Raw genomic sequence first — 65,205 nt, 5'->3', positions numbered from 1 at the left:
TAAAGGGCCAGATATTTCTCTGTTTATTTTTTTAAAAATAGAGGCTTTAGTTTCCATCCTCCTCCAATCCTGTTTCCCAAGGCAACTACTTTCAACTCTTTTACCTGATGTGTGTGTGTGTTTACATGTGTGTGCATGTGCACGTGTGTGTGTGCATGTGTGCATGTGTGTGCTTTCCACTGTGGAATATGAACCCTTAGTTCTTCCTCACCCTCATTCCCCTGGCAAACCCCTTCTGTCTCCCACTTTTCAGTATAGCTTTATTGTAATGGTAAAATGAATATTTAGTGTTTAAAATATTGTGCCAATGAAAATGCTATTCGTGGTGAAATCATGTATTAAACTGCAATTAATTTTTCTTTCCTGTACACATTTTTGGTTCCATTGATTTAACAATTACCTTATTTTGTTTGCTTTTTGTTCTCAATTCCATCATCAAGTATCCTCAAATTTTATTTGCCTGAGAAAATTTCTCCTGGAGCTTCATATCCTGCTCCAGTCTAGACTTATGCACCTCCCTCCATCCTGGGTCTGCCCTTACAGTCCTCGTGGTGGCCTCCTCTGCCTATCTCTCACCTTTCACCTCATGTTGCCTGGACTCATGTCTTCCTTTATCGTGCCTACTCTCCCACTTTGGAAGGACGTATTCTCCAGCATCCTCCAGAAAAAGAGAACATAGAAAACTAACTTTATTTGGAGACTTTGCATGTCTGAAAAGTCTTTATTTTGTCCTTGTACTTGAGTATCCAGATAGAGAATTCCAAGGTAGAGATAATTTTCCTTCTGCATATTGAAGACATTGCTCTGTTGCCTTCTAGCTTCCAAAATTACTATGGAAAAGTCTAAAATAACTTGAATTCCTAATATTATATTTTGAATTTAGTATTTTTCCTCTCCTTTTTTTTCCTCTCTAAAAGCTTGTAGGAACTTCTCTTTGTGCTCAGTTTTCTAAAAGTATATGAAATGAGACAGAAACTTGGTGAGTCTTTCTAATATGAAGAGTCATGTTCTTTAGCTTTGGGAACTTTTCTTCTATTTTGTTGATTTTTTTCCACCCATTTATGACATCTCTCTGTTTAGAACTCCTGTTTCTTGGTTATTAGACATCCTGGATTGGCATTTTCTTTTGTTTTTAACCTATGGGTTTATTTCCTCTCTTTTCTGAGATATTTAATAAATTTTAGCTTTCACCTCTTCTATTGACATTTAATCTCAGATTTGTCATTTTAATTCCAAGAACTTTCTTTTAAAAAATTTTGAGTATTTCTTTTAAACAGTAATTGTTGTTTTGTATGTTATTATTATATTCTCATAAATCTAAAAATACTGATATCATTTTGGGAAAGCTTTCTTCTTCTTGCATTGTTTTCTTCCTCCAAATACCTGTTTTGTTTCAGTCTTACTTTCCATGCTAGGTGCCATTCTCAGATGTCGCAAGCTCCTTGTTGCCTGCTCCTATTGTAAAAGAGATGGAAAGGCTGACTGGAAACTCTGAACTCATGAATGGGACTTGTTAACTATGGACTTCACTATAAAGTAATTGGCTGGACCAATTATTTGAGGAATATCTGACATTGTCTTTATGTCTTCCTTTTAGAATGTTTGAGTTCTTGGAAAAGACTATACTCATATGCCTGTAGGGTAAAAGCCTGGGTTCCAGAGTTCTGAAAACCACATGAGAGGAGAGCATTTGCTCACCTAATGTCCCTGTTTCAATATAGTACCCTTGTCTCAACTGTGCTATAGATGTATCCAGCTCAGTGATCCTGTTTTATCCTTTCCAGAGAATACTAGGGTGAGAGAGTGGTGGTTGCCCAGGTATACAAAAGGGGAACAGTGATTTGGGAATCTGAATCTTAAACTGACTTTTAACTAATTTTTCTCTAGAGGAACCTGGTATGGCAAATCTTGGGTAAAACTCAGGTTCATTCTTGACTTTTCCTTCTGCTTGGATAGGATTCTGTTTTCATAGGGCTGTTGTATCTTTGATCACTCTTCCAACTATTTTATTTGAATTTTTGCCTTAATTTCTCTCTCTCTCTCTCTCTCTCTCTATATATATATATATATATATATATATATTTTTTTTTTTTTTTTGAGACGGAGTCTCTCTCTGTAGGTCAAGCTGGAATGTGGCGTGATCTTGGCTCACTGCAACCTCTGCCTCCCGGGTTCCAGTTCAAGCAATTCTCCTGCCTCAGCCTCCCGAGCAGCTGGGATTACAGGCACACGCCACCATGCCCAGCTGATTTTTTTTTTTGTATTTTTAGTAGAGACGGGATTTCACCATGTTGGCCAGGCTGGTCTTGAACGCCTGACCTTGTGATCCGCCTGCCTTGGCCTCCCAAAGTGTTGGGATTACAGGCGTGAGCCACTGTACCCGGCCTCAAAAATCTTTCACAGTTAATTTAGAAGAGCTTTGGGGAGGAAAGGAAAGAAGGTGCGTTGATGCAATCTGTCCTTACCGCTCTTATTGACTTTGGATCCATCTATGGCAGCAGTTTAAATTTGTTTCTTGCAATGGAATTCTTTCTTTGAAATATATGTAGAAGCTCAGTATATAAAATACATATAAGCAGGACTGCTCTGTTTGAAAAGGAAATGAGGGTTTGTGGTTTTACTTTCTCAGTTCTCCTCTTACCCTTTCCCTACCATGAGAACTCCCTGGAAAGCATAATTTGTAAACCACTGATTTAGAAGTTACTGAACATAACTTATCCCTCCAGTAGATATTAGACATTGAGTGAAGTTCATGGCAGTATGGAAAGAACATTCGATTTATTCCTTTAGATATTAATTTTATTGTTTCTGAATGCTCGAATGGAGCAAGGCAAAGAGAAAGATTTATTCTAAAGATCTTTTAGTTGAAATACAATTGGACTCAACTTCCTTGCAGGCTAACTTTATAATGATAAAAAATAACTATCAAATACTATTTTTATTTGAGAGGAAAGTCTGTAGATTTACTTGAATATTAAACAATATTTAACTATACATTCACATTTTGATAATGGAAGATGTTAGAAATTCCCAAATTTACTTTCAGAGAGCTAAAATTCTTTTTTGCTGGATTACTATTAAAGCCAATGTTTATTCTAAATTACTTACTTAAATATAAGAGTCAGAGGAGGTCTTCAGGGTGTGAAAAAATATTTAGGACTTATCCTGCAGGGAAATCATTAATAAATTTGTGCCTAGTTTAGCTTAGCATTTATGCACAGCCTAGCCATTAAAAACATTGTTATTTCCTTCTTCCTCCACCTTTTCCTGGAGTGGGCCATCAGTTACCTGATAATGCCATGGAAATATGTGGAAGTAGTTCTGCAATGCACGTCACTCAAAGGTCCAGTTGGAAATGGGTGCCAAGATTGAGAAACCTTGTCAAATGAAATGTATTTTTGTATGTCTCTAAGATGAACCAATGTATTCTTGAATGTGATAAGAAAATAAAAACAAAAAACAAATGAATCAACAGAAACCAAAAAGCACTTTACTAGTGTCAAGGGCTAACGTGAGGGAAGTGCTAGTAGCTCTTTGCAGAATCTTCCATTTTAATCCAGTCTTCTGCTGTTACTTGTTTACCATTACTGCCATTTCACAGAAGACTCAGGCTTCATCCTAAAAAACATATCTCCAATCATGCTACAGAAAATAATTCGTTAGCTTCAGCTGTAGGAATGAGACACCTTTAAAAAAGAGAAATGTGACCCAAACTTTTGTGAGAAACAACTTGTATTTTGATTGCAATTTCATATTTGGAGGAGTCTTGGAAAACTGAAAAAACCTAAAACATTGTCTTGCTTATGACCTCTTTTGGTGGCAGACTATGAATGGGACATGGGACCCCCATAAGATATATCTAGCGAAGCATTGAGAGATGGATAAACAGGTGCCTGGGGGAAAGGTACTCTGTCAGCCTTCTTATAGAAGAGTATTGAAACAGGAGAAAATGTTTACTGTCTAGAGCTATCAACTGTAGGAAAGGAAAAGTCCTGGGGAAGACTTGTTCTGGCAAAGTGCACACTTTGGCACCTCTGCAGAGAACATGAAGTTTGCCTGCAAACATTGAATGTCTACTTGGTTACATGTGACCACAACAGGGTGTGTGTACCATGGCCTCGGCTCGCTTCTTGATGACATCATGAAGCTGGGCTCTGGCCAAAGGATTTTGAGACAAGCCAAAATGTTGTGGAGCATGCAGAAGCCACTCATTGCTTGGTGGAGCTTGCAGTGAGGCAAGATCGAACCACTGCACTCCAGACTGGGCAACAGAGCGAGACTCCGTCTCAAAACAAACATACAAACAAACAAACAAACAAACAGCTCTTCAAGCAATTGCTGTATTCGAGAATTGAACCTCTTTTTCTTGAAGTTGCCACCATAAATGTTTGTCCCTGTTTTTTTTCTCTTTAATCTTTCACACACAGGCCTCTCTCACCTGTAGAATCTTGAGTGAGACCGTGGGAAGTAGGCAAGGCCATTTTCTATGACTCATCTTGGTGGAGAGCCCTGACTCCAAGATCTGAGACATTTGCCGGGGGATTCCCTTCCCTGTTTTTCTACCCACACCTCTGCTTTCTTCTACCTTCCTTCTCTCTCTTCCCTCTTAACCTTTTTGTTTTTACTTTTTCCATGTTCATAGGCATTCTTTCCTCAGTTGAACCTATCCTCATGGCTCCCTGAGCCTGGGTTGGCTGATCTGAACCAGTGTCATTTCGTGTGGTTGTCAGTAAAGGCGAAATGCAACATGTGTGAAATCACTTTTAAAATGACAAGGTGGGGTGTGTGCAGTGGCTCACACCTGTAATCCCAGCACTTTGGGAGGCCAAGTTGGGCAGATCACAAGGTCAAGAGATCGAGACCATCCTGGCCAACATGATGAAGCCCTGTCTCCACTAAAAATACAAAAATTAGCCAGGCGTGGTGGTGCACGCCTGTAGTCCCAGCTGCTCAGGAGGCTGAGGCAGGAGAATTGCTTGAACCCAGGAGGCGGAGGTTGCAGTGGGCGGAGATCACATCACTGCACTCCAGTCTGGTGACAGAGCGAGACTCTGTCTCAAAAAAAAGAGACAAGGTGTTCCAGCAGGATGGTTTTTACTATTATATCTTCAGGATTGTTATAGGACAGGGCTCAGTCCACATAAAGCAGAACTTCCCGTGTGGCCCAGCTTTGCCCTGAGCTCCTCTTGTCATTCCACCAACTCTTGCTTCCCCCAGCTCCTATGGTGATGTCCTCTCTGGGTCAGTTTCCCTTCTCTGTCTTTCTTGTCTTCTCATTATGACTTATCTACGCTCTCTCATTTCCTCAGAGGCTTCTTGGGAACTGATTACTTTTGGTTGATCAAGCACACTGGAGCCAAGGGGATAATAGTTAATAGATTTGATGGTAACACATCAGAGAAATCCACGTTTTAACTGGAGATTCCATGAACTCCAATGTGGAGCTTGACAGTGAAATTTTAGGCAGCATGAGAGGTCAGTGGTTAGGGAGCCTTTTCTTGGTAATCTGAAGCCTTGTGCATGTGAATGATTTTTCTGTTCCACCCATTCAGGAGGTGAGCTAAGGCAGTGTATAGAGGCTACTGAATAAAATATTAAGGCAGGATGCGAAGGGAAGATTTGTGGTTTGGGGAGAACAATAAGAGTAACAAAGTCTTTTAAAGAAGAGTTAGGAAAGAAATAGTACAGTTAAGACATAATGTACAGAATGTGGGTATTTTCAGTCACCCCGGCAGCCTCTGTTCTGTTAACATTTCCCTGCATCTGGCTCTGAGAAAGGATAGGCAAATACAGGTTATGCAAATAGAGACGGTGTCCTTGAGCTGGGAGTGGTTTGCATGCCAAAGGAGATTACAGAAATTATCTTTTCAAATGTTGGGGACTGGGGGTGTTTGCTGGTGGCTGGGATTTTCTATGAATCCAGGGACAAGGGCTTCTGAGTCTCTGGTGTCAACAGGGTGGCTTGACTTGGCCAGAGAGACTGTTTTTCCCTGCAGATGTGTCCCAGTCCTCTGCAGTAGGAGCTGAAACTTAGCAGAACCTCCCTGGAGAAGATGCCCTCCTCGCCCACATTGATCTTCATGGCCATCTTTTGCCTGGAGTCATTGGCTGCAATGCTGCAGAATGGCTTCTTGGTCACAGTGCTGGGCAGGGAGTGGGTAAGGTGCCGGACTCTGTCTGCAAGTGACATGATTGTGGCCTGTCTCGCTGCCTCCCGGTTCTGCCTCCATGGGGTAGCCATGGTGAACAACTTCCTGGCCTCCTTAGATTTTTGGCGCACAGTTCCCTATGTGAACACCTTCTGGGACCTTTTCAATGCCCTCACTTTGTGGTTTACTGCCTTGCTTGCTGCTTTCTACTGTGCGAAGATCTCATCTTTCTCCCACCCCACCTTCGCCTGGCTGAAGTGGAGGATCTCTCGGTCAGTGCCCAGGCTGATCCAGGTCTCCCTGATCATCTGTGGCCTGGAAGTCATCTCATCAGCCACTGGGAATGTACTGTTTGGTCCGAGGAAGGTCTCCCTGAATTCCTGCGGAAACGAAACTCTAGTTTATAGAGCGCAGGCTTCATTTGAGCTCTACTTTTTCCTTTATGAAGGGTTTGTGTTGTCGATTCCATTCCTCCTGTTCCTAGTGTCCACTGTCTTGCTCATAGTCTCACTGTGCTGGCACTTGGGGCAGATGAGGGACCGCAGGCCCGGGCCCTGTCATCCCAGCACCCAGGCTTACACCGTGGCTCTAAAGTCACTCACCGTTTCCCTCATCTTCTGTACATTGTACTTCCTGTTCTTGTTTGTTTCTGCTTTGAAAATCATAAACTTTCAGAATCACTGGCACTGGGCCTGGGAAGTGCTAATCTATGCCAACATCTGTCTGCACTCTACCTTCCTGGTGCTGAGGAGCCCCAAACTGAAAAAGAGCCTGAAGACATGGCCTCAGCTGCAGTGCCCATGTGCTGCTGGCTCATAGGGCTTTGGAAGGTGCTGGCCATAGGGTGGTTCTGCTCCTGAGTCATCCGTGTCAATAACCAGTCCTGTGATGAATGATCCTGGTTCCGGCAAGAGTGCATATGGTTTGGGTTCTGTCTTTCTCTTTCCAGTTTCTTCTTTCTCTCCCACTTTGTCCATGCCTCAGAATCCCTTTTCCATCTTGCTGTCTGTGTTCTTACCATCCCCTCTACTGCTGTGAGTCTCTAGTCCTAGCCTTCAATCACCTTGGCCTTTGCTGGTGGCCTCATTTCCTCATGGAGCCCCATGAATCTACAGGTAAGCAACCCTAATATTTGCCAAGCATCATTTTGGTCTGTATGCCCTTTATAGAGAACTGTAACTGTCAGCAGTTGTCTCTGTTGGCAAACTGAAGCTTGTTTTTAATATATTTTATTTTACTTTAGAGATGGAGTCTTACTCTGTTGCCCAAGCTGGAGTGCAGTGGCGCGATCTCATCGCACCTCCACCTCCCGTGTTCAAGCAATTCTCCTGCCTCAGTCTTCCGAGTAGCTGGGACTACAGGCATGCACCACCACACTTGGCTAATTTTTGTATTTTTAGTAGATATGGAGTTTCACCATGTTGGCCAGGCTGGTCTCAATCTCCTCATCTCGAGTGATTCATCCACCTCTGGGATTACAGGTGTGAGCCACCGCGCCCTGCCCTTGAAGCTTATTTTTTTTTATAGTGACATGGATTGTCTAGCATCATCCACTTGACATCGCCTGCCCTTCTGCTCCACGCCTGTGCTCTCGGCCTCGTCTCTCCACTTCAGCCCAATAAATCTTCTTCCCCTCTTCCCCCAAGTCCTTTTCTTCCTCATGTGCTTCTTGGGCCCACGCAATACTTCCTTCTTTCCTTTCTCTGCCAATCTCCACCATTTCCTTCCTTTGTGCTCTGCTTAAGACTGATTCCACCCAAGGAACTTTTCCAGCTGTATCTCACAGAAGGCTAAGGACACATAGTAGTTTGGTGCCGCTGTCTGTCACATCCATAACTTCATGTGTTCATGTCGAATGAAAAGGAATTGTCTGATGTAAAAATGCTTTTAGGTTTTGGCCAACAGAAGATAGATGGAAAACAAAGGAAATGTCCTACAGTTCTTAATTTTGATGATCCTACTCTTCCTGTCTGCTCACTCAGGAGGTGGATCCCAGATGCTGCTGCTGAGGATGGGAATCTCCAGATTGGGATGTCTGCATGCCAGGGCTTGTGCAAGATGATCCACTAGGCCTGTAGCAATTTCAGTTTCAATTTATATTTTTCTTTTTCTTTTAATCCCTATTTTTTGGGGTATTTTATGATGCACATAATGTATTAGTAAAATATACATGCATATAATTAAAAATAAACATGCATATGGTAGTGTCTTAGCCTAGGCTGCTGTGACAGAATACCATAAACTGGGTGTTTATGCAACAAACATTTATTTCTCACAGTTCTGGAGGCTGAAACTGAGGGTGCCAGCATGGCTGGGTTCTAGTGAGGGCCCTCTTCTGGGTTGCAGCCAGATATCTTCTTGTTGTGTTCTCACATGGCAGAGAGACTTATCTGTCTTGTGTTTCTTCTTATAAGGACACCAATCCCATTCATGAGGGCTTCACCCATATGAACTAATTACCTCCTGAAAGCCTTATCTCTAAATGTTATCACATTGAGGGTTAAGGTTTCAGTGTATGAATTTTGGGAGGACACAAACATTCAATTCATAGCTGGTGGGTTGCATGTTCATTCATATATATATATATATGTATATATATATATATATATACACACACATACATTTTACTGATGGAATTCATGATAAAAAAAAGTATGAAGACCAACAGACTAAAAGAGATTGAGAAAAACTCTACACATAGTTAAGAGAGATTCATATGTTTGAACTAGTCAAAATAGAAGCAGTAAATAACAGGACAGAACCGAGGTTACAAAGAATTTTCAAATAGATAAATGCATTTATAGTCAAATGTCCAGTAACACTGGGAAGCTGAGGCCCCAAAACATTATGCTACAATGCTAGCTGGAGGCCAAGATATGGCAAGAGAAGAGAGAGGGATGACCAGAGGCAAGATAACAAGATCAAGAATTTTCTCTTGCAAGAAGATGATTAAAGGTTTAAAAGAGGAGATTCTCAAGTTGCTGGTGAGGAACCCAGGGGGATTCCCCCAGAGGGTAGAGTGAGGGTGAGGCAGGATGGAGGAACCTGTGGGAAGCTGGCACTGTGGCCGGGCTTTAAATTAAATAGACACCTAAAGTCTATGAATTATCCCACCTAGAGAACAGGTATTATTCTCATCATCAATCATGAAGAATTTTTCTTTTTCTTTGTAGCAACATGAGCGAGTTAATGACTTCCTACAGGTAGATTAATAATAAATTATGGTACTGAGCCTTGGGGCTCAAGCCACAAGTTAGTTGGAGGCAGGGAAGGCAGGAGCATAGCGGGGGTGGGGAGATCTTTCTCCTGTATCCCTTCTACTCAACTGTGAGCACCTGGAAGACTGCCCTTCCCTTGGGCAGAGCTCCAGAAGTTTACCGAAGGTGTTTGGACAGGAAGTGGGTGGTGATTCAACTCTCATGTTCTGCTCCATCTTCACAGCTGAGTGATACCAGGTTAAGTGGACTTGTCTCAGGAGTTCCTGATTGATTGATGTTCTCAATCTCCTTTTTTAAACTCTAGCTCATAAAAGCCCCAAAACACTTGGTGGCTCTATCTTGACTAAAGATACAATCTAATGTCTCATCAAGGCTTCCAAAAATTTCTGTGATCTCTCTCCAGCCTACCTTTTTGGCTTGATATGCCATCTTCTCTGTGTAAGTCCTCTGTTGTGACTAAATGTATCTAATTGTTCTGGATATAATCATGTATCCCCCTCCTTTACTGATGCCTCATCTTTTTCCTTCCAACATACAAGACAGCATATTTGTTGTCTCACAATTATGGGGCTGTTACTGCTAAACTCTTCTGAGAAATCTTGGGATGGGAATAGCATGATCCCTAACACACAGAGCCACAGACTGGGAGTCACTTGTTGAGAGTACTGAGTTGAAGGTATTCCATATAGAGAGCAAACTCAGAATCCCTATCCTACTATCCTCATGATTACACTTGTAAAGACTGGTTATGAAAAGTTAAAAACTCTCAGACTTGGCTTTTACCTAAGAAGATAAATCTAGCCATGAGAAAGCCAAATGCAACAAACAGACAAACAACAAAAGAATCACCACGAAATACATTGCATATTTAAATTCAAATGATTATTCCCTCTTTTGGATTAACTTACTCTGCACATAGTATACATCCAGTAAATGTTTGTGGTTTATGTTTACCCCATAAAAATGCTTTGAGGGCAGATATCTGATTCATTGTTGTAGCCCAATGTCTTTCAAAGGGTTATCATGGCATGTAGGATATGCTTAATAAATTATTATTAAATGAACTGAAGGTTAAATCCACATCTTTATCATTGAAGGTGTGGGAGGTGGATGAAAAAGATTCAAGTTTTCCACATGGGAGGTTTGTAGGTGGCCGTACTCCAGAACTATAAGCCTGAAGTTTGCCCCATGTCTCCAAGTTCCAAGAGAAAACAGCCAAATGTCAGCCAGAAGAAAAAGGGCAAGGAAGAGAGCAGTTGGGAACTCTATCTCCTGGAAATTTGCATCTTCACAGAAAGGCAGAGTGAGTTACCTAAGTTCATCTGCTTTCATTTATCCAGAAGAACTGTGTCCACTATGGTTCGCCTATCTGTTAAAGAAACAATTTCATCTGGAAGTGGACTGGGGACTGGGAAGTGGACTGAGAACTGGGAAGAGATGCTGACATGCATTTTATTCCCATTTTGTGGGGGTCCTATATACGGAACTGGTAGGTTGTGGTGCCGGCCAGAAGATGTGTATTCTATTAAAAACCCCCTTACTGTCATGTGACTTGATCCTGAGCCTTCAATACTGCTGTATTTGACCCAGAACAATTTCTGCTTTTCTATCTCCCTGTGACACGTTAACCTACTTACACTCACCTGGGTGTTGATTGCTGATTTTTTTTGACTCTTTGAAGCTCATTTCCATAAAGAATGAGGTCTTTTTTTACTCTGCCCTTCTCTGGTTGATGTCAATGGTCTGACATTTGGTGCCCTGAACTTCTATTGCATCCCTGATGCTCTCCTGAATTCTCCTTGTGCTACTTATTATGCCACAGGATGGATGGAATAGAAGACAGCCATTCTAATAAAGTCATTGTCATCATCATCATTGCTGCTTGTCCATATGCAGAGATTCATAGTTTCCAATATATTTACCATATTCATGGTCATATTTATTTGTGATCCATATTTTTTATAGGTGAAGAAAGGTGGGTGTTCAGAGAGGTTAACTGCTTGAGGATCCGTAGTGATTGTGACAAGACTCAAAACTTTGGGTTTCTGAGTTCAGCTAGGGATGAAGAAGATGGAGATGTAACATGTATTGCTAACCATGGCAGAGATTCCTGGTCCTGGAATCAGTTTGGATCTTGTTCTTTCCTCTGCGTAACTGTGGCTTTAGGTGGGAGTCTTAATATATAATTTGGGGCCTTATTTCTTTTATCTGTAAGATTATCTTTAGTATCTTCTTTTGTTCTAAGCTGAGATTCTAAGACATCTTTGTGAATTAGAACATAGGATACTTTTCATATTTTATAGATGGACAAAATGAGGGGCAGAGGGGCTGACATATCCAACAACTCACAATAAGGGGTGAAGCTTGGACTAAAGGCTGTCTTGACTCCTAGTACAGGGCTCATTCTGCCATATCCCATTGGCTTATCGCTACTGGGGGTTCCTCTGTGAATTGCTATTTTAGAGGCCAGCAGTTATAAAATATATATTTTTAAATTTTGAAAAAATTTGCCTGCCTCATTATGTATAATTGTCTCCTGTGTTCTTTTTTATGATGATGGTCACTGTGAGTAATAAGACTTGAATTAACCTTTCTCTGTAAAGGTTTGCTCAGTTTTCTCTCTGTCTTGGTTAGAGGGATCTTGCCACACCACTTCCCTCATAGAGTTGTTGTGAGACTAAGGAGAGCATTCAGAACAATGTCTGCAACGTAACAATCACCTCGCTCTGTGGATATGAGTGCTGTCTCAGTAGCAGGTGTGTCCCACAGATGATACTACTGAGCCGGCAGGTGCATGGTCCTGTCTTAGGTGTCAGCTTAGAGAAGTATAACCTCCTGTGTAAGGACACTAAATGCCAGGGCCTGATATATTATCCACTTTGATGTTGACATGGGCAGAGAATAGGCAGAAGAGCAGGCAAATTTTTGGGCAGGTATGGGGACTTTGAAAATTGAGCCGTGACAATATTTGCATCTACTCTGAGAAGAAAAAACGTCTCCACCCTCCGCTGATAGCCTGTGTCCTCTACTCTGGCCTAGCCTCTGCACTCGGGGCAGGTGGAGGGACAACCAAATCCTACAAGACCTTCCAGAGCAACCCAACAGAAATAGCCCTTGAAGCTTTGGGACCCATCTTGTCCACTGGAGAGATGAATGGAGATCACATGGTTCTAGGATCTTCGGTGACTGACCAGAAGGCCATCATCTTGGTTATCATTTTACTCCTTTTGTGCCTGGTAGCAATAGCAGGCAATGGCTTCATCACTGCTGCTCTGGGTGTGGAGTGGGTGCTACGGGGAATGTTGTTGCCTTGTGATAAGTTACTGGTTAGCCTAAGGGCCTCTTGCTTTTGTCTGCAGTGGGTGGTAATGGGTAAGACCATTTATGTTTTGCTGTATCCGACAGCCTTCCCATACAACCCTGTACTGCAGTTTCTAGCTTTCCAGTGGGACTTCCTGAATGCTGCCACCTTGTGGTTCTCTAGCTGGCTCAGTGTCTTCTATTGTGTGAAAATTGCCACCTTCACCCACCCTGTCTTCCTCTGGCTAAAGCACAAGTTGTCTGAGTGGGTACCATGGATGTTCTTCAGCTCTGTAGGGCTCTCCAGCTTCACCACCATTCTATTTTTCATAGGCAACCACAGTATATATCAGAATTATATAAGGAACCATCTACAACCTTGGAATGTCACTGGCAATAGCATATGGAGCTACTGTGAGAAATTCTACCTTTTCCCTCTAAAAATGATTACTTGGACAATGCCCACTGCTGTCTTTTTCATTTGCATGATTTTGCTCATCACATCTCTGGGAAGACACATGGAGAAGGCTCTCCTTACAACCTCAGGATTCCGAGAACCCAGTGTGCAGGCACACGTAAAGGCTCTGCTGGCTCTCCTCTCTCTTGCCATGCTCTTCATCTCGTATTTCCTGTCACTGGTGCTCAGTGCTGCAGGTATTTTTCCACCTCTGGACTTTAAATTCTGGGTGGGGGAGTCAGTGATTTATCTGTGTGCAGGAGTTCACCCCATCATTCTGCTCTTCAGCAACCGCAGGCTGAGAGCTGTGCTGGAGAGGTGCCGTTCCTCGAGGTGCGGGACACCTTGAGCCACAGCTGACGAAAAACTTCAAGGAGATTCCTGTGGAGAAGGCATGGACTCAAAGGGTCATAGCTTCTCTCTTTGCCACATTGACTGTTTTCTCCCTGTTGCTACAGTTAACGATTAGAAAAATGACTTCAATGAAATAGGATTCAAGGTGAGAGTAAAGGTCCTGAAATATGGGCTAGTGTCACGTTATGTGCTCAGCAAGTGTGTAGTTCACGTGTCCATGGTTCCTGTGGGACTTGATGTGGTCAAAGAATCCAGAAACCTTTATTTTTCCTGTGATCGATCTCTTGGTGTTTAAAATAATCATTCTGGGAACTGGATACAAAGATCCTCAAACATCATGCAATATTTTATCTGTTGAATCGAACTGGGGCATAGTTTTGGAACTGCAGTTTTCTCAGGCTTTGTCCTGTGAACCATCTTTCCCTTCTCATCAATTCACAGTTTTCCGGCCATCTACTGTGGTGCCTCTCTCCTTCTTTCCATAGAAGACTTTCTGGTGTTTAAACTCTGTACACAGAGCATAGTGTAATTGGTGCATGTGTGCAGCCGTGTGTGTTGTCAGGGATGTGTGCATTCTCCGACGACCTTTGGAGATCCCTCTGAGTGCTAGGTGTCCATGATTTTTATGTGGTTCATGTTCTCTACAGTAGCCCAGCCTGTTAGTCTCCTCTGTATTTGTTAAGGTCTGTGGGTTCAGATGTAACTTCTTTTGGTTGATATTGGGGCCTGTTGTAATTCCCCTACTCACATGGGGAAGTTTATCTATATCTGTCTAAGACCTAAGATTTAAGAAGAAAAAGCCTTTGTGTTTGCTGAACAATGTGCAGACTGCCTTTCTGCTTTTCCCAGCTCCTCTCAAACGCTCCTTAAGTTCAGCTATCCCTTGAATTATTCATACGGGACAACCCTCAACTCTCCTCCATTCATTTTAAAATCTCTGAGCCTCCTTTCCTAGTTTTTACCTCACCACACTCCTCTACATTAGAGGACTGGTCTCTGTTTTTGGCTTTTCAAGGCTGACATCTGTGCTCCTAGCCCACCTGCTCCTGCCCGTTTTCTCTCTGCTGCTAGGTCAAGAATTTCTACTTCTACACAAATCTTCCAACTTTCCCTCTTTATTGTCTTTCCCTTCTTCAACAAATGTGCCTCTAAACTTTTTCCCTGAAAACAATCCCCTTATCTATCTCGCTCCTCCCCGACCCTGTGCCCCTGTGCCCCTGTGCTCCTGTGCCCCGTGCCCCTTTGCTCCTGTGCCCTTGTGCCCCGTGCCCCCGTGCTCCTGTGCTGCTGTGCCCCTGTGCCCCTTTGCTCCTGTGCTCCTGTGCCCCTTTGCTCCTGTGCTCCTGTGCTCCTGTGCTGCTGTGCCCCTTTGCTCCTGTGCCCTTGTGCCCCGTTCCCCCGTGCTCCTGTGCTGCTGTGCTCCTGTGCCCCTGTGCTCCTGTACCCTTGTGCCCCCGTGCCCCTGTTCCCCCGTGCCCCTGTTCCCCCATGCCCCTGTTCCCCCGTGCCCCTGTACTCCTGTGCCCCTGTGCTCCCGTGCCCCTGTGCTCCTGTGACCCTGTGCCCCTGTGCTCCTGTGCCCCTGTGCTCCCGTGCCCCTGTTTCCCCGTGCCCCTGTTCCCCCGTGCCCCTGTGCTCCTGTGCCCCCGTGCCCCTGTGCTCCTGTGCCCCCGTGCCCCTGTGCTCCTGTGCCCCTGTGCTCCCGTGCCCCTGTTTCCCCGTGCCCCTGTGCTCCTGTGCCCCCGTGCCCCTGTGCTCCTGTGACCCTGTGCTCCTGTGCCCCTGTTCCCCCGTGCCCCTGAGCCCCCGTGCCCCTGTGCTCCTGTGCCCCTGTGCCCCATGCCCCTGTTCCCCGTGCCCCTGTGCTCCTGTGCCCCCGTGCCCCTGTGCTCCTGTGCCCCCATGCCCCTGTGCTGCCAATGAGTCACTTGCAGGATCCTCCCGTGTGCCTTCCAATCCTCTCCTGCTTCCCTGTTCTGCTGAAACATGTTTATTTCTACAGGGGCACACACAATCTCTTTGTCACTAAATGTGATATTGTCCCCAGCCCTTCTCCTCCCATGTCTCTGTGGTATTTGCCTCTGTTGATAACAAATGATTTCTTTAAAATAAACGGATTAAAAATATTTTTTACAAAAGTACTACTGATTTTGGTGAAAGATTTTTTTTTTTTAAAAAGGAAAATAGGCCAGGCGCAGTGGCTCACGCCTGTAATCCCAGCACTTTGGGAGGCCAAGGCTGGCGGATTACCTGAGGTTGGGAGTTGGAGACCAGTCTGACCAACATGGTGAAACCTCGTCTCTCCTAAAAATACAAAATTAGCCGGGTGTGGTGGCGCATGCCTGTAATCTCAGCTACTCGGGAGGCTGAGGCAGGAGAATCGCTTGAACCCGGGAGGCGGAGGTTGTGGTGAGCCGAGATCGTGCCATTGCACTCCAGCCTGGGCAACAAGAACAAAACTCCGTCTCAGAAAAAAAGGGAAAACCTCACCCCATAATTGCCCATCTGCACATCTTTCTAAAAGTTGTTCTCTTGGCAATGGATGCCAGGATCTCCTTCCAGTTCCCACCACTTCTTTTTGTGTCCCCTTCACTAACCACTCATCCTCCGGCCCCTTGGTTCTGTCCTTAGCCAGCTCTCTTCTTCCTTTAAGATGATATCTAATCTCTTTCCTTTGTGTTTGAATCTACTCACATACCTTCAATTATGCCCTTCATGTCGATAATTACCAAAGCCTTGACCTTTCTCTAAACTCCAATCCTATATTTTCTTCCACTTATTGGACATTACCACCTGATAGTACCATGAGCAAATTTATCAAGTTCAAAGTATTTCCTTCTTTATTTCCTCCTCCTCCTCCTCCTCTTCTTTTCCCTCCCTCCTCTTCCCACCAGCACGTCCCCTGCTCAGATGAATCCGTCCATCTATTCCAGCTATTCAGTAAATCAGGCTATCAACCTCTGAGTTAATTTTCACCCTCTTCTCTCTGCTGAGCCCTGGTACCTAATAGGTAACCATTTTCAAATTTTACCTCTGTGACGTCCCCATCATCTGTCTGCTTCTTCCCATTCCTGATCCTTGTTGAGATTAGACTATCTTCCTCTTTTGCCTGCACTGCTGAGATTTCTTCTTCCCTAGTTGCTTCATTTCATGGTTTGCTGCCACTCCAGTCAGAACTATCATTTCCAGATTAATCTCCTGAAGGTGTATCACCTGAAGCATCTCTCAGTGCCTTTTTTGTTTTTTGTTTTTAAAGACAGAGTCTTGCTCTGTCACCCAGGCTGGCGTGCAGTGGCATGATCTTGGCTCACTGCTACCCGATTTTGGTTCACTGCAAACTTCACCTCCCAGGTTCAAGTGATTCTCTTGCCTCAGCCTCCTTAGTAGCTGGAATTACGGTGCATACCACCATGTCTAGCTAACTTTTGTATTTTTAGTAGAGACAGCGTTTTGCCATGTTGGCCAGGCTGGTTTCAAACTCCTCACCTCAAGTGACCTACCTGCCTCAGCCTCTCAAAGCGCTGGGATTACAGGCATAAGCCACCACACTCAGCCTCTCAGTGCCTGTTAAATGAAGCACAGGCCCCCTAAATGTGGCATTCAAGAACCTCCACAGTCTGGCAGCAACTTTATCTTTCACTGTCATTCTAGTAGAATCCTATCTTGCAGCAAATTTGGATTATTGTTCTGGGCATATCTAAAACTTCCTCCCTGATATCCTGAAAAGCACTCGCTATTCCCCCATGCACCTGTTAAAAATCCTACTTAACATTTTTTTTCTCTTTAACTCTTATTAATTCAAATGGTGTCTCTTCAGTGAAGCTTTTCTGGATGCCCTGCAAGCCTTAATCTCTCCCACCTTTGAGGATATATAAGTTGCAGTTCCTCAGTTGTGACATTAGTCCTGCCTGTGATGTTGCTGTCTGCATAGTTGTCTCTCCCACCCTAGAAGATCTTAAACTTCTTAACGGCATGGGCTGCCTCATACTCTTCCATGCATCCTCTGAAGCACTTACAAGTACTTGCTGCACTGAGCAGAATGGTTCTATAAGCTGGAATCCAGCTAGAAGCACATGTACTTTTATCTGTACATTTATCTCTGGGGTACCTACTATATTTTTATGCCTATGTTTGAGCTGCATTTCCTTTACTGTCTGGCTGGTTTATTTTTTGGAAGTCACACTTTGACTTATACACAATGTAGAAATAATAAATGGGTGAGTGAGAGAGTAACATTTGCCTGATTTTATGATGTCTTTGACTTCTTTCTTGTACATTTGCCTGTTGCTAAGCAACTGTGAACAGCAGGCTTTCAGTCTTTCCTATGGGAAACTTAGTGGAGTGCCAGCTCTCCTCTTTGTTACTGACCCAATCTCCCTTTCCATAGCGTCCTACATAAGCTACTCTTTGTTCCTTCCGCTGTTCACACCATTAGCCTAGGAGAACAGAGCATCTTCCAGAATCTGAATGATCTCTCCACAGGGCCAAGTTCCATTGGAGCTTGAACACACAGGGAGAAGTAAAAGAGAAGCAAGGGTAGTTGTATTTTGAAAATATTTGGTAACTTATTATCATAAATTTTTGCCGTCTAATCTCATCATGAATTATGAGTTGTAATACAAATTATGAATTATAATTCATTATTACCTTCATTATATAATTATGAATTATAATATAATTCATTATCTTCATTATATAAGTATGAATTATAACATAATTCATTATTACCTTCATTACATAATTATGAATTATAATTTATTACCTCCATTGTATAATTATGAATTATAATAACAGCCATTTATTGAATGTCTATTTTGTGTGAGACATATGTAGAACACTGATTTACTGAGTCTTTTATGTATTGTTTCTTAAAACAACAATGTAAAAAAATGAGAGAGAGGTTTAGTGAGGTCTTATAGTCAGTGAGTGGTAGAATTTGGGACACTTTAGTGCTGTAGTATTTAAAACAGTGTGATACTGATGTAGACAATAAGGTAATAGAATATAATGAAGTGAATAGACAAGCACATCAACAGACAGCCCAGACAACAGTTACATGAAAATTATATATATGATAAATAAAGCATTTTTTTTTTTTTGAGACGGAGTCTCGCTCTGTGCCCAGGTTGGAGTGCAGTGGCAGGATCTTGGCTCACTGCAAGCTCTGCCTCCCAGGTTCACGCCATTCTCCTGCCTCAGCCTCCTAAGTAGCTGGGACTACAGGCGCCCCCCACCGCGCCTGGCTAATTTTTTGTATTTTTAGTAGAGACAGGGTTTCACCGTGGTCTTGATCTCCTGACCTTGTGATCCGCCCGCCTCGGCCTCCCAAAGTGCTGGGATTACAGGCGTGAGCCACCGCGCCCTGCCATAAAGCATTTTAAATCAGTGAGGAAAAGATGGTCATTTAGTGTTGTGGTATACTGGTACTCCAATTGGAAAACCAAAATGATAGAGCTAACATTTAATCATAAATTCCAGATGGATAATCTTTTTTAAAAATTTAAAATTTTTAAAAATTTTTTGAGACAGGGTCTTGCTCTGTTGCCCAGGCTGGGGGGCAGTGGTGTGATCTCAGCTCACTGCAACCCCTGCCTCCCAAGTGCAAGTGATTCTCCTGCCTCAGCCTCTGGAGTAGCTGGGACTATAGGTTGGTTCTACCACGCTTGGCTAATTTTTGTGTTTTCTGTAGAGACGGGGTTTCATCATGCTGCCCAGGCTGGTCTCAAACTCCTGGACTCAAGAGATCCTCCCACCTAGGCCTCCCAAAGTGCTGGGAATACAGGCATGAGCTGCTTCCAGCCTTTTTTTTTATTTTTTAATTTAATTTTTTTTTTTTAATTGCTGGGTGTAAGAAGGCATACATTTTAACTTTTGGTGGGTACTACCAAATTGTCCTTTGAAAAGATGTTGGTCCAGTTTATGTTGATGTCAACAATGGATGAAAATGAATGCTTATTTTCTCACCTCCTCCTCAATTCTAGATTTTATCCATTTTTATGATAAATGAAAATAGCATCTTTTATTTTTATTTCTTTTGATTTTGTTTAACTAAGATCAATATTTTTAACCATTTTCTATAAGGAGATTATAAACTAGTGGTTTTCTTTGCATTTAAACTTCACTTTCAAATTGATTTTAATAGGCAGTTTCTTGTGGCAAGTAATCCTTCTCTGGTATAGGTAGATGATCTTTAGTCTAAATATTAATTTTTAAAAATCCTTTTTAACTTTTAAGAATAATTCAATTTTCGTATATTTTATTCTATGAAATACAGCCTTTCAATGTTAAAGGAATGTTTCCTTTGCTCTTCCATCTTCTTGGATATCATTGTAGAATGTGTACACACTCTTCAACTCCCACAAACCAGAGAAGCCCTATTTTTTCAAGGCCTTCTTAAGTCCAGAAATATCAAGTCATAATAAAATAATTAGCAACTGTGAGTACAGAAGGGTTAAACACTTTTTTTAAAATGAAAAAAAAAAAAAAAAAAAACCACTATGTAAGTAGGAACCACCAAAGTCCTTTTAAAGGACAAGCAATAGACTTCCAGAAAATATTAAAGGACAAGAAACAGACTTCCAGAAAATATTTACAAACATTTTTAAAAGATAAAAGCTAATGTCTGTAATATACAAAGAGCTCCTACAAACCAATAAAAAACTCAGCAAATTAATAGAATGGTGGTTAAATGACAAAAATAGATAATTCACATAGAAGGAAATACAAATTGCCAAGTAAACTTGGAAAAGAAACTTTAATCAGGGAAGTTCAAATTAAAAGATTAATAAATTTTCTGCTATAAACACAGATATGTAAGTAGGTAGTTTTTCCCTTCTTTCACTAGAAATCACGTAAGAGGAACAGGAAGGTTGAAAAGGATCCTAGAAGCTCTATTTTAATGAAGCTGCAAGACAGGTAATTCACAAATTCCAAATTATGTGAAATCACTATCAATCATAGATGGGATCAGATAGAATCAAGAAAGAAAGTGAAAAGAAGTAGAAAGAGAAGTGAGAGAGCCTAGTGGGGACAGGGCTAAGAAAAATCCAGCAAAAATATACTTTCTGCAGAAAAGAGGCTCATGCTGAAATGTAAAGCCCCTTAGTAAGCATGCATTAGTTTTCTATTGCTGTATAACAAAGTGCCTCAACACTTAGTGGCTTATAACATTTATCAACTCAGTTTCTGTGGATCAGGAAAGCAGGTGTGCCTCACCATGTCCTCTGGCTCTGGGCCTCACATGGCTGCAGTCATGTCCAGGCTCAGCTGGGAAGGGTCCACTTCCCCGCTCACTCATGTGGTTATTGGCAGAACTCAGTTCCTCCTGGGTTGTTGGACAGAGGCCTCAGTTCCTTATGAGCTATGGGCTGAGCCTCCTTTATCTCCTTGCCAAGTGGCCCTCTCCTCAATGTCTCACTTCTCCAGAGTGAGTGAACAATTAACAGAGCATCAGAGAGTGCTAGCAAGATGGGAAGGCACAGACTTTTACAATCTAGTCAATTATTATTTTCTCATCATATTGGACATACAATTAAATAAACGTATGTCCAACATATTGGACATACAATTAAATAAAAATGGGCTTTATACCTAAAACAGGACAGTCTTCAGATTGTCTCTAAAGACAAAACACAACTGTAATATTTATAAGCCATAAATAAAACAAAGTTATAGAAAGGCTAAAAATAAAATAACAAAAAACAATGTTAGTTAAATGTAAAAAAGGAATTCATGACAAAATTATTAAATGAGCCAACAAGATAAATTTTTAATATTAAGAGGTAAAATACAAAATAAAGACAGAATTGGTATGAATACCTATGTGTGCTAAATAGTATAGCATCCATAATTATTTAACAGAAATTACAAGACATACTAAAACATATAGGCAGAAACACCAAAAGCAAATGGCTTCAATTATCTTTGCCAAGAAGACAAAAAGTAAGTACAGTAAGTAATCTCATCTACAGGTTCTTAGAAACCTTGACTTTAAGTGAAACCACATATAATGAAACCAGTTCTATCATAGGCTGATTGACATAAACAAGAGTTAAGTTTCTACAGGATATTTCTGGTCACAAAAACAACACCAAACTTCTAAATAAAGACCCAAAACACTCCTAATATTAAAATGGAAATAAATGTGAGATACACACACATTTAAGAAAGATTAATAAAAACTGGAAAGATAGTTCTTTTCCTAATTTTTGGTGCATCAGTGAGTGGTGGTGATTGCAGTGGTGGTGGGTTAAATCAAGGGATAAATGTTGGCAAAGCAAAAATTGTAAGGAGCACCTCCTACCACCACAATTTTAAATAAAGCAGTAACAAGTAGGGCAGGCTCACTGAGTGCTTTCATACTGCATCGTTTATTGTCATGCATTTGTACAATTATTGTACACTTTACAAATTTTTATTTTACAATGATTTTAGTTCACTCCTTTATTTGTCAACCCACTTATTCCAGGTCGGGGGTGGGGGAGGTGGGTGGCTGGAGCCTCTACTGGTAGCTCAGAGCGCAAGGCAGGACCCAACTCTGGACAGGACACCATTCCAACGCAGGGCGCACTCACACTCACACACCCACACTCACTCAGACTGAGACTGTGCTGACACAGCGGTTAACCTAATGTGCCTCCGGGAGGAAATCCCAGCACCCAGAGAACACCTGCGCAGACATTAGGAGAGCTTGCAAACCCTACAACTGGTGGCCCCGCCAGGGATCAACATTTTTTTTTCTCATCAATGTTACAACAAACGACATTATTCAAGGACCTGCTGTATAAACAAATAAGTTAGCTCTTATTGATAGTTATTAAACTCTGCACATGCCCAGAAAATACAACTACCTTGCAAATACCAATGAAATGGTCATGAAAACTGAGAAAATGAAAATTGCATAAAAGGGAAAACTACAACCTAATCTCACTAATGCATGGAAAATCCTAAATAAAATATTAGAAAACACAGTCCAACAGTGCATTACACACTATATCATTTCCAAGCAGAATTTAATCTAAGAATTTAAGGATGATTCAATATTAGAAAAGTCATTAACATAACATATTGATACTTATAAAAGAAATGTAACATAATCACCTCCAAAGATGCTAAAAGGCAATTAAAAATTTAATACTAAGTTTTGATAAAATGCTCAATAATATGAATATTTAATAACATGAAAAAAATATCCACTTTACCCAAAAACCTGCAGCCTGTATAATGTATCCAGAGACATTCTTATACAACTCAAGAATACGAAAGGAAGGACCATTATCACCACAATTTGTATCTTAATGGTGAAAACATTTGATTTAATTAAGAGAAATAAATTTTAGTTATAAACATCAGAAAGGAGAGCTATATATATTCTTGTATAGTTGGAAAATCCAAACAATTAACAACAACATAAAAGCTACTACAGACCAATATGAACTTAGTAAGGCAGTGGGATGCAAAACAAAGATACAGAAATGAGCATTTTCTAATATACAAAAGTAACCACCAGTTAGGATAGAATGAAAGAAAAGATTTTATTGCAATAAGAACAAAAAAGATAAATTTTACAAAAAGTGTATTAGACCGACCTGAAGGAAACTTAAAAATACTCAGAAAGACATGAAAGTCGACATGAACTAATGAAATCCTACATTGTCTTCTTAGATAAGAAGATTTGGTACCATAAAGATGTTAAGTATTCTTTCCTCTCTCCTTTCTTCCTCTCTTTCTTTCTCTGTCTGTTTCTCTCTTTCTTTTTTCTTTCCCTCCCTCCCTCCCTTCCTCCCTTCCTTCCTTTTCTTCTTCTTTCTTTCCTTCTTTCTTTCTACAGTCTTTCTCTGTTGCCTAGGCTGGAGTGCAGTGGCGTGATCTTGGCTCACTGCAACCTCTGCCTCCCAGGTTCAAGTGATTCTCATGTCTGAGTGTATCAAGTAGCTGGGACTACAGGCATGGACCACCATGCCCAGCTAATTTTTGTATTTTTAGTAGAGACAAGGTTTCACCATGTTGGCCAGGCTGGTCTAGAATTCCTGGCCTCAGGTGATCCCTCTGCCTCAGCCTCCCAAAGTGCTGGGATTACAGGTGTGAGCCATGGTGCCTGGCAAGATGTTAATTATTCTTAAGTTAATTTGCTGATTTAGTATGAGACCTACAAAGTACTCTTCTCCTCTTTTTAAACCTATAAAAATAAGACTAACATATTTTAAGCTTATTATAGAAATTGAACGAAGTCAGAAAAGGTAGGCAGGCTCTATTATATCTTAAAATATAGCATGAGCCTCAAAATTTAAAACTGTGTGTAAATATACACCATAGAATAGATAGTCCAGAAAATGAATTCATATACATATGGTAATTTAATATAAATTCAGTATAGATAAAAGTAATATTTCATATCAGAGAAAAATTCAATAACTGATGTTGAGGTAACAATAGTCATCTAAAAAATGTTGCCATATCTTAAATCCTATGCTAGGATAAAGTCCAAACATATCAATGTTAAATGTTAAAATGAAATAATACAATTGCTAGGAATAAATGGGAGAAGAGGGATTCTTTTTTTTTTTTTTTTGAGACAGAGTCTCGCTTAGTCGCCCAGGCTGCAGTGCAATGGCGCGATCTCGGCTCACTGCAAGCTCCGCCTCCCGGGTTCACGCCATTCTCCTGCCTCAGCCTCCCGAGTAGCTGGGACTACAGGCGCCCGCCACCTCGCCTGGCTAATTTTTTGCATTTTTAGTAGAGACGGGGTTTCACCGTGTTAGCCAGGATGGTCTCGATCTCCTGACCTCGTGATCCGCCCGCCTCGGCCTCCCAAAGTGCTGGGATTACAGGCGTGAGCCACCGCGCCCGGCGAGAAGAGGGATTCTTTTAATGTCTTGGGATGTGGAAAGTCTTTTAAGCTCATAAAGAAAAAGATTAATTTCAATTTTAAAAATTCTGTGTGACAAAAATTTATAAGAAAATTACAAAAAAAAAAAAACAAGCTGGGAAAATACTTGCAACCCATATTATAATAAAGATTTAATTTCCAATATATAAAGAGCTCTTAGAAATGATAGGTCAAGGATCAATCCAAAAGAAAAAGAGAAAAGGCAATAAATATGAATATGAACTTCACAGAAAAGGAAATACAAATGGCTTCTTAAACACAGGAAAGATACTCAACTTGATTTATAATAAGAGAAATGCAAATTAAAACTCTGTTGGGCTACAATGTTTAAACTATCCACTTGGCAAAACTTTGAAAACATGCTCTTTTGCCAAGTGATTGGAGAAACATGCTCTTTTCCACATTGCTGATGGAGCATAATTAGTGTACTTTGTAGGGAAATTTAGCAATATACATCAAATTTACTAATGCATGCACCCTTGGATGCAGCCATCCTCCTTGGGATTTTGGTGCATAGAACACCTTCCATGTGGGTCACAATATGGCCTCACTCTCTTGGACCAGCTGGGACATGAGACTGGTCATAGGTCTAGAAATGATGTGGGGTGGAAGTGTGATCATTTCAGGATCTGCAGGGCCTTTCAAAGAAACTACTTGAAGTAAGTCCCTCACAGGCCTTCTGGAGGAAAGAAGTGATCTATCTCCTCAGATAAAGTAGAAAGGGCTGCTTCTATTAGTAAAGAAAATTTGGCAGAATTTAGGAGTTCATGTTTCTAGTTTTACTGGAATCTGCCCATTTCTCTCCACCCCAGTTTTCTGCGCCAGACCCCTAGCTGATGAATACCCTAACTTTTTCAAGAGACCCTGCAAGGTTGGAAGTTAATGTGACATTGTAACCCACATGATAGATTTTAGGTTTGTTTTTCAAAAATCTCAGCTCCACAATCAGAAGTGAAAAGGGATTTTTTTTTATCACAGTCATAGAAATTTTCTGGTTCTTTGCTGGATCTTGAGCTGGGAATTCCAAGCCCTGCACCACCATTTTCTCTCTGCCACATTCTCTAGCATACTTGCAGGCACCAGCCATGCCAGCTGGAAACTGCCTGTTTCTGAAAGAGCTGGAATGACCTTTGGAATGTGTAGCTGAGGCACCAACTTTGAGATGACATTTTTTGTGGAGGTGAGTTGTTGCCCTTAAAATGTGGAATATACTGTAAATGAATGGCCATTATTTTGTGCTGTGTCTCCAACACAGACCACATGGGTCTAGGACTCAAGGAGTGGAAGTAGAGGTGGCCCTGCTCACCATATCTCCTAGAGACCCTCTTGGAGAATTTGTGCTTCCCATGCTTTTAGCTTTATGCTTTGTGTGTATAGAAGCTGGTTCCCAGAGTGTGAACTCTTGGTTCCCAGAGTGGGGAGCATTTCCAAAGGGGAACACAAGAAAAGTCCTAATAAAATTATAGCTGCCACCTGGTCATTTTGAGCTCCTGATCCCAGAATACCAGGAGGCTAGGAAAAGAGTTACCAACTCGCAGGAATTATTGGCTATGATCATAATGTGGAAATAGGGGCTGGGAAGAGTATGTGAAGCACTTATGTGACTATTACATCATCTCTTAGCACTTCCACGGCTAATTCTACTACAAATAGGCAGGTACAGCAAGCACTGCTGATAAGGACATGGCAGTCAGGACTTAGATCTCTCAGGGATGAGGGTTTGGGACTCCTCATCAGGACAGCCACCTACACTGCATTAAGTGCTAGTCAAGAGTAAAAGATGTTTAGAGTGGGTGGTAGACGAAGATAGTGATGTGTATGAGTCATGGCCTCATGATCAGCTGCAGCAGTTGGGGCTATATATGGTTTGCATCACTAAATCTCTCTCTGTCAGTTTCTCCAGAAATTTCAACTGGCCAGAATCCTGGAGAAGCTTTGACCAGGTGGAGTGAACCTTATGTGAGAGTATGCTAAAATTGAGTGGTACAAGGGGTAGATTACAACAGATGCTCTTGGTGCACCCTCCCTCCAACTGAATCCACTGAATTTACAGGGTTGATATACCTGTTGTTACCTGCCAGATTTTGGCTGCTAATGACTGCTAATGGTTCCCAAGGATTGCCTTTGATTGATGGAAGCCAGTCCACCCAAAGAAGTCTGATTGTTCCATCCCCCTCTTTCTGCAGTTCTTGGCTAATGACTGTCTAATGCAGGCTTATAACAGCTCCGCTTCTTTGCCTTCAAATGGGACAACCTTTGGGGTCAAACTGCACTCCAAATCTCCTCATGGGATCAAAGTGACTATATATTGATCTAGAAACCGCTTTTTAAAAAAATTTAGTTTCTTCTCTTCTCCTATCCTGTGTCTCTTATTTTCCTACAGTTTTTTTTTTCCTGAAAGCAACAACTCAAAATATAACTTGCACAAGAATCTCCATCTCAGACTCTGCTTCTGAAAAGTGTTATCTCAGATATAAAGACAGGAACACTGGACACTAGGGAGTTCAAAAGGAGGGAAGGAGTGGGGGCAAGGGCCGAAAAACTTGCTGTTGGGTACTACGTTCACTATCTGGGTGACAGGATCAACAGGAGCCCAAACCTCAGCATCATAAATTATACCCTCATAACAAACCTGCACATTTACTCCCTGAATCTAAAATAAAAACAAAAATTAAAATAAGAGACATATACAGAGCTTTACAGAGTCTCACTTGAACTCCTCCTGGAGGCTAAAAGACATGCAAAGCAAAGACCACTCACACACACACAAATTAAAATTAAAAGTTAAATTAAAAAATAAATAAAAAGTGTGATCTAAGTGGTCTGATTTTCAGGCTATATCTCTCTGATTAATACTTGTATAGCCCTTCTTTACATGTGTACAAACATGTCTGATTTAAAACTTATATCTAAAACTGAACTCCTAATATTCTCTGACCTCCCACTCCAACATGCTTCTCTCACTGTCCTTTCTGGTTCTGCCACTCCATTCTTCCAGTCTCTCTGGACAAAACCTTTTGTATTCTATGTAAAATCATTCAGCAATCCTGATGCTAGACCATTTAACCTAGAGCTAAAGCATTGGTAGATGACCTGCTTCTGGGTTGTGGTTTCATATGGAGAAAGCTGTTCTTTCACTCCAATCTTTTGAAAGCCAGACCTTGACACAAGGGTTTGAAAAAGTCAGGGTTAGAGTTGAGGTTGTTCACTCAACCTTCAAAATGAATCTGTAACTCTACTACCTATCATTACCTCCATTGCTACTGCTTTGGTGCAAGCCACTCTTAACTCTAGCTTGAATTATTGCAGTGGCTTCCTAACTGGTTTTGCAGCTTCTGCTCTTGTTTGCCTTTGGTCTATTTCCAATACAACAGCCAGCAGGATCCCTGAAAAATATAAATCATATGTCACATCTCTTTCATAATTCTGGATTTGCTTTTCATCCTAGAGTAAAAGCTCAAGACTTCATAATGAACTAAAATGCTCTCTATAATCTATGTCTCGCATCTCATGTTTCTGAACTCATCTGTTGCTGTTCTACCCTCCTCTCACTCCCTTGAGCTTTCTTGACGTTCCTTGAATTTGTCCAAAGTCTTTGCATTTTCTGTACTTGGAATGCTATTCCCAGATACTGGCATGGCTCACTCCCTCACTTATTTCAGGAATTGTCATTGCCACTGTATCTAAATTGTAATACCCCGTACTACTATTCCCTGTCCCGTTTTTTTCTCCTTAGCATTACCACTATCTCTTTTACTTATTTATATTTTTTTATGGTTTATTTCCCCCACTCTAATGTAAGCTTCTCAAAGACAGGGATTTGTGTCTGCTTTGTTTTTACTGGCAAATTGTAGGCACTCAATAAATATTTGCTGAACACATGGATACTTATTTTATTATAATTAATTAGACTACTATTGTTATGCGACAGGTCATCATTTCTATGCTTGGAGAAATGAGTGTGGCTGCTAGAAGCTGGATCATCAATTGACATTTTCTTATACATTCAGAAACTTTGGTGATTTTGCTGGTTCGCTGATAAAACACTGAGCTTCCACATTTTTTACAGTTGTTGTTAGAGAGGAGTAATTGCTTCCATATTCATATACATCTTAACAAGCATTTATTGATCACCTTGATATGGAGGTCTAGGTGTACATCCCTGCTAAGTGCAATGGGGTTATAAAAGTAGGATCTTAGCATTCAAGAAATTTACCATGCAACATATATACACCAGTTAAAGGAGTATGAAGCAGTGAAGAGCTAAAGTGACCACTAATGAAGTATAATAGTTCATATTTGACTCTAGTAACGAGAGAATTATAAAATGGAAACTAATCGGATATAGTTCATTATTTAGTATTACCTATTTGTAATATTTTGCTGCAAATTTTGTACATTTCAAATACTTGATATTGGGGTTTCTGTTTATCTTTGATAGCAATCTATTAGATTTGACATTTCTTAAAGTCACGCATGGCCTCCTTTTCTGAACTCTTGTCTACTTAGGCCCGTATTGCTGGCCACTCTATTGTGATTCACTCAGGTGAATGGGCGTAATCTTGAGATTAAAAAAGTCACAAGAACAAGACCTCAGGTAGGATGAGAGTTGCGAGGGAAACTGGATCTTTGAAGTGAAATCAGAATTGTGAGGCAGAGAGGGAGCCTCTGCGCATGGGGTTGGCCTCTGTCACAGGCTTGTAATGAATCTGAGTTTCAGTGGTTTGGATGGCTGGCCTTGGTGACAGATAAAAGCTTTCGAAACTGGGCTTTAGCAGTAGGCAGCTGAATGCACTTGGAACTTTAGTTAGCTGAGCTGACTGATGCATCTTTTAACTATAAATAATACTTGTTCCGGACTATAGTGATGGAAATCGAAGGCTAGGTGGGGGTAGGGGACTGTGTGTGGGGACAGTTCTTTTTGAAAACTTTGATTTTTCTTTCAGTAAGTCAAACAATTTTTAAAAAGAGGTTGAATACATGATTTAAAATACACTATTTACATAATACTTTCATTATCTATTTTGCTCAAGGTGATATATTATTTTTAATATGAAACTGCTCTTATGTCCTCAGATTTTTATACCTTTTACATCAAAACTAAATTGCAATAGCTTGTTTGGTTGTTTGGTTTTGAGACAAGGTCTCACTCTGTTCTCCAGGCTGAGCATAGTGGTGCCATTGTGGCTTACTGCAGCTTCAAACTCCTGGGCTGAAAGGATCCTCCCACCTCAGCCTCCTTGAGTAGCTGAGACTATAGGTGCATACCACCACGCCCTACTAATTATTTTTTATTTTTTGTAGAGATGTAGTTTTGCCCTGTTGTGCAGGCTGTCTCAAACTCCTGGTCTTAAGTGATCCACCGGCCTCAATCTCTCAAAGTACTGAGATTGTAGGCATGAACCACCATGCCCGACCAAGTGCAATAGTTTTTGAGGACAAGATAGATTTCTGCCTCCAGTGGCACTATAATTTTCATAAAATAAGGGATTAGGACTTTACTTTTAAAAGTTGGTGACTTCCAGCTCTGCTGACAGACTCATTGAGGGGCTATGATTTGGGTCCACACCAAAAACAGCATCTGTTTAATTCTGTAGAGATCAAGTACAAGAAGACTATCTTCTTTATTGTTGGAAAGTTTCAAATGGAGAAGAAAAGTAGCTGATCCAAATTGGTCGAAATTGGACCAGCTACTTTAGAATCGGGAAGCACTTAAATTTTAACTCCTCTGTACTATAATTGAGGAATCTGTAAGAAAGTTGGGGGAAAAGCTGCATTTCTCAAGTTAAAGTCAATGGCTTATATTTATCTGAGTCAATAACATTACATTTTTCCATTATCTGTGTTTGGGAGTTTTTATTACAGATCTTCTTATGGTGAGTTTTTACTGATCCATTATTTTTTAATTTTAGTTTTGAAAAACGTCACCACGAACCTGTGGTGATGGGACCAGATATATTCAGGGGTTCCAACGAGTAAGAGCAAAAATGTCTTTGTATGTACAACCTACTCTGTAGACATTCCAATAGCCCATGGCTTTAGGTGAGGAGGATCATGTAGATGAAAATGTACACATGTTTCTTCTCAACATATCCAAGCTAAATGCAAGCTTTACTGCTTCTACCATAGCATCTATTTAAAGTTTTGCCAACTCAGTCTCTTTGAATAACCAAATATTGAAAGCATTTGTACCAAAATATGTAGTGACACATCAAGATTATTTTAAAAAGGAAAAGCAACTAACCTCATTCATTCAACAAATATTTCCTGTGTGCCACTATGTGGGGGATGCAGGGATTGAAGAAGATCCTTGTCCCTTGAGAGAACAACATGTGTCTCCCTATAAGACAAAGAGAAATCTCTGAAATTAAAGCATGTATTTAAATGATTAAGACCTTATACTGTGTTCAGCAAACATTCTTTGAGCAAATCCTTTTGAGAATCAGAAGACGAGTGATCATGAACACTTTGTGAGGAAGAATCAATGAGGCACAGAGGCTGATGAGTGAAAGAATCATAAACTTTATGAATTCTTAAATATTTTTGCTAGAGCAGTGAAAGAGATAAATATTGCATAGTCTTGGCTATAAAGAATGTATAGTCCTTCAGATACAGGGATACAGTCCTTCAGCTCAGTAGTTGCTTAGTTGCTCGTGGAACGTTTTAGAACTACAGAATGACCCAGAGGCAGAGCCACATGCCTTGCTGCAGTTGCAGGTACATGCACCCAACATCAGGTCCACAGACCCTGCTCTCTTCTGGAGGGTCCATGTGGCAGAAGCTCTGGTTCTCTCACATCAAGAAGGACCTTAAATTCTGGAGCAATGGCTCATGCCTATAATCTCAGCACTTTGAGAGGCTGATGCAGGCAGATCACTTGAGTCCAGGAGTTCCAGCCTAGCCTGGGCAACATAGCAAAACCCTGTCTCTACAAAAAGTACAATTAGCCAGGCATGGTGGCATGTGCCTGTGGTCCCAGTTATTCAGAAGGCTGAGATGGGAGGATTGCTTGAGCCCAGGGAGGTCAAGGCTGCAGTGAGCTGTGATCACACCGTTGCACTCCAGTCTGGGTGAGAGAGTGCAGTTCCTGTCCTAAAATCAACAACATTCTCATTTGGGTAAAAAATAATTAAATCTTGAGATGTTTTCCTGTGCTTTCCTATGCTCTCCATTCACATTTCTTTGCTGAGTTTAAACTTTGGACTCTAAATTCTGCTTAAGTTCTACTGTCTTATAGATAATCTGAAAAGTGAAGTGGTTTCCCAAGGAGGACTCTGCTCCTGGCCTGTTTGCTCCAGCTTGGTCTAGCCCTATGATTGTTGTCTTTGACTCTCTTCTTGACTTGCCGTATTGATCTACATTGGTCTGTGCTTGTTTTTGACATCATCATACTTTATGAACTAGCATGGTTTCCATTCCAGTTTCTCCGGACCAGCCCAGTCCTGCAGCAACCGGTAGTAACCCAGCTCTGAGAAGTGAAATTGCAAAAGCCTCAAAGAAACTTCCTTTCTTTTGCCTTGATTTGAAATTTGTAAATGGCTTTCCTGAACTTAAGAGAATCCTGAGTCAGAACCCAGAAATTTGGAAGAAGTTAGTCTAGTGCCCTAATCACAGTCAGATGCCCTTCTAATCACTAATTCCCAAGATCAAATGAGGGTCAAACACTTTCTTGCACCACCCCTGTCATTATACTGTAGGCACCCTCCTCCTTGCCATACACTAGCAGAGATTTGGGAAGGGGAGGCTATCAGGGTTCTAATTTTGGCCCTTATCTTCAAAATTAAAAGTCTTCCAAGGCATGAAATTGGTGATGAAAAGAACTAAACCAGATGACACAAGGACTCTTAAAGAATGTGTTAGTGTCTTGGAGTCAAGACCTAAGTTTAAGTGTTCATTCTCTTCTGCCTCTTATTTTGTGGTTTTGGAAAGTCATTACCCTTACAGGGCTTCATTTTTTGTGTCTGTAGGATGGGAATGGGGGCTGAATTCCTCAGGTTATGATGGTGGTGGCAAGATGGTCCTGCTGGTACTAGCAGTGGCAACATGTTTGCAGGAAAAGGCAGGGCAGACGTGCTGAAAGGTTTAATTGGATCAATTAGTCAAGCATTCAATATTTATAGAGACAGTTCTCCAGAGGACAACAGTAATTACGTCTTTAGAAGATTAATATACAACTCTGTGTAATGGTGAGACTTTAAATACTGTGACCAGTTCTGTCTTGCTCTGCCCTTCCTCCAACCAGATATCTTCCAAGCCAGATAAATCAGTTCTTAATAGCCTCAAATCTAGTCTTGCAGGTTAAGGCTAATGGAGAGATACAGTTATTTAGATGTCCTTAAAAACATCTGTCTTAGTCTGTTCTTGCTGTTATGACAAAATACCTGAGACTGAGTTACTTAGAAACAACAGTAATTTATTTTTTCATACTTCTGAGGCTGGGAAGTCTAAGAGCAAGGCACTGGCAAGTTCAGTGTCTGGTGAGGAACTGCTCTATGATGGCATCATCTCTTGGTGCTATTCTCACGCGGCAGAAACGATGGAAGAGCAAAAAGGCAAAAGGGCAAAAGGCATGTGGGCACTCCCTTCAATTTCTTTTGTAAGTGCACTGATCTGTTCATGAGGCTCCACCCTCATGAATGGATTAGTGCTCTTATAAAATCCATTCATGGCTTAATCACTTCCCCAAAGGCCCAGTCTCTTAATGTGATCGCATTGGTGATTACATTTCAACATGTGAATTTTGAGGGACACATTTAAACTATAGCAATATCACAAAGCATTCATTAGTTTTAAAACTTAGATATTATTTTTGGTAGTATGTGATTGTTGCAGAAAATATGGAAAACACACTATTATTAAAAAGTTAAAAATCCCTCACGTTCACTATACAGAGATAATCACAGTTGGCACTCATGGCTCCTTCCAGATGTATTTTCTCACCCTGAATTATGCTCATTGTACAAAAACATACAATGCCAACATATCAACCATAAAAACATACTTTTACAAAATTAGAATACTAACTTTATATTTTTTCATATATTGTGACTATTTCCTTTATCTATAATGACAGACACAAGGCCTTTCCAAAGTATAAAATGAGACTCTGAAATACAAAATAGACGAAAATAATGAACAATATAAAATGATGAATAAGCAAAGGAATTCTTACCATTTCACATGAGGAATCATCATTAGTTTTCATGGATTGCAAACTTCTAGAATACCCACATATAGAAAAGTATGAATCAGAACAAAAAGAATAAACCTTAAGAGTAAAATATTTGATTAAATTAGTTACTAAGCAGAATTTTATTCTAGGTCCTTCACAGCAATTTTAAATGGACCACGATAAAATAGATTCGGTGACGTTGTTTCAGAATTATTCTACCATGGTGATGTTCCTCTCTCCTAGGTCCAGCAGGATAGTCTGGACAGGGATAGAATCTGAACATTTTATTTCTGGCAAAATCTTTATGTGTTTGCTCATTGTTTTCCTATCTATGTTGTAACAACTGTTGTCATAAACATTCCATCTTTTTCTCTTCGAGGCAGAAATCATAGGCCAGTCCTACCCAAGGTTCTCAGCCAACACTATTCTGCATTACAACATTATCTTCCAAGGAGCGTGCTTTCAATATATTGACTTTTTACATTTACTATTTTTAACTACTATGGACAAATGTTATATTATGTAAGACTGTCTCAGTTACGATATTTGTTGATTCTTAGTCACTTTGGGGAAATTTATTATAACCATTTTATTTTGCATAGTTTCAGTGGTTTCTTTTTTCCTCTCTCTCTCTCACTCACACACACACACACACACACACACACACACACACACACACACACACACAGAGTTGGCAGATTACATGAGATTGAAATGGCATCATTCATCTGGGGTAATACCTGAGGTTCGTTGTCTCACAGCCACAGAAAACTAGGACGCGGACACACAAAGAGTGAGGTTCAGAGTGGAAATTTAATAGGCCAAAGAAAGAGAAGTGCTCTCTGCTGCAGAGATGGGTCCCAAAAAATGGGTTGTCAGTCCTGCAGTGAAATGTAGGGGGTTTTACAGATGAGCTTGAGGAGGTGGTGTCTGATTTACATAGGGCACAAAAGGTTGGTCAGACCTGGTGTGCCATTTTCACAGGGCACAAAACGCTGGTTAAGGCTGCTTGGCTGGTATCATGTTGCCTGTTTCTTCATTGTACACGTGGTAACAAAGAAAAGGGAAGATAGAGCCTCCATGTTGGACAGGCCTGGCCCCCGGGTAGCCCTTTTCTCTGGGCATAGCTGCTAGCATTCCCCCATGCAAGCTTCCAACTTGCTTCTCTATGTTGGAGGTTCGATTTTTCCATTTGTTAGAAAAAAATAATTTATTGGGCTGCTTTTTGTTAAAGGGGAAGCTCTGCTGAGGACTTTTTTACCCTCACTATCTGCTTCATAATTTCTACCTCCTGTATCAATATTGATACAGAGCACAGGACTCAGAATAACATCTTATTCAGAAAATCTTCCTTAAGCATCTTGAATAAGTCACTTAAACTCTGAGCATACATTTTCTGTTATATAATTATGGTAATTCTTATTTTGCTCTTGGTTGTGAGAATAAAATGTGATGATGGTGATGAGATGCTTAGCATAGTGCTTGATTGATATAAGCACTTTGTGAATTCTTAGAATCTAGAGGATGAGGTTTCCAAATTACAGTATGCCTGTGTCAATACCATACCAAAGCATCTAAATAAAAATATTTGCAAAATTTACTTAAATTTTAATCTAAATATTGGGGGTAACAGGCAACCAATATATTCTTTTTTGTACATTCTTAGAATGAATTGGGGTAAAATTAAGAACTGTAGTGTAATTCTGCAATGGGTTATTCTTGCCCACTTCCCAGAAAAGCCAGTACACTGAGAACAGCAGATTTTTTTTCAGTAGAGGAAGTTTACTTAACATAGAGCTAGCCAAATTAAAGGACAGGAGTTTGTTACTCAAATCAGCCTCCCTGAGAACTCAGAGGCTGGGGATTTACAAATAATCTGGTGGGCAAGGGGCTAGGGAATGGGTGCTGCTGATTGGTTAGAGACGAAATCATAGAGGTGTGGAAAATAGTCCTCATGTGTTAAGCCCAACTCTGGATGGGGGCCACAGTTGAGTCATGAGTCATTCCTAGAGGTGTCAATCAGTTGCCAGAATGCAAAAGTCTGAAAAAATAAAACATTTCAAAAACCCAATCTTAGGCTGTACAGTGGCGATGTTATCTATAGCAGCAATAGGGCACGTCACAAATATTGTGACCTTTGGCCACATGAGTCCCCCGCTGTGAGGGATTATAAAAACTATGCATATATATTAGCAGAACGCATGCCCCCTTCCTTAGTTCTAATCTCATGGCCCTTTGTGTCCGGAATTGGTGGGTTCTTGGTCTTGCTGGGTTCTTGGCCTTGCTGACTTCAAGAATGAAGCCGCGGACCCTGGTGGTGAGTGTTACAGTTCTTAAACATGGTGTATCTTAAGTTTGTTCCTTCAAATGTTCAGACGTGTCTGGAGCTTCTTCCTTCTGGTAGGCTCGTGATCTCGCTGACAGGAGTGAAACTGCAGACCTTTGCGGTAAGTGTTACAGCTCTTAAACCCAGCATGAATCCAGATAGAGAAACAACAAGATTTTTGCAAAGCCTGAAAGAATAAACCTTCCACAGCCTAAAAGTGAACCTCTCGGCGTTACCGCTGGCTTGTTCAGGCAGCCTGCTTTTATTCCCTTATCTGGCCCCACCCACATCCTGCTGATTGGTCCATTTTACAGAGCGCTGATTGGTTTGTTCTGACAGAGTGCTGATTGGTGCGTTTACAATCCCTGAGCTAGACACAGTGCTAGACAGAAAAGTTCTCCAAGTCCCCACTAGGTTAGCTAGATACAGAGTACTGATTGGTGTATTTACAAACCTTGAGCTAGACACAGAGTGCTGACTGGTGTATTTGCAATCCCTTAACTAGACATAAAAGTTCTCCAAGTCCCCACTAGACTCCGGATCCCAGCTGGCTTCACCTAGTGGATCCCGCACCAGGGCTGCAGGCAGAGCTGCCTGCCAGTCCTGCGCCCGCACTCCTCAGTCCCTGGGCGGTTGATGGGACTGGGCGGGTGCTGCAGAGCAGGGGGCCATGCTCGTCCTGGAGGCTCGGGCCTCGCAGGAGCCAACTGTGCGGGGGTCCGGGTGGGCGGGGGAGGCATTCAGGCATGGCGGGCTTCAGGTCCCGAGCCCTGCCCCACGGGGAGGCAGCTGACGCCCTGCGAGAACTGGAGCGCAGTGCCAGCTGCTCAGCACTGCTGGGGGACCCGGTGCACCCTCTGCAGCTGCTGGCCCGGGTGCTAAGTCTGTCACCGCCCTGGGCCGGTGGCTCCGGCAGGCCCGCCGAGCCTGCGCCCCCACCCTCACCCGCGGGAACTCGCGCTGGCTGTGAGCGTTGGGTGCAGCCCCGGTTCCCACCCGCGCCTCTCCCTCCACACCTCCCGACAAGCAGAGGGAGCCAGCTTCCGCCTCCACCAACCCAGAGAGGGGCTCCCACAGTGCAGTGGCAGCCTGAAGGGCTCCTCAAGCGCCATGAGAGTGGTCGCCGAGGCAGAGGTGGCGCTGAGAGCAGGGCTGCTAGCATGTTGTCACCTCTCACTTTAATTAGTTTTACAAAGGTTGTTTTGGTCCCTGAGCAAGGAGGGGACCACTTTTTAGGGAGGGACAATTATCATCCTTACTTCAAAGTTAAACTATAAACAACATTCCTGCCATGGTTAGCTTGACCCACACTCAGGAATGAGACAGGAAAGCCAGCTTGTGAGACTAGAAGCAAGATGGAATCAGTCATGCTAGACTTCTCTCTCTGTCATAATCTTTGCAAGGGTGGTTTCAATTGGCTTCAGAGAACTGGTAAGGAGACTGTATTAGTCTAATATAGCTGTATAACAAATTTCTACAAAATTTAATGGCTTAAATAGCACTAATATTATTAGCTCATATTTCTGTCAGTCAGAAGTTCAGGTCCTGCTTGACTAGAAGCCCTGCTTTAGAATCTCTCTGGATTGAAATTAAAGTGTTGGCTGGAATTATGTTTTTGTTTTTTTTTTTCCAGGAATTTTATTTTATTTTTCATCTTTTAGTTTTCGGGGGCACATGTAAGTTTGTTACCTGAATAAATTGTGTGTTGCTGGGGTTTGGTGTACAATTGATTTTGTCACTCAGGTAATGAGCACAGTACCTGATAGGTAGTTTTTCAATCCTTACTCTCCTCCCACCCTCCACCCTCAAGTAAGCTGCAGGATCTATTGTTCCCCTCTTTGTGTCTACTCAATATTTACCTCCCACTTACAACTAAAATCATGTGGTATTTGGTTTTCTGTTTCTGTGTTAATTTGCTTAGGATAATGGCCTCCAGCTGCATCCATGTTGCTGCAAAGAACAAAATTGCATTCTGTTTTTATGGCTGCATAGTATCCCATGTATATGTACCACATTTTCTTTATCCAATCCACCATTGATGGGCATCTAGGTTGATCTCATATATTTGCTATTGTGAAAAGTGCTGTGATGAACATATGCATGCATGTGTCTTTATGGTAGAACAATTTTTATTCTTTTGGTTATATAACCAGTAACGGAATTTCTGGGTTGAATGGTAGTCTGTTGTAAGTTCTTTGAGAAATCTCTAAACTGCTCCCATGGCAGCTGAACTAATTTACATTCCTGCAGCAGTGCATGAGTGTTCTCTTTGCCTCACAACCTTGCCAACATTTGCTATTTTTTTTTTTTTTTTTTTTTTAGTTATTAGTAATGCTGGCTGGGAATTTGAGTCTTATTTGGGACTTGCAGTCCTCTTCCTAATCTCACTGATTATTGGAAGAATTTATTTTCTCAGTTGTAAGACCAAGGTCCCCATTTTTTGATAGCTGTTGGCCAGAAATTGCTCTAAGCCTTTAGAAGCCACCTTCAATTCCCTGAAACTTGGCTGTCATGGGCAAGTTACAACATAAATGCTTGCTTTATTCCAGTCCAGAATGAGTGTGTCTTTCTTACTTCCTCTTCTGCCACCAGTTGGAGAAGATTCTCTGCTTTTAAAAGGCAAGTGTGATTAAGCCATGCCACTTTGATAATCCTATTTTAAGGTCAATTGATTTGGACATTTGATTACATCTGCAAAATTCCTTCACAGCAGTACCTAGATTTGTGCTTGACTGAATAACTGAGAGAAGGTCTGTGCAAATCAGGAGCGAGAAATCTTGGGGTCATCTTAGAATTCTGTTTACTGTAGAATCATAATCTTAGTCTTTTTTTTCCCACATGTTCTACTGTTTTTCTCTGGGTAAATTTAGATAATTTTTTTTTTCCTTGGGTATTAGCCAGGGCTCTTTTAGATACAAGTGGCAAAAGAATTCCACCTCAAGAAAGCAAGGGAATTTTTGGACATTCATAGATTGGAAATCTAGATCTGTCATTCTGTTATGAACATGACACTATCCAGTGGTTCACACAGTGTCTTCAGGGCTTTGCCCTTGCCTTTTCTTTGCATTTGGCTTTTGTCAAACGCATCTTGCAGATGCATTATTCCATGGGGCTAGGGAAGATGGTAGCTGGCAGCTAGAACTCACACTCTCAAAGGGAGAGAAACCTTCTCTCTCAGCAGGACTAATACAGCAAATTATAGGGAAGCTCTAGATTGGCCCAATATGGAATAGATGCCCTTTCCTGATCCAGTATCTCTGCCCTGGGGCTAAAATACTCTGACTGGCCAGCCTGGGTCATTGTGCAGCCAGAGTTATGATTGGAGTGTGAGGCATAGTGGTAGAATTCTCAAAACCAGATGGAAAGAAGGGGAGTTTCCCAAAGGCAAAGCAGAATACTGTAATCTTGGAACTCAAATTGGGTACTTGTTGTGAAGAGGTTATCAGGGTGAGAATCATCAATATGATAGTGGCCTTTCTGAAGTAGAAATTATTTCAATTCCTACAAATGATGGATCCATCGTGGTTGGAATAGTCTTGGAAATGATAAACATAACTGGTAGATCTAGAGTTGGCAAATGTATGACTATAAAATAAACTGTCATTAACTATTATGCCCAAATTATAATGGCTAATGTAGCCATCCTTAATTTCTGGTCGTCAGTGCTCCTGCCCTCTCTCCTCTGTGAACTATTTCCCCAGTTACTTTTGTAATGGTAGTGGTTAGAAGTGGTTCCAATCATCTATATTTCACGTTTTCTTGCAACAGGTACCGTATGGCTTATTCTTCCTCTCCAAGTCTGTCTCTCTGGTTGATGTCCATGTCCATAAGCTCCCTAAAGGGGAGCTGTCCCTATGGGACATCCACTTGTGAGATCACCAGCATCCACATCACAGGGGCTGCGTCGCAACGTACCTATATCACCAGTTCCCAGGATACTAGAGCAGTGCTGGCTCTGGGCAGCTGTAGCAAAATGACCCCGTTGAACTGGACCCCAAACCACCCTTCCCTTAACTGTGCTGAGAGAGTTACAAATGCAAAGAGTTGGCTTCAAATCAAAGTTTTCTTCCTTTGATTGATCATGTTTCCAAAAATGATTTTCTGTAAACTTTAAACACGTGATAACAGCATGCCAGGAACTTTGCGATCTGGCCCCTTCCTGCCTCTCTGGCATCACCTCTTGATATCTGCTCCCTTCTTCTCCCTTTTCATATAATTAACCTCCTGTCATTCTGAACTACCTTGATATCTCTCCTTCTCTGCGCTTTTTCCTATCGTGATCCTTTTCCCTTAGCTTACCTCCTTTCCTTTCCATCCTCAGTTGCCTCGCTAAATATGTGAAATTCAAGATTCATATCAAGCATTATACTTTCCTGCAAGACCTCACCAACATCCACCTTCTCTTACCGTTTCCCCTCCACATCCTACCAGATTTTGTGCATTTTTTTTAAGGCTTTCAGAGCTAAGACAGGATATTGCAATGGTGAAAAAATACAGGCTTTGTGGCTAGACTGCCTGAATTGAAATCCTAGTTCTGCCATTTATTATGGGTATGACTATGAAAAGTTACTTCTCACTTACCTGTGTTTCCTTATTTGTAAAATGAGGACAGGAATAATACCTACCCCACTCGATTTCTTTTATATGCATTATTTTAAATTTCAGTGCTCAATTTTCCCCAAATTTGATCAGCAGGCAGGCTCCCTGTGTCTTTGAAATATGTCCATCAGCTTTTTAAAACCGTTTTATTGAGATACAACTTACATATAATGCAATGCATCCATCAGCATTTCATTTCTTTTTATTGCCAAATAATATTCTATTACATGAATGTACCACCTTTTTTTGTCCGTTCATTGGTTGATGAACATGTCCGTTGTTTCCACTTTGGAGATTTTGTGAATAATGCTTCTGTGAACATCAATGTACAAGTTTCTTTTTTTTTTTTTTTTTGAGACAGAGTCTCTCTATGTTGCCCTGGTCAGATCTCAGCTCACTGCAAGCTCCACCTCCCGGGTTTACGCCATTCTCCTGCCTCAGCCTCCCGAGTAGCTGGGACTACAGGCACCCGCCACTGCCCCTGGCTAGTTTTTTGTATTTTTTAGTAGAGACGGGGTTTCACCACGTTAGCCAGGATGGTCTCGATCTCCTGACCTCGTGATCCGCCCATCTCGACCTCCCAAAGTGCTGGTATTACAGGCTTGAGCCACCGCACCCAGCCAATGTACAAGTTTCTATGTGGAAATATGTTTTCATTTTTCTTGAGAGTATACTTACAAATGAAATTTTTGAATCATGTGGTAACTCTGTTTAACATTTGCAGGAGCTGCACCCAAACAGCTTTCCAGAGCAGCAGCACCATTCCATAATCCCACCAACAGTCTGTTAGGGATCTGATTTCTCCCATCCTTGCCAGCTCTTGTAAGTATCTGTCTTTTTGGTTTTAACTACCACAGTGGGTGAGAAATGGTATCTTGTGGTTTTTATTTGCGTTTTCCTAATGACAATCTGGAACATTTTTTCAGGTGCTTATTGGGTGTTTTCTTTAGCATCTTTGGAGAAATGTCTATTCAAATCCTTTGCCTATTTCTTAATTGGGTTACCTCCCTTTTTGTTTTGAATGTTAAGTGTTCTTTATATTTTTGGATGCAAATTCCTTATCAGATACATAATTTGTAAATATTTTCTCCCACTATGTGGTTGTTTTTCACTTTATCAATAATGTCCTTTGATGCACATTTTTAATTTTTATGAAGTCCAATTTCTCCATTTTTTCCTTTAGAAATTTGTACTTTCAGTATCATATCTAAGAAGGCTTTGTCTAACCCAAGATCATGAAGATTTACTATTATGATTTCTTCTAAGAGTTTTGGAATTTTAGCTCTTACATTTAGATTTATGATCCACTTTATTTTTTATGTATGTTGTGAGGAAGCAACTTCATTATTTCATATGTGGATATCTAATTGTCTCAGAATCACCTTTGAAATTCATTTTTTTGTGAGAATAACAATATTAACGCATTTAAAGCACTTAGAATAACACATGAGGATGCATAGCAACACTGAGTATATATTAGTTATTATTTTATCATTTATTACACTAAGTTGTCATTATATGTATACTTGTCTATCTTCCTCAAGACACTATTTTAATCTTTGTACCTATGTGCCTGGTCTAATGTCTGACAGATAGTATTATATATGGTGAGTAGGTTTTGTTGAATGAATGCGTGATGAATAGTCCTTCTTTGCTGAGGCAAGCAGCGGTAAGCACAGGGCAGATGCCAATCTTAATGCTGATATGCTACTGTGCTAAATTTGGGTTGCAACCCAAGGATCTCTCAAACATTAGAACGTGTTAATATTGTCTAATTTTCCCAGTGAGCATAGCATACAACTCCTGGGTGCAGATTATCCTGGAGATCTAGAATTTTTTCAGTACGTTTTTCATTCTGGTGTTGCCATGCTTACCTTTTTATTTTCTCTTTCCCTTGTCCCTGAGTATGAGCTCAGGGAATGGAATTCCTCTCTAGTATCAGTCTCAGCCAAATCTCCTTTGCAGGGAGGGTCTCTTGGTTTTCAACCCCCAAAAGTTGAAGGTGCAAGACTTGCTCTCAGCCTTTTTGCAGTCTCCATCTATGTTCTTTCCCTAGATGATCTCATCTAGTTTAATGGCTTTAAATACCATGTAAGTGTAGATGACTCCCAAACCTGTTCCTCCAGCTTTAACTCTTCACTGGAATCCAGATTTACATTTCAGTTGTCTACTTCATGTCACAACTTAGAAATCTGATAGACATCTCAAACTTAATATGACCAAAACAGATTTCGCCCATCAATATATTCCTCTCTCAGTCTTCCTCATCTCAGTAAATGGCTCCATAAAATTCTTCAGGTTACTGAAATTAAAAATGTAGAATCTGTCCTTGATTCCTCTTTCTCTCACCTCTCTTTATTGTGTAAATTCTATTGAATTCACCTTCAAAATATGTCAGCATCTTATCACTTTTCATGACCTCTAGCGCTTCCACCAGAGGACAAGCTACCATCTCCTTGTACATGGTCTAATGCAGTAGGCTCTACTGTTATCTTCCACCTTTACCTCTCCCTAGTTCTAGTCTCTATATAGACAATAGAAGATCTGTTTAAAACCATAAATTATATCATGTTACTCCTTACAGTGGCTTATGCCTGTAATCCCAGCACTTTGGGAGGCTGAGGTGGGCAGATCACAAGGTCAGGAGTTTGAGACAAGTCTGGCCAACACAGTGAAACCCCATCTCTACTAAAAATACAAAAAATTAGCTGGGTGTGGTGGTGTGCACCTGTAATCCCAGCTACTTGGGAGGCTGAGGCAGCAGAATTGCATGAACCTGGGAGGCAGAGGTTGCAGTGAGCTGATATCACACCATTGCTCTCCAGCCCAGGTGACAGTGTGAGACTCTGTCTCAAACAAAACAAAACAAAACAAAACACCCCAAAACAACAACAAAAAACCCTCCAATACTTTCCATTACACTAGAATAATATCCAAATTTCTTTCTTTCTTTCTTTCTTTCTTTCTTTCTTTCTTTCTTTCTTTCTTTCTTTCTTTTTTTTTTTTGAGACGGAGTCTTACTCTGTTACTCATGCCAGAGTGCAGCAGCACGATCTCGGCTCACTGCAACCTCCGCCTCCTGGGTTCAAACAATTAATTCTCTGCCTCAGCCTCCCAAGTAGCTGGGCTTACAGGTGTCCACCACCACACCCGGCTAATTTTTTTTGTGTGTGTGTATTTTTAGTAGAAATGGGGTTTCACTATCTTGGCCAGGCTATTTTTGAACTCGTGACCTTGTGACCCACTGCCTCAGCCTCCCAAAGTGCTGGGATTACAGGTGCACACCACCACACCTGTAACAGCCCAGAATATCCAAATTTCTTATCATGATCAGCATGACTTGGTTGATCTTTCCCTTTAAGTAACAGATGGTAAAAGTTCAGATTTTTTTTTTAAACTAAGTACAGCTATTTAATGATACGAGATTTCAAAGTGAGCTGCCAGTTCACTATATTCAGATTTTCAAAGGAAATGGACATAAACCTGTTTTATAACTTTTGAAACTCTTTGATAAAGTGAAAGAGTTTAGATAGTTGAGGAAAGAGAATTTTATGAGAGTAAATATTTAGAAAAATTCATGCTGTGTGTCCCATCTGATATTCCATTGAGGAGGATGAGAAATCTTTTCCCTTCACCGCAGGAGCTTCAGTGAGGCCACTCACGAAGCTTACCATGCTATTTCTTTAGTTGAGAGGCATAGTAAACTGGCATCTTGCTTCTTCCTGGCAGATGTAGAGGATGAAAGGCAGACTGACTAGCTAACTTTTGGGAAGAGGCAAAAGAATGTGGCTACATTAGGACTGTTGGAGCAAGGTGAGGAGACCAGCTGTGGGTCATTAGAGGGTGCTATGATCTGAATATCCCCACAAATTCATGTACTGAAACTTAATCATCAATGTAATAGTACTGAGATGGGGCATTTAGGAGGTGATTACGTCACAAGGACTCCACCCTGTTAGGTGACATTAATCACATATAAAAGGGCTGGAGAAAACCAGATAGAATATTTTTTTGCCCTTCTGCCTTCTACAATGTAAGACTGCAGCAAAGAGCATCATCTTTGAAGCAGAGAGTAGCCCTCAACAGACGCCAAATCTGTTGGCACTATAATCTTGGATTCCGCAGCCTCCAGAACTGTGAGAAAAATACATTTCTGTTCCTTATAAATTATCCAGTCTCAGATATTTTGTCATAGAAGCACAAATAGACAAAGGCAGGGAGAGAGGGTATGTGTGAGGCTGTCTTGAGACTTGACTGATAGAAATGCCTGGTGGAGTGTAAAAGTTCCAGCAGCAAAAATTTCGTGGCATATGCCTAGGGGCTGAGAAAGGAGTCACAAAGGATCACCCCAAATAGAGATGCTTTCTCTCTAATGAATAGAACTGCAGGAGAGAGGGCGCAGCAGGAATCATCCAGAGCTCTGAAAATTTCACATGAAGGAGAAAGTCAGCACTAAATAATTACCAGGCCCAGAAAGCACAAAGCCATATTCTTTTTGTACTAGTCCAAGTGAGACCTTTCCTATCGCTTTTCCGATCTCCTTATGCATTAGCCAATCTCAGAGTGGTTGAAGCTACTGTTATCTTGTTATTTTGTATTCATAAACTGGACTGGAATCTCTAATTTTTGATTTGAGGCTGTTTTGTTACTTGAAGTGATCTTGTGGCTTGAAGTACTCTTGTAACAATCTATTTGATAAGAGTGAAAAAACATCACTCATCCTGCTGGAATTCTTATTCTTTAGCCTGAGCAGTTTCCCCTGTGAATAAAGTTTGAAGGAATGGTGGAGGAGAATGAATAAAATTATGATTTGATAGTATTTTCAGGGAAATACATACAAGGCAAAGGCTCTAATTGCTCAACCCACATGTCGCCTCCTGAGAAAGCTGCTTTCAGCTCTCAGGTGTATGGGGGCAACATTTTCTTTTCCAGTCAGTCTCCAGAAATCTAACCCTTCTATTGTCTTCATAGAATTGATTATTATCTGAAAGTATCTTACTTTTGTTTTTGCTTATTGTCACTTACCTTCTATTGGACTGCAAGTTCCATAAAAGCTGGGATCCTGTCTGCCTAGTGACTAGAATAGTGTCCAGCAAATATAAATGCTCAATAAATATTTGATGAATGAATGAGTGAATGAATGAAAACAGTAAAAGAAATATACACCTGAAGTGAGAAAAATGCATATACATTCAACGTCAATGAGATCGCTCTCTCTCTCTTTTTTGTTTTGATGGAGTTTCGCTCTTGTCGCCCAGGCTGGAGTACAATGGCATGATCTCGGCTCCCACAACCTCTGCCTCCCGGGTGCAAGTGATTCTCCTGCCTCAGCCTCCCAAGTAGCTGGGACTACAGGTGTGCGCCACCACATCTGGCTAATTTTTGTATTTTTAGTAGAGATGGGGTTTCACCATCTTGGCCAGGCTGGTCTCGAACTCCTGACCTCATGATCCACCTGCCTCAGCTTCCCGAAGTACTGGATTACAAGCGTGAGCCACCACACCCGGCAGATCGCTCTCTTTTTTTTTGTTATGTGTTACTAATTTTAATATGACTATACATTTCTGCTGTGGTAGTAACAACTTTCACATTATTTGTATGACTAATTTTCTCAGTTGACTCTTTTATAACAAAGGCACAGTTCAAAACGATACACTAACTTTAAAAACAGTTTTAAACAAATGTGGAGAAAGAATATATTTGAAGTATTAAGTAGAAAACATTTAAATGTGGACAACTGGAATGTATTTTCATTCAAGAAAATATTTTTGGAGCAAGATGGTCAACCAGGAGTCCCAATTTGTGTCTCCCTACGAAACAACAATTTAAAAACCATCCACTGATGAAAACAGGAGAGCTCTGGAATACTATGAAGAAAATGCAGCAACCTAGTAGAGCATAAATGACTAGGATGGCTACACAGAAAAGCACAGGAATCATTTTACCTTGTCAATCCTTCCCACTGCTTGGCACGGCGCAGTGCCAAAAGGGACATATTTACCTGCAATCTTTCCCCATTGGGGTAAAGGAGAGAAGGAGGATCTCAGCAACCTTCAACACTGAGGACTCCAGCAGCTTTTGCTGTAACCACAGACACCTGCAGCTTTTCCCAGCAAAGACCCTTGCAGTTTTTGCCAATGACGATTCCAGCTGATGGAGCTATCCAGAGTCCATATCATGTGATACTCCGCTCTTACACTGGGCCCGAATTTACCATACTACCTTGAAGCTGGAGCTACCATTTCTCCTACACCCATGTGGGAACCGCTGCATGCCACCCTGCCAGCACCCTAAAACCCACCCATATATAAAATTCTTTCTCCACCAAAACCAGTTTTTAGAGTTTAGAAAAGGTTACTGCTCCTTCAAGTGTGCAGTCATCAACACGAGGCTAAAAGGAACATAAAGAACCAAGGAAACATGACATCACAAAAGAAACACAGTAAATTTCCAGTAACCAACCTCAAATAATTGGATATATACAACCTACCTGACAAAGAATTCAAAATAATTATTTGAAAGAAGCTCAGTGAGCCACAAGATAACACAGACAATGCAACAATATCAGGAAAATAATACATAAACAAGTTCAAAAAAGATCCAGGAATCATAAAAAGGAACCATACAAGAATTCTAGAGCTGAAGAATATAATTAATGAAATGAAAAATGTAATGGAGAGCCTCAACAGCAGACTTAATTGTGGGAAAGAGAGTTTCTGGGGTGCCAGTTGAGTTGGTCTCCCCTGTGTGAGACACCCATGGGAAGCCATGGGCTGCCTCTGAGGAGAAAAGTCTCCTTATTGCCTTCATGTCTTTATGCCCTGAGAGCATAACCGCTCAGCGGCATTCCACAGGTTTCTCAGGGAGATAACACTCCCTGGAAGCAGTGGAGTATAATCAAACATCCTGGCTCCTCCTGAAACCAGCTGCCACCTGTTTCAGTCCTGATAAGTTAAAGATATTAAGTAGTTTAGATACACGCCTTTGCTCAAGGAAATTCACAGAAACCGCCACTGCTATACATCTTATCAAATGACTCACAAGTTCTCCTTCACTGATTAATCCTTTTCCTCATCACTTCCTCCCCCTCCCATCTGCCCTAAGAACAAATAGCTTGTAAGCCAATAAATTGGGCCAAGCCGAGAGCTCTGGGCGGTGAGCAAGCCTCCAACTGAGCAAGCCTCCGATGATGCTCCGGTCCCCTGGACCCGCCTTTTAAACGCTTATTCTGTCTCTTTCTAACTCCTTTGTCTCTGCCGGACTTGGGGTACCCGCTGGGTAGTGTGGGGCTGGTTTCCCCAACACTTAATCAAGCAGAAGTCTGCAAACTTGACAGATCATTTGAAGTTATCCAGTCATAGAAGAATATAGAAAAAAGGAATGAAAAAGAGTAAAGAAAACCCATGAGATTTATGGAACACCATCAGGTAAACAAATATATACAGAATGGTAGTCTTGGTAGGAAAATAGAGAGAAAGAGAGAGATGACAGAAAACATATTTAAGTAAAGAATGGCTGAAAACACCCCAAATCTTGCGAAGGAAACAGACAGCTGGATTCACAAAACTCAAAGAACACTAAAAAATTTTCACCCAAAGAGGACTACATGAAGACAAATTATAATCAAATTGTTAAAAGTCTAGAACAAAGAGAATTTTGAAAGCAGCAAGAGAAAAGCTATCATACTTAACAGTACACCCATAAAACTATCAACAATTTTCTTAGCAAAGGTCTTGCAAGCCTGAAGAGAGTTGGATATGTTCCATACACTGGAGAAAAATTCCAACTAAGAGTACTACATCCCACAAGACTATTTTGTTTTGTTTTAAATGAAGAAGAGGTAAAGTCTTTCTCAGACAAATACAAACTGCGAAGTTTCATCACCACCAGATCTGCCATACAGTAAATGCCTAAAAGAGTTCTTCAAATTGAAATAAAAATGTGCTACACAGCAATGAAAAAATATATGAAAACATAGATAGCACCAGTAAGGGCAAATATGTAGACAAATACAGAATAACGTAACACTGTAATAATGGTATAGAAATTACTTTTAATTCTAATATAATAGTTAAAAGATAAAAATTTGTTAATGGATACACAACATAAAAAGAAGCAGGCTGGGTGCGGTGGCTCACGCCTGTAATCCCAGCACTTTGGGAGGCTGAGACGGGCGGATCACGAGGTCAGGAAATCAAGACCATCCTGGCTAACAAGGTGAAACTCTGTCTCTACTAAAAATACAAAAATTAGCCGGGCGTGGTGGCGGATGCCTGTAGTCCCAGCTACACGGGAGGCTGAGGCAGGAGAATGGCGTGAACCCGGGAGGCGGAGCTTGCAGTGAGTGGAGATGGCGCCACTGCACTCCAGCCTGGGTGACAGAGCGAGACACTGTCTCAAAAAAAATAAATAAAAAAAATAAAAAATAAAAAGAAGCACACTGACTACAAAGGCACAAAGTATGGGTGGGGGAAAGTAAAAATGTAGAATTTTAATATGCAATTGAAGTTAAGTTGTTAACATAAAATAGATAATTATAACTACAAGGTATTTTATATAAACCTCGAGTTATCCACAAAGAAAAAAACCTATAAAAGATACACAAATATAAAGGGAACATAAAAAAGGAAGAGTTAAAGCAAATCACTACAAAAATCATCAAATGACAAAGCAAGACAGCAAAAGAGGAAGAGAGTAACAAAATAACAGCAAAACAAAGAATGATTATTGCCGTATTTGCTATTATTGCAAAAGGGTCCTCAGCTATCAATAATTACTTTAAATAAAAATGGATTAAACCACCCAATAAAAAGGCAAAGAGTGGCAAATAAATTAAAAACAACAAGATCCAGAGATAATGCTGTTTATAAGATATCACTGTAAGACACAAATAAGATGAAACTGAAGGGATAGAAAAGATATTTCATGCAAATAGTAACCAAAAGAAATCAGGAGTGGTTATATTTATACCCAACAAAATAGAATTTAACTAAAAAACCCTCTCTAGAGACAAATAAGTCATTATATAATAATAAAAGGGCCAATTCAACAAGAAGATAAGACAATGATAAAAATATATGTGCTCAACTTCAGAATATATAAAGCAAATACTGACAGTTCAGACAACATTAATAGCAATACAATAATAGTAGGAGACTTCAATAACTGACTTAACATAATGAATAGAACATTCAGACAAAAATGAATAAAGAGTTTGCTTGAACAACACTATAGACTAAGTAGACGTTTTCACCCAATAACAGCAGAACACCCATTCTTCTCAAGGGACATGCAACATTCTCCAGGATAGGTCCCGTGTTAGGTCACAAAATAAACCTTAACACATTTAAGAAGATTGAAATTATTCCAACTCTCTGTTCTGACTACAAAAATTAAACTAGAGGTCTATAACAGTAAGACAACAAAAAAATTCAGAAATACATGGAAACTAAACACATTTTGAATAATTATTGAGTCAAAGAGAGAATCAAAAGGTAATCTGAGAAGTATTTCAAGACAAATGAAAACAAAAACACAACATACCAACACTTAGAGGAATGCAATAGTAGAGGGAAATTTATAGTGATAAATACATTAAAAGAAGAAATAACTCAAATAAACAACCTAATTTTACACCTCAAGGAACCAGGAAAAGAACAAACTAAGCCCAAAGTTAGCAGAAGGAAGGAAATAATAAAGACTAGAATATAATTAAATGATGTAGCAATAAAAAACAATGCAAAAATGAAATAAAACTAATTGTCAGGTGTTTTAAAAAGAAAAACACAATTGATAAGCCCTTAGCTAGACTACCTCAAAAAAGAGAGAGGATTCAAATGAATAAAATCAGAAAGGAAGGAGGAGACATTACAACAATTCATCAGAAATGAAAAGGATGGTGGAGTTGCATTACCATCATGGTGGAAGAGAAAGCTCCTGACTCTCCCTCCACCGTGGATGCACCAAGTACACTTCTATCCACAGATCAGTTTCCTCTGAGAGAAAGTCAGACACCAGTTGAGTGACTTCTGTCCACTGGACAACTGAGAAAACATTCATATTGAACAGGTAGAAAAGCTGTAGGTACACTTGAGCACGGACCCCAACCAGGCACTGTGCCATACAATCAGGAAAGGAATCCCCAACACCCAGCTACTTTCTGTGCAGAGAAGGGTTTAGACTTCATATATGACACCTTAACTCTAAAGTTCTCTGTGGTTTGACTCTTAATTCACCAACTCTGTGGGCAGAGGGGACTAGACACACATGAGTCTCTCTAACCATGTGTTGATTTGATATGGGTACTCAGACATTCCAAGGGGCTTTACTCCCTGGGAACAGTGCAGAGACTGGGCTTTAAAAAATGCAGTTTTCTTTTTCTTGTTAGAAGTGGTTTACAATATATTCTTTCAGTGGCTACTTGTTGGCCTGGCTTCTAACTAACTTGCACTGGGGAGTTAAAAAGGGAGACAAATATTAACCCACTGCTGCCAACCTGAGAAGTAGATATGTACTTGCTTCCAGAGTCTTCTCTCCTGGTTCACATCAGTGATAACTCCAGGTCTATTAGTCCTTCCTGGAAGAAATGTGTGTCTGTCCACACATTGAGTGTCCCAGCTTTTAAAGATTCCATCCAAGGGACTACATTCCTAGCTCTGGGAGCAAGGAGATGGTCATATGCATGTTTGTGTAGACCACAGGAAAAAAGTGGCAGTTTTACGTGGGTGCACAAGCACTTACAGGCACTTCTTTCCTCAGGAGCAGTACAGAGAAAAGGCTTGAAAAATGCAGCCCCATTTCTCCCTGGAAGGGGCTTATGATAGTCTTTCAGTGGCTACTTGCTGGCCTGGCTTCTAACTAACCTACACTGGGGAGTTAAAGAGAAACCAAATGTTATTCCTCTGGCAGTCCGAGAAGCAGTTTGGTACTTCCTACAGGTCATCGGAGGGATAACTCCAGGTCTATTGATGTCTTCTGGAAGGAGTTTGTCCATACATTGAACACCCCAACTTTTACAGCTTCTAACCAAGGGATTGCATCCTAAACCTCTTAGCTCTGGGAGAGGAAGGGACTAGGCATATATGAGTATCCCTAGATTACAAAACAGAGGTGGCTTCAAACAGGCATACAAACACTTCTGGGAGCTACGCCCCCTTGGAGCAATGCAGAAAAGGAGCAGGAATGTGCCGTTTTCATTTTCTCCCCAGAAGGGGCTTATGAAACACATTTCCAGTGGCTATTTGATAGCCTAGCTTCTAAAAAAATTGTATTGAGGAAGTAACAAGAAACACTAAAATAGCCCTCCTGCAGCTGGAGCCAGAGCCTCACAGGCTTCTCTCTGGCTCCCCCACTCCCGTAATAAATCCAGACTTACACATTCTTCCTGGAAGAAGTTTGGTCTTACACTGAGTGCCACAACTTATATAGTTCTCACCTAAGGGACTGTCTTTTTAACAACCTCGCTTTGAAATTTGATGGAGCTTTGCATTTCTGAGTGACATTAGACCACAGAAAACAAGGAAGTGGACATACATATGATGGTCCCGTTTCCAGCAGCTATCTTTGTGGGATCAGAGGGTGCAGCTTGAATGTGAGTACCGGCATTTGCCGTAGATTCTGTCCTTGACTTACTGCAGAAAGAGTGGGAGATAAATGCCTGTGCTTAGCTTCACCATGAAGATAGAAAGAACTGAAACACACACCCAATAGCCCAACCTTTCCAGATACATCTAGAGAGTTTGGCTCCTACTTTACTGGTCTTGGGCTATAACAGGATGTGGTTCATTCTAAGCCCCAGGGGCCTACCAAACACAGAGATTTAAGAAATAGCTTAAAATATCTCTCCAGATGGATTGGTATTGTACTTCTACACAAGGCCTTTGTGATATTTCTACACAAGATACTTTTGACAAGACTTGGAGAGGTAGTTATCTTATCTAATGCGTAGAAACCAACAGAGAGTCATTGAAAATGAAGAAACAAGGAAAGATATTCCAAATAAAAGAACAAAATAAATCTCCGGAAACTGACAATGAATGAAGGGAAATAAGTGATTTACTCAACAGGAAGTTCAAAATAATGGTCACAAAAATAGTCACCAAGATCAAGAGAGCAATATAAGAACAACTTGAGAATTTTAACAAAGAGATAAAAACTATTAAAAAGAATCAAACAAATCGTAGAGCTGAAGAATAGGGTAACTAAACTGAAAATTTCAGTAGAGGAGTTCAACAACAGAATAGCACAAGTAGAAGACAGGATCAGTGAACTTAAAGACAGATCATCAGAAATCATACAATCTGAGGTGGAAAAAGAAAAAAAGAGTAAAAAAGGGTGAGGATAGTTTAAGAAACTTGTGGGACACCATCAAGTGTAACAACTTTTGCATTACTGGTGATTCAGAAAGAGAAGAGAGAGACAAAGAGACAGAAAACATATTTAAAACATAATGGCAGAAAACTTTCCAAGCCTCAGGAAGAAAATAGAAATCCATATTATGGAAGCCCACAGGATACCAAATGAATCTAAATAATGGACCAATATGGAGACATATCATAATAAAATTGTTGAGTCAAAGACAAAGTGTGTTTTGAAAGCTGAAAGGAAAAAGCAGATTTTTATGTGCAAGGAAATCCCCATATGATTATCAGTAGATTTTTCAGCAGATATGTCACAGACCAGAAGACGGTGAAATAATATATTCAAAATTCCAAAAGAAAATAATTGGTAACCCAAAATACTATACCCAGCAATATTAGCTTTCACAAATGAAGGGGTGATAATAACTTTCTCAGACAAACAAAAGCTGAGAGATTTTATTACCACTTGCTCTGCCTTATAAGAAATGCTAAAGGGAGCTCTTTGAGCTGAAAAAAAGTGGGCACTAATTAGCTACATAAAAACATATAAAAGTATAAAATTCACTGGTAAATATATGCACATTGTCAAATTGAGAACACTGTAATACTGAAATGGCAGTGGGAAAATAAAATATATCTCTATTATAATGGTTAAAAAGCAAATATATTAAAAATAAAGCTGTAATAATTTGTTAAGGATGCAGATTATTTTAAAAATTTAAATTGTCCACCAAAACACAAAATGTGAAAGGAGAAGGAGTAAAAGTATAGAGTTTGTGTGTGAAATCGAAATTAAGTTGTCACCACCTTAAACTAGCCAGTTATCAGTATAAGATGTTTTATGTAAGCCTCAGGGTAACCACAAAGCAAAAGCCTGTAATAGATATAGAAAATATAAAAATAAAAGGATACCACTAAAGAAAGTTATCAAATACAAAGGAAAAAAGCAAGCAAGAAAGAAACAAATGATCTACAAAACAAAAAAAAAATTATAAAAAATAATACTAGTAAGTTCTTACCTATCAATAGTTACTTTGAATGTAAATGGCTTAAATTGTCTAATGAAAAGGCAGAGAGTGAGTGAATGGATTTTAAAAAGATACAACTATATGCAGCCTACAAGAGACTCACTTCACCTTAAAGGAAACTCCTAGACTGAAAGTGAAGGTGTAAAAAAAGATATTCCAGCTGGGCACTGTGGCTCACACCTGTAATCCCAGCACTTTGGGAGGCCAAGGTAGGTGGATCACGAGACCAGGAGATTGAGACCATCCTGGCCAACATGGTGAAACTCTGTCTCTATTAAAATACAAAAAATTAGCCAGGCATGGTGGTGCATGCCTGTAGTTCCAGCTACTCGGGAGACTGAGACAGAGGAATCTGTTGAACCCAGGAGGTGGAGATTGCAGTGAGCCAAGATAGCACCACTGCATTCCAACCTGGCAACAGAGTAAGACTGCATCTCAAAAAAAAAAAAAAAAAAAAAAATTATATATATATATATATCTTCCATGCAAATGGAAACAAACAAAAAGAACAGGAGTAACTATACTTATTTCAGACAAAATAGACTAACTTTAGGTCAAAAACTATATAAAGAAACAAAAAAGGTCATTATATAGTGGTAAAGAGATCAATTTGTTGAGAGTATATAACAATAGTAAATATATATGCATCCAACATTGAAACACCTAAATATATGAAGCAAACATTAATAAATCTTGAGGAGACATATAGCACAACACAATAATAGTAGGAGATTTCAATAACCCACTTTCAGCATTGGACAGATTATCCAGACAGAAAATCAAAAAGGAAACATTAGACTTGAACTGCACTTTAGATCAAATGGAACTAACAGATACACAGAACGTTCTACCCAACAACAATAGAATACACATTATTTTCAAGTGCACACAGAAGATTCTCCAGGAGAGACTGGATTGTATGTTAAGCCACAAAACAAGTCTTAACAAATTTAAGAAGATTGAAATTATATCAGGTATCTTTTCTTACCCCAATGGTATGAAGCTAGAAATAAATAACAGGAAAAATCATGGAAAATTAACAAATATGTGGAAATAAAACAATGTGCTCCTGAATAATTATTGGGTCAAAGAATAAATTAAAGGGGAAATCAAAAAATGAGAGAAATAAAAATGGAAACACAACATACTAAAATTTATGGAATGCGGAAAAAGCAATTCTAAGAGGGAAGTTTTTAGCAATAAATGCCTACATCAAAAAAAGAAAAAGAGTCAGGTGGTGATGATGTGTGCCCATCATCCTAGTCACTGTAGAGGCATGGGTGGGAGCATTGCTTGAGTCCAGGAGTTTGAGACTAGCATAAACAACATAGCAAGACTCCATTTCAAAAAGAAAAAGGAGACAGATGTCAAATAAACACTTTATTAGTCTGTTTTCACACTGCTATAAAGAACTACCTGAGACTGGGTAATGTATGAAGAAAAGAGGTTTAATTGACTCACACTTCCCCAGGCTTAACAGGAAATATGACTGGGAAGCCTCAGGGAACTTACAATCATGGCAGAAGGTGAAGGGGAAGCAAGCACATCTTACCATAATAGAGCAGGAGAGAGAGAGAGAGAAGAAAGGAAGTGCCACACACTTTCAAACAACCAGGTATCATGAGAACTCACTCACTATCATAAGAACAGCAAGGTGGGGAGTCCAGGGTTGGTGATTCAATCACCTCCCATCAGGCCCCTCCCCTGACATGTGGGAATTACAATTTGAGATGAGATTTGGGTGGGGGCACAGAGCCATAGCATGTCCACAACCTAATGTTACACCTCAAGGAACTAGAAACAGAATAACAAACGAAGCCTAAAGTTAGCAGAATGAAGGAAAGAAAATAACAAAGATCAGAGCAGAAATAAATAAATAGAGAATAGAAAAGATCAATGGAACTAAGAATTGGTTTTTTAAAAGGTAAACAGCTGGGTGTGGTGGCTTATGCCTGTAATCCCAGAACTTTGGGAGGCTAAGGTAGGTGGATTACTTGAGGTCAGGAGTTTGAGACCAGCCTGGCCAACACGGTGAAATCCTGTCTCTACTCAAAATACAAAAATTAGCTTGACATGGCAGCATGTGCCTATAATCTCAGCTACTTGGGAGGCTGAAGCAGGAGAGTTGCTTGAACCCAGGAGACAAAGGTTGCAGTGAACTGAGATTGCACCATGGCACTCCAGCCTGGGCGACAGAGTGAGTCTTCATCTCAAAAAACAAAAAACCCAAAAAATGCAAAAAACAAACAACGAATTTCCAAACCCTTCTCTAGACTAAGAAAAAAAGAGAAAAGAGTCAGATAAATAAAAGCAGGGATAAGAGTCATCACCATTAATAACATAGAAATACAAAGGATCATAAAAGACTACTATAAACAATGTATTCCAATGAATTGAGCAACCTAGAAGAAATGGATAAATTCCTAGAAACATATAACATAACAAGACTGAGTCATAAATAAATTGGAAATATGAATAGGCCAATAATGAGTAAGAAGATTGAGTCATTATTAAAAGTGTCCTGTCAGAGAAAAGCCCAGGACCATATGGCTTCACAGCAGAATTCTACCAAATATTTAAGGAGAGCTTTTAACAATCCTTCTCAAGCTTATTCAAAAAATTGAAGAGGAGGAAATACTTCCAAATTCCCTTTGCAAGGTGAGAATTACCCTAGTACCAAAACTAGACAAAGACAATACAAAAAAACTACAGGCCAATATCGCTAATGAACATAGATGCAAACATTCTCAAAAAATACTAGCCAATCATATTCAACAGCATATTCCAAGGATCATTCACCATGATGAAGTGGGATTTATCCTTGGGATGTATGGTTGGTTTAAAATACAGAAATCAATACATGTAATTCACCAGATTAATACAATGAAGGCTAAAAATCTTATGACCATTTCAATAGTGAGTCAGACAAAGCATTTGATAAAATTTAATATCCTCTCATGGTAAAAACTGTCAACAAATTAGGTTTAGAAGGAATGCTCCCACACCCGGCTAATTAGCCAGGCATGGTGGCAGGCACCTGTAGTCCCAGCTACTCAGGAGGCTGAGGCAGGAGAGTGGCATGAACCTGGGGGGCAGAGCTTGCAGTGAGCGGAGATCACGCCACTGCCCTCCAGCCTGGGTGACAGAGTGAGACTCTGTCTCAAAAAAAAAAAAAAAAAAAGAGAAGGAATGCTCCTCAACACAATAAAGGCCCTATATTATAAGCCCACTACTAACGTCATACTCAACTGTGAAAAGTTGAAGGCTTTTCTTCTTATATCAGGAACAAGACATGAATGTCTTCTCTTACCATTTTTGTTCCACATGATACTGGATACCCTAACCAGATCAATTAGACTAGAGAAAAATAAAAAGCATTGAAATAGGAATGGATGTAGTGAAATTTTCTCTGTTTGCTGATGATACAATCTTATGTATAAAAAATCCTGCAGATACCACCAAAAACTATTAAAATGGAATGAATTTAGTAAAGTTGCAGGATATGAAATTAGCTTACAAAAATCAGAAGCATTTCTATGCACTAGCAATAAACTGAAAAAGAAATTAAGAAAAAATCCTATTTATAATAGCATAAAAAATAAAATACTTAGGAGTAAAGTTAACCAGGGAAGTGAAAGATCTGCATACTGAAATATAAAACACTGATGAAAGAAATTGAAGAGGACATAAATCAATGGAAAGATATCTTATGTTCATGGATTGGAAAAATAAATATTGTCAAAATATCCAAACTATCCAAAGTAATCTACAGATTTCATGTAACTCCTATAAGAATTCCAATATCACTCTTCACAGAAATAGAAATAAAATCCTAAAATTCATGTGGAATCACAAAGGACCCTGAATAACTAAAGCCATCCTGACTGAAAAGAACACAGCTGTATGTATCACACTACTGGATTTCAAAATATATTACAAAATGATAGCAATCAAAACAGCATGGTTCTGGCAAAAAAAAAAACAGACACATTGACCAATGGAGTAGGATTGAAAACCTGTATATAAAACTACACATCTGTGGTCAATTGATTTTTGACAAAGTGACAAGAATACACAGTGGGGAAAAGATAGTCTCCTCAATAAATGAGGTTGGGAAAACTGGGTATCCACATGCAGAAGAATGAAATTTGATCCTCTTCTTACACCATATGTAAAGTTTTTTGTTTTTTTTAATTTTTAAAATTTATTTATTTATTTTTTTTTTTGAGACCGAGTCTCACTCTGTCGCTCAGGCTGGAGTGCAGTGGCTAGATCTCAGCTCACTGCAAGTTCCGCCTCCTGGGTTCATGCCCTTCTCCTGCCTCAGCCTCCCGAGTAGCTGGGATTACAGGTGCCTGCCACCTCGCCCGGCTAGCTTTTGTATTTTTTTTAGTAGAGACGGGGTTTCACGGGGTTAGCCAGGATGGTCTCGATCTCCTGACCTCGTGATCCGCCCGTCTTGGCCTCCCAAAGTGCTGGGATTACAGGCTTGAGCCACCGCGCCCATCTTATGTAAAGTTAAATCAAAATATATTAAATATTTAAGTGCAAGACCTGAAATCATAGAACTCTTAGAAGGACACATAGGAAAAGAGCTTCTTGACACTGGTTTGGGTAATGACTTATAGAAAATTACACCAAAAGCACAGGCAAGAATTCAGCTAAATAAAAATAGACAAATGGGATTGCATCAAAATAAAAAGCTGCAAAGCAAAGAAAACAACCAGCAGAATGGAAATTGGGAGAATTCCATTCTCTCAAATTCATAAACCACATATGTAATAAGTGTTAATTTCCAAAATATATAAGGAACTTTGGCTGGGTGCCCTGGCTCACACCTGTAATCTCGGCATTTGAGGATGCCAAGGCAGAAAGATTGCATGAGCCCAGTAGTTTGAGACTAGCCTGGGCAACATAGTGAAACTCTGTCTGTACAAAAAATAAAAAAAATCTAACTGGGTGTGGCAGTGCATGCCTGTAGTCCCAGCTACCTAGAAGGCTGAGGTGGGAAGATTGGATCATCCTTCCTACCTTGAGGCTCCAGTGAGCTGTAATGGTGCTACTGCACTCCAGCCTGGGTGACATAGTGAGACCCCATCTGAAAAAATAAATAAATAAATAAAACAAATAAAAATATAAGGAACTTATTCAACTATATTGCAAAAACAAACAAAAAACCCAAATAACCTGATTTTAAAATGGGCAAAGGACCTGAATAACATCTCTCAAAAGAATACAAAAATTGTATGAAAATATGTTTAATATCACAAATCAACTGAGAAATGCAAATCAAAACCACAGTGAGATATCACCTTACATGTGTTAGAATGGCTGTTACCAAAAAGATGAAGGATAACAAGTGTTGGCACAAATACAGAAAAAAGCAACTCTTTCACTCTGTTGACAGGAATATAAATTATGGAAAACAGTGTAAAGATTTCTCAGAAAATTAAAAACAGACCTACCTTATGTTCCAGTAATTCCACTTTTAGGTGTATATTCAAAGGAAATGAAATTAGTATCCTGAAGAGATATCTGCACTCCCACGTTCATTGAAAATTATTCACAATAGCCAAGACATGGAAACAATCTAAAAGCCCATTAACAGATGAATGAACAAAGAAAATGTGGTGTGCATACACAATGGAATACGATTCAGTCTTAGAAAAGGTGATTCTGCCATTTGCAACAACATAGACAGAACTGGTGGACATTATGCTGTGTGAAATACTCCAGACAGAAATACATGTATTGTATGATCTCACTTACTTGTGGAATCTAAAAAAACAAACCCACAGAAGTAGAGAGTAGATTGGTGGTTGCCAGGGTTGGGGAAGGAGAAATGGGGAGATATTGGTCACGGGGTATGAAGTTTCAGTTATGCTAAGTGAACATGCTTTGGAAACCTAATGTATGGTAGTATGAGTATAGTAAACAATACTGCACTGTATACTTGAACTTTCATCAGAGGGTAGATCTTAAGTGTTCTCACTATACATGAAAAAACTGAAAACAGAAAGTATGTGAGGTGGTAGATATATTTTAAAAGGAAATATTTTTACTTTCAACATGGTCTTATAGGGACCTCTTTTTGATGTTGGTGTTAGACTCACATATGCCTTGGGTACCTCGGGGTGGCAGACAGACTGTGAAGTGGCCCCGCCTGTCCCTCAACCCTGGTATTGGGCCTTTGTGTAACCTCCTTCTTCTGAGTGTTGTTGGTGACTGTGACTTGCTTCTAGCCAATAGAATATGGCAAAGGTGATAGACTGTCACTCCAGTGATTGTGTTATGTTATTTAAGACCCCGTCGTGTTAGCAGACTCCCTTTAGAGACTGCTGACTTGACGTGAGTGGCCATGCTGAAACAGCTCACTTGGCAGAGACTGTGAGAGGCCTCTAGGACCAGAGAGCAGGCTCCCACCAACACCCAGCAAGAAACAGGGGCTCTCAGTCCTGCTTTGGAAGGCCCCTCAACCACAGGATAAGGAATTCTCTCACTGGAAATACAAAACCCGCTTAAACCATTATCATTTACGTCTCAGGATTCATGGAGGATCTAAATAGAGATTTGGATGGAGAGGTAGAAGAGGTATTTGATTTTGAAGGGATTTGTGCGCAAAGGCAGCAAGGTAAGCGTGGATGTGTAACAGGGAAGTGCTGACACAGAATTCTTTGGTGTCACTATTTTTCCTAGGTATCTCCTATACTTGTCTCCATATTTAAAGTCTTGAGAATGTTCTGATGGGAAGAGGAGCGTTCATATGGCCTGAGGATAGAACTCAGTCACAGAGACCCAGACAAATCATAGACATTGATACTAACCATGGCAGCATGCAGGCAAAACGGGACAAGGCAAATTAGAGTAGTTTGCAGGCCTCGTGGTAACTGACACTAGGAGAGATTTGCATCCTGTCTGAGCCAAGAGCACACCTCTCCTCTTTAGCCTGAGCATCCTCCTCTTTAAGTGAGCTCTGGTTCAGATGCAGAGCCTGACCACTCTTTAGCACTCCTAGGAAAGATTAAAAGCAGGACTGTGGCTAGGGGCAGGGAGGAGGCCAGGGACCAAGGCACTCAAGTGGGGACTGCAGGAGGGGTCAGAATGCAAGCAGCACTGAGGGCCTTCTTCATGTTGCTCTTTAGCCTGCTGAGTCTTCTGGGGATTGCAGCGAATGGCTTCATTGTGCTGGTGCTGGGCAGGGAGTGGCTTCGATATGGCAGGCTGCTACCCTTGGACATGATCCTCCTTAGCTTGGGTGCCTTCCGCTTCTACCTGCAGTTGGTTGGGATGGGGCACAACTTCTATCACTCTGCCCATGTGGTCCAGCGCTCTGGGGTTCTCACTCAACAGTTCTTCCATCTACACTGGCACTTCCTGAACTCAGTCACCTTCTGGTTTTGCAGCTGGCTCAGCGTCCTGTTCTGTGTGAAGATCGCTAACATCACCCACCCCACCTTCCTGTGGCTGAAGTGGAGGTTCCCAGGGTGGGTGCCCTGGCTCCTGTTGGGCTCTGTCCTGATCTCCTTCATCATAGCCCTTCTGTTGTTTTGGGTGAACTACTCTGCATATCAACAATTTTTAATTAGAACATTTTCTGGGAACATGACCTACGAGTGGAATGCAATGACAGAAATTTACTATTTCCCGTTCGCGCAACTGGTCATCCGGTCAATTCCTTGTTCTGTTTTTCTGGTCTCAATTATGCTGCTCATTAATTCTCTGAGGAGGCATACTTGGAGAATGCAGCACAACAGCCACAGCCTGCAGGACCCCAGCACCCAGGCTCACACCAGAGCTCTGAAGTTCCTCATCTCCTTCCTCATTCTTTATGTTCTGTCCTTTCTGTCCCTGATCATTGATGCCACAAAATTTATCTCCATGCAGAACGACTTTTACTGGCCATGGCAAATTGCAGTCTACCTGAGCGTGTCTGTCCATCCCTTCATTCTCATCTTCAACAACCTCAAGCTTCAAAGTGTGTTCTGGCAACTCCTGCTGTTGGCAAGGGGCTTCTGGGTGGCCTAGATGGCATGGTCTCCTTATCTAGACCCCCGGAAAAGAAAGGTGAGGATGGCAGAGCTGTGGCCCACCGACATGGAGGTGTTTTCATAGGTAGATGAACACTGGGTCGTGCTATAGGGTTCCTCCTCTGGGAAGCGGAGGAGACAAGGAAATCTGGGAACTCTCAGCATGCTTCCCTTCTGTGGAATATTATTAAGATGCAATCCCATGGATTCCAGAGAGCCAGTCTTGCTCAGAAGTTCAGAAGATGTTAATACCATGCCATGCTATCTTTTTATGTTTGTACCCCTTTGTTATGTGGAAGGCTTCGGTTAAAAGTGTTGATTAACTGTGCCGTTCCATCTCCACTGCCTTTCAGAAAGTTAAGAGCAAGTATTTGTCTCTATGGCTGAACTGAGATGTGGATAGGGAAGCGACAGCCTTCTTGAGGACAAATGTCATGGTTACTATGAGAGTCCCAAGGGACAGGCAGTTGTGGCAGGCAGTGGCCTGGGCGGTGAGTTCTGATTGCCCTTTACTGCACGAAGATACTTTGTCTCCACACGAACTGGGATAATCTGGTTTTAATTTTATTAAGTGTATTGGAAGATTTCTTTATACCACCCGGTCTCTTTTCTCATTAACATTTCTGACTTCAATTTTCTCTTCTCTGAAGTCTGAGTAGTAGCCAGACTTTTTTCTTGTTTATCATTCCTTTAGAGAAAAGACACATTGTAGCTTTCTTTTCTTCCTTAAGCATATGTCACAGAGTCACATCTGCATGGAATAAACATGTACTTTTCAATCTGAAAAACAGACTCAGGAATTTCAATAGACTGGGAATGGTGACGTCTGTAATCCCAACACTTTAGGAGGCTGAGGCAGGCAGACTGCTCAAGCTCAGGAGTTCAAGAGCAGCCTGGGCAAGATAGTGAGACCTCCTCTCTACTAAAAATTCCAAAAAAAAAAAAAAAAAAAAAAAGATCAGCCAGGCGTGGTGGTGTGCGCCTGTGGTCCTAGATACTCGTGAGTCTGAGGTGGGAGGATCACTTGAGCCCAGGAGATAGAGGCTGCAGTGAGCTGTGATCGCAACAATGTACTCCAGCCTGGGCAACAGAGTGAGACCCTGTCTTAAAAAAGATCATTAGTTTGTATCTAAAAACTACTTAAATGTCGTTTTAAAAGGAACCACCCTGTTCAAAATTTTACGTTTAAATACTGTTTTAAAATAACTTGCTCCAATTACTATGCAAATTATTTTAGAAATAATTTTGGAAAAAATTTATTTACAGATGAGTGCCTCTAAGATAGCTTAAACGTTTTTGCTAAAGGACATCAATGTGCAAATTTCAGAGACTAGCTTGCAGCTGAATTCCTGTTAGAAAGAAATTGTAATTTCCTCTAAGAGTGAAGGTTTCCTTATTGATTAGGGGATGCACCGATGAGTGGATGAATACTCATGAACAGTAATCTTTGGGCACATGGCTCTACATTTTTAATTTAAGCATTTAGTTTTAAAAATAGGTAATATATTTTCATGGCTGAAAATTCAAAACCTATTGAAGAGTATGTATAGAAAATCTCCTTCCTATCTGTTCCACCCTGAGGCATTCTTACCAATTTTATGTCTATCCTTGCAGAGATATTTTATTCTATACTGAAAGCCACTAATGCTTAATGAACCAGTCAACTAACTTATGCACTGGTATATTCTATACTAGTACCTAACTAGCTACCAGTCAAATAACTTATAATGTCTCCATCTTTCCACACAATGGTTGCAGAATACACACATTGCCTTGCTCCTTGCTCTTTTCACCTTATAACGTATCTTAGAGAGCTATGTATGTGGACATGCATAGTATTTCCTCACTTTAAAAATTTTGCACTGATATACCACAATTTCTTTAACTAGCCATGTGTTTGTGGTCATTTAGGTTACTTCCTGTTTTTTGTTGTTATAATAATGCTCTAATGAATAATCTTCTGCATATGTAATTTCGCATGTGTGCAAAATAACTATAGGATAAGTCTCATGAAATGGAATTACTGAGTTAAATGGAACGTGCATTTCTAATTTTGACAGATATCACCCTTTATTGGTTTGCATCAATTTACTTTTCCACCAGCAATTTATTAGAGAACTTTTTTCACACTTTTTGTTTTTTGCTAATCTGTTAGGCTAAAAAAAAAACATATTAGCTGTCATTTGCATGACTCTTACTATGAGTGAGTGTTTATAATTATTTAATATGTTTAGAGCCATTTATGTTTATTTCCTGTGGACAGTCTGTATCTTTTTTGGATTTGATTTTGGCCTTTTTCTTATTGGTTTTGAGGAACCCTTTATATCCTAGAGGAATTAGCTGTTTATTTGTGATATAAGCAGCAAAGCAATTCCCTACTCCCAGTGTTTTTTATTTCATTTTTTTCTTAATTCTAATGTTAGTTTTAAAAGTTCTTTTATTTTGAAATAATGATAGACTCACATGAAGTTGCAAAAATAGCATAAATCTTCATCCAGCTTCCCCCAGTGGTGACATCTTATATAGCTGTAGTGTAACAAAACTAGAAAATTGACATTGCTACATTACTGTTAGTCTATAGACCTTATTCAATTTTCACTACTTTAAAAACTTACATCTGTGTGCTTGTGTGTGTAGTTCTGTGCAATTTTATCCTATTTAGAGACTTGTGTAATTACAATCAAGATAAAGAACCATTCCATCAACGTAAGAGAACTCCTTCATGCTTTGCATTTGTACCTACTTCCTTTGCCATGTAATGTGGTTTGGCTCTGTGTCCCCACCCAAATTTCATCTCAAATTGTAATCCCCATGCATTGAGAGAGGGACCTGGGGGAATGTGATTGAATCATGGGGGTTGTTTCTCCCATGATATTCTCATGATAGTGAGTGAATTCTCACAAGATCTGATGGTTTAAAACTGTGGTTTCTTTGCTGTCTTTCTCCTGCTGTCATGTGAAGAAGGGACTTTCCTCCCCTTCACCTTCTGCCATGACTGTAAGTTTCTTGAGGCTTCCCAGTCACATGGAACTGTGAGTCAATTAAACCTCTTTCCTTTATAAATTACCCAGTCTCAGGTAGTTCTTTATAGCAGTGTGAAGATGGACTAATACAGGTAATTGGTACCAGGAGTGGAGTACTGCTCTAAAGATAACCTGAAAATTTGGAAGCGACTTTGGAGCTGCGTAGCAGGCAGAGGCTGGGACAGTTTGGAGGGCTCAGAAGAAGACAGGAAGATGTGGGAGAGTTTAGAATGTCCTAGAAGCTTGTTGAATGGTTTTAACCAAAATGCTGATGGTGATATGGACAATGAAGTCCAGGCTGACAT

At 40.5% G+C, this 65,205-nt stretch overlaps 3 protein-coding genes across 3 annotated transcripts; all 3 read left to right on the top strand.

The window, feature by feature from the left end:
* Positions 1 to 5,949: 5,949 nt before the first annotated feature.
* LOC105471173 (taste receptor type 2 member 62) lies at positions 5,950 to 7,029 on the top strand. Its single transcript, XM_011723525.3, has one exon. The coding sequence runs from the start codon at positions 6,054 to 6,056 to the stop codon at positions 6,966 to 6,968; it is 915 nt and encodes a 304-aa protein (XP_011721827.1). The 5' UTR covers positions 5,950 to 6,053; the 3' UTR covers positions 6,969 to 7,029.
* Positions 7,030 to 12,516: 5,487 nt separating this feature from the next.
* LOC105471174 (taste 2 receptor member 60) lies at positions 12,517 to 13,473 on the top strand. Its single transcript, XM_011723526.2, has one exon. It carries the CDS (start codon positions 12,517 to 12,519, stop codon positions 13,471 to 13,473), a length of 957 nt encoding a protein of 318 aa, XP_011721828.2.
* Positions 13,474 to 60,951: 47,478 nt separating this feature from the next.
* On the top strand, positions 60,952 to 61,875 carry LOC105471175 (taste 2 receptor member 41). Its single transcript, XM_011723527.2, has one exon. The coding sequence runs from the start codon at positions 60,952 to 60,954 to the stop codon at positions 61,873 to 61,875; it is 924 nt and encodes a 307-aa protein (XP_011721829.2).
* Positions 61,876 to 65,205: the final 3,330 nt, after the last annotated feature.

This window comes from Macaca nemestrina, chromosome 4, assembly GCF_043159975.1.
Source record: "Macaca nemestrina isolate mMacNem1 chromosome 4, mMacNem.hap1, whole genome shotgun sequence".
Taxonomy (NCBI): domain Eukaryota; kingdom Metazoa; phylum Chordata; class Mammalia; order Primates; family Cercopithecidae; genus Macaca; species Macaca nemestrina.
This window is presented reverse-complemented; position numbering and strand designations above follow the sequence as displayed.

Excerpts from the sequence above, each read along its gene's own strand:
- LOC105471175 (XM_011723527.2), top strand. The coding sequence starts at position 60,952 with ATGCAAGCAGCACTGAGGGCCTTCTTCATGTTGCTCTTTAGCCTGCTG.
- LOC105471173 (XM_011723525.3), top strand. The coding sequence starts at position 6,054 with ATGCCCTCCTCGCCCACATTGATCTTCATGGCCATCTTTTGCCTGGAG.
- LOC105471174 (XM_011723526.2), top strand. The coding sequence starts at position 12,517 with ATGAATGGAGATCACATGGTTCTAGGATCTTCGGTGACTGACCAGAAG.